Source organism: Thalassophryne amazonica, chromosome 9 (genome assembly GCF_902500255.1).
Source record: "Thalassophryne amazonica chromosome 9, fThaAma1.1, whole genome shotgun sequence".
NCBI classification, from domain to species: domain Eukaryota; kingdom Metazoa; phylum Chordata; class Actinopteri; order Batrachoidiformes; family Batrachoididae; genus Thalassophryne; species Thalassophryne amazonica.
The window spans coordinates 106,597,453-106,663,282 of record NC_047111.1 but is presented as its reverse complement, the minus strand read 5'-3'; the positions used below and the strand labels follow the sequence as shown (position 1 = coordinate 106,663,282).

Below are 65,830 nucleotides of genomic sequence, written 5' to 3'. Positions count from 1 at the left end.
CCGTACGCTTCACCAATTGTATTGGTGAGAAAGAAGGATGGTGGCCTACGCCTTTGTGTGGATTACCGTTTGCTTAATAGTAAAACGCGGAAGGACGCTTTCCCCTTGCCTCGGATCGAGGAGACACTGGATTCGTTGTCAGGTGCTGTCTGGTTCTCTACACTCGATCTAGCCAGTGGTTACAACCAGGTCCCTGTGACTGAGGCAGATCGTCCTAAAACGGCCTTTTGTACCCCTTTTGGCCTTTTTGAGTTTAACCGCATGCCTTTTGGCTTGTGTAATGCCCCAAGCACCTTCCAGCGGCAGATGCAGAGGATGTTTGGTGACCAGCAAGGTCAATCTCTTTTACTGTACCTTGATGATATTGTGGTCTACTCCTCCTCTGTTGAACAACATCTTCAGCGTCTGGAGATGGTGCTTGGGCGGCTTAACACAGAAGGCCTGAAGGCGCGGCTTGAAAAGTGCTCATTTTTCCAGCGTAAGGTGGGGTACTTGGGCCATGTCATCTCAGACCAAGGGGTGTCGACGGACCCTGAAAAGATTAAAGCTGTCTCAGTGGGAGTGTCCTACCAATACCACAGAGCTGTGGTCGTTCCTGGGCTTTGCCAGTTACTACCGCCCGTTTGTGGAGGGATTTGCCAGGTTGGCAGGCCCTCTACACCGGCTGGTGGCTGAACTGGCAGGTACAAAGTCCAAAAAGGGTTCGGGCAAAGCTTTAGAGGCGGTATGGACTCCGCAGTGTGAGCAGGCGTTCCAGGCACTAAAGTCCAAGCTAGTATCTGCGCCCGTTCTAGCTTTTGCAGATTTTTCTAAGCCGTTTATTTTGGAAGTGGACGCTAGTTATAGTGGGTTGGGGGCTGTTCTCGCCCAAGAGACGGACAGTGGAGTAAGACCGGTGGCCTATGCCAGCAGGGGGTTGCGGCCCAATGAGCGCAACATGGCAACTTAGAGCTCCATGAAGTTAGAATTCTTAACGCTCAAGTGGGCCATGACGGAGAAGTTTCGTGAATATTTGGGTCACAAGTGCATAGTGTACACTGACAATAATCCCCTGAGTCATTTCCAGACTGCAAAATTGGGGGCTACGGAGCACCGATGGGCTGCTCAGCTGGCTGCCTTCGATTTCGAAATCGGGTACCGTTCGGGTCGAAGTAACAGAAATGCTGATGCCTTATCTCGGCAATATTCAGGCTCTGAAGCCCTGGTCCAACAACTGCCTGGTACTGTAGCCCCTTTAGCTTTGCAGCATGGTCCACTGTTACATCCAGTTGAGGCTGCCACTCAGTCTCTGGTTTTAGCCCTTCCAGGCTATTCCGCTTCCGAGCTTAGGTCTTTACAGGAGAATGATCCTCTGTTAAAAGAGGTTCTAGTGTTTTTGCGGCAGAGAATTCAACCTTCTGCTGTAGAGAGGCGGCGTCTCTCGAAATGTGCTTTGTTCTTGCTTCGCCAGCGTAAAAGGTTTCTGGAGCAAGATGGGGGTCTTTTTCCGGCAGGCTTATCGTCCTGATGGTGGGGAGGAATTTCTTCAGCTCCTCTTACCAGCTTCTCTAAGGCATGAGACCTTAAGTCTTCTTAATCAGCAACATGGTCATCAGGGCATGGAACGGACTGCAGAGTTGGTCCGTCAACAGTGCTATTGGCCAGGCATGTTTAAGGATATAAGAGATTGGGTCCAGGAATGTGAGCGGTGCCAAGTGGCAAAGGATGCTGGTTCAGCATCACACAGCTACATGGGTCACCTGCTTTCCTCGCGGCCCAATGAGATCCTTGCCATAGACTTTACGATGCTGGAGCGCTCGCAGAATGGGTATGAAAATGTTTTGATCATGACTGTGTTCAGTAAATTTACTGTGGCAGTTCCAACACGTGATCAAAGGGCTTCTACTGTGGCCCACATGTTGGTCTCAAAGTGGTTCTACAAGTTTGGCGTTCCAGGTCATCTGCACTCTGATCAGGGATGTAGTTTTGAGAGTGCTTTGATTCAGCAACTTTGCTCGCTGTACGGTGTGGAAAAAATCTCGTACTACGCCCTATCATCCAGCCGGCAATGGGCAATGTGAGCGCTTTAATCGCACTCTTCATAATCTGCTGCGGACATTGCTGTTGCCACAGAAGCAGGATTGGGCTTCTTCTTTGCCTCAAGTCCTCTTTTGTTATAACACCACATCAGAGTACAGGAGAATCTCCGTATTTGATGTTTGGCCAAGATCCAAGGCTTCCTATTGACTTTCTCTTAGGGAGGATTGAGGAACCTAGATCAGGTGAGGTGCAAGGCTGGGTGGCTGAGCACCAAGAGAAACTTAGGGTTGCTTTTGGTTGCGCTCGGGAGCGGCTTCTTGCAGCTGCGAATCGTAGGAAAGAGCGCCATGATCAACGTGTGCGGTATGCACCACTGTAGGTAGGCCAGCGGGTGTATGTGAGGGATTATGCTGTGCACGGGCGTCATAAAATTCAGGATGTGTGGAATTCGGTGGTCCATCAGGTGGTGAGTATTCCATCTGGGGAGGGTGCAGTTTACACCGTGGCTCCTGTTGAGAACTTGCATAAGGTCCGGAATGTGCATCATGACATGTTGAAAGCTGTCTTGGCACCTTTGGAGGGTAATCAAGCTCCACCTTCCTCTGTACCAGAGGCAGCCTCACTTGAGGACTCTTGTTCCTCTGATAGTGAAGTGTTGCTCTTGGTTTCAGAATCCCATCGGCCTGTAGTTTCTCCTGCTTCCTTAGTAACCCCCGCCTTGTGTGTGACAGATCGCAGTCGGAGTGGCGCACCTGCTCTAATACAGTCATCTGAACCATCGTCTTCCGCTGATGTTGACCAGCCGACCACCAGTGCTCAGGCCTTGCACCGAACCACTCGTTCTACGGCTGGTCAACATTCAAATATACATCAGCTTCTGGGTAGTAATCAGGCCGCTGAGCAGGTTGCTAGAGTTCCGGAGCAAGCTTCAAATCTTCAGGTTGCTATCTTTAGGCCTTGGTCTTGACCTTTTATCGTCGGGACGACGATATAAAGGTGGGGGGGTAGATGTGGTAGTGTGGAGTGTGCATGCCCTCCCCTACCTGTTTGGAAGTTCTTGGTAGTGCGCACCTGGGTTCTGATTGTGTTTGATGTGAGCCAGGGATATAAATTCAGCATTGTTTTGCTTCCTGGTCTCTCCCGTGAGGCAGCATTTGAGTGGCTTTACATGCTGTGGTGACTGCGTGCGTTCATCATTTTCCTTCCTCTCTGGAGCTTTGGGTGGCTCTTTATTAGTGGCTTGGAGTGCTGCTTTACTCTGAGCATCAGTGCGGCTTACAGCTGCTGCTGTTCGCGGGCGTGTTTGGGCCACCAGCGTCTGATTTGGGGTAAGCGGCCGGCTTTGCCTTTTTGGCCCATTCAGTTGTCTTTTGTCGTTCTATGATGTCGGGTTTTTTTTTATAGCGAGGCACTTTGTGCGCTCTTACGCGCGCTGTCTGGAGGCTGGGAGTGCGGCTCCACTGGGGTCTTGAGCAGACCGGTGCGCCTTCTTATTGGTGAGTTGCTGGTTTCTGTCTTTTATAAACAATTATAAATTATTTTGGTCTGCTAATGTGGTGTTTACATCACAGCGGGACCAGGCTGCACCTCCCGCGGTGGCTGCTGGGGACAGCTGCGTCGGCTTGATCATTTAGAGGCTGGCCATGCCTTGCGTAACTCCTGCTGCTGCTGATTTCCTGGATCCTGGGTATTTGACCAAGCTGCATCTTGTTAAGTCTGGTAACAAATTGGACTTTGTATGGACATTGTAGGGGTTACAAAGCCAGAGGTGGGTGAAAAAAAAAAGAGAAATAACATATCGTGTGCTGGCTTTGTGATCCACATTTATCCCACACCTGTATTTTGAGTTTTTTTTTTTTTTTAGTATTATCGCCCTACGTGTTTAATGTGGTTTTTAACTGTCATATATTGGTGTGGTTTATTTGCATGTTTTCTTTTTTTTGTGTGGATGAGTTTTGTAATTTTATTGAGTTTGGGTTTGTTTTTTTTTTACTTAGTGTGTTTTTTTTTCTATATTGGTAAATGGGGTTATTTTAATTAATCAAGGTTGGGAATAAATAAAGGCATATTCTTTTTAGTTTTTTTTTTTTTTGGTCTCGGTTCCCCTTAATTCAAAAAGGTAAAAACGAACCTGTCTGCCTTGTGCAGGGTCCTAGGCCTACCCTAGGTGGCGCTGTCAGCAACTTTGTCAATCTGTTGATATTGGGTCTCCAACCCGAGCGCTATATCGCTCTCGCTCTCTCTTCCAGCCTCCTGCCACAGTTATTTAATTATCGTATAAAACAATGCATCCACAGTGGTATGAAGTAGAATTCTGTGTAATTCCTACAAAGGACTAACAACACTCAAACTCAGAATATTTAATGAATGTATGAACTATGACAAAATGGATGTACTACATAAATGTAGTGAAGACACCTTTAAAACAACAAATTAAGAACAATTGCACTTAAAATGTAAACTCTGCAGTTTGACCTGATAATATGGTGCAGAAATTAGTCAGAATTTAATGTACAATGGCAAAAAGCAAGAATTGTTCCAGTCAAAAAAAAAAAAAACAGAAAAAAACAAGTCACATCTTTTAGGTCTGCATTGTTTTTGTAGTGTATGAATACTGATTAATGGCGCAAAAGTATTTTAAAGCTGAGATTGTTTACATTTGATATATTACTCACAGTTGACAGCTAAACACAAGGTTAAAAAAAATCACAAACAGCTGCTGTTTAATCATTTAAAAAATATTTTAGAGTTAATTTTTCTTTGCCACCAATACGTCCAAATGACAGTGTCTGAAATAACTGTCCTTGGAAAATTGTTGTTTTTTTTTTTTATCATTTTTCACTTGTAAAGTTGAACATATTGAAGTTTCAATGAAAACACTATAAGCTCATTTTTCTCAAATGGGAAAAATGCAACTGCGAATGTGAAGTCACAAAAAACGCATGAGAAAATGCAGATTTATATAAATTACAAATGTGTTCAAATTTGTGAAAATTTTGCAGACTGACAGCAACCTAATCAGCCAAGTCCATGTTGGCCTCACCTAAAGGGTTATGGTTTTGGAGTTATAGAGTTTTGCATCTAAACCCTTCAATCACAGCTATTTAATAATTTAATTTGTTTAAAGTAAAATCTGTTTGAAGGATGAAGCCTTAAACACAATCTGCAGCTCTCTCTCACACACAACAAAAATTATGCGATAGTTGTTTATATAAGGCCTAAATCGATCCTTGTCATTTGATTGGTGTATTTGTATTTGTAATTTTAGTTCTATACATTTTGTGCTATTGCACACCGTGACCACAGCGCACACACACTAGGAGCAGTGGCACTTAGCTTAAAAACAAACATGGCAGGAGTTGTTCTTCATCAGGTACGGACTACATCGTCAGGATTGTTTTTCAGCTATTTGTTTTTGCAAGTTGAAGTGGGTCCTGGTTAGCACTTGGATGGAAGACCTCTTTGGAAGACCAGGGGCTGTGTCCGTTTCTCCAGGTAAAACTGGAGTTAGGTTGGGAAGGGCATCTGGTGTAAAGCTTGTGCCAGACCCCAATGCCTTTCTGTGCTGGATTCGCTCTGCCGACCCTGAATAAAACAGAAGCAGCCAAAAGGCAAACAACATCAGTGGTCTAAGTAGTTGGGCTACCAATGTAGACCTGGGTTTGATGCTAAGGAATACTGTCTGTGTGTACTACCTACAGTAGTGTTCAGAATAATAGTAGTGCTATGTGACTAAAAAGATTAATCCAGGTTTTGAGTATATTTCTTATTGTTACATGGGAAACTAGAAGCACTCAGAGAGTGCAAACCTCCGCCAAGGCCATGGGGTCACTGACGCCATAACATCTACACGCCGTGGAATCACTGAACCTAAAAAAGTCTAACGATGTTTGCTAGTAAAAAAGTTTCATCTGCTGTGACTGGATAGCATGTATCCTTAGCGCTTGGCATCACAGTTTATTGCAACTTGCCCCTTTCCCAGAAGCTACTGTCATCTGAACACTGATACTGATATTGCATGTGCTTATAGACAAAAACAAATGAGACAAAATTCAATTTATTATTCAACTAAACTGCAAATATATGAATTTTTTTTAACATTTATGAAGCACTTCTCTAAACAAGGCCATAGGGTCACTGACCCTAAAGAGATTCCCTCCTTGGCACAGTGATCTATTCAACAATTCAGTGTTACAACCAAAACTATGATGCATACACTTTTCTTTCCTTTATATTTGACATCCTTGACCATGAAAACATACCACTAGAACTTGGAATCACTTTTATGTCTTTATTAGTTCAAAAGTTATTGTATAAAATGGCGGTTTTCTTCTGGATCTAGCTCCATAACATTTGAAGCTACATCAAATCTGATGACACCTTACTGAATCAGTACAGATTCAGCTACAATTTGGTGTTAGTTGTGCATCTCTAGCTTCATTTGTCACCTCACACTGACACATTTTCTATTTTCCCTATATTTTTGCATATTCTGGATCACCAGATCCGGAATCCGGATCCGATCATCACCAAACTTTGTTGTTTGATAGAACATTTGACTATGTTAAACCCTAATTTTTTTCAAGCCTTTCTGCCTTGTTTTTGTGGAGTTAGAAACGAGAATGTCAGAATTCCCCCATCCAGCAATGGTGAAGAATCCTTTAAAAAAATTCCTGGATCCGGATGGTGATCATTTCCAACCACTCCACAAAATTTCATCAAAATCCGTTCAAAACGTTTTGAGTTATCCTGCTGACAAACACAGACAAACAAACAAACTCAACCGAAAACATAACCTCCTTGGCGGAGGTAACAAGGTACCAGTAGATTCAGTAGATTCTCACAAATCCAACAAGACCAAGCATTCATGATATGCACACTCTTAAGACTATGAAATTGGGCTATTAGTAAAAAAGTAGAAAAGGGGGTGTTCACAATAATAGTAGTGTGGTATTCAGTCAGTGAGTTTGTCAAGTTTGTGGAACAAACAGGTGTGAATCAGGTGTCCCCTATTTAAGGATGAAGTCAGCACCTGTTGAACATGCTTTTCTCTTTGAAAGCCTGAGGAAAATGGGACGTTCAAGACATTGTTCAGAAGAACAGTGTAGTTTGATTAAAAAGTTGATTGGAGAGGGGAAACTTATATGCAGGTGCAAAAAATTATAGGCTGTTCATCTACAATGATCTCCAATGCTTTAAAATGGACAAAAAAAAAAAAAAAAAAACAGATGTGTGGAAGAAAACGGAAAACCACCATCAAAATAACCACAATGGCAAAGGCTCACCCATTGATCAGCTCCAGGATGATCAAAGACAGTCTGAAGTTACCTGTAAGTGCTGTGACAGTTAGAAGACGCCTGTGTGAAGCTAATTTATTTGCGAGAATCCCCCACAAAGTCCCTCTGTTAAATAAAAGACGTGCAGAAGAGGTTACAATTTGCCAAAGAACACATCAACTGGCCTAAAGAGAAATGGAGGAATATTTTGTGGACTGATGAGAGTAAAATTGTTCTTTTTGGGTCCAAGGGCCGCAAACAGTTTGTGAGACGACCCCCAAACTCTGAATTCAAGCCACAGTTCACAGTGAAGACAGTGAAGCATGATGGTGCAAGCATCATGATATGGGCATGTTTCTCCTACTATGGTGTTGGGCCTATATATCGCATACCAGGTATCATGGATCAGTTTGGATATGTCAAAATACTTGAAGAGGTCATGCAGCCTTAAGCCGAAGAGGACATGCCCTTGAAATGGGTGTTTCAACAAGACAGTGACCCCAAGCACACTAGAAAACGAGCAAAATCTTGGTTCAAAACCAACAAAATTAATGCCTCGCAGATGTGAAGAAATCATGAAAAACTGTGGTTACACAACTAAATACTAGTTTAGTGATTCACAGGATTGCTAAAAAAGCAGTTTGAACATAATAGTTTTGAGTTTGTAGCGTCAACAGCAGATGCTACTATTATTGTGAACACCCCCTTTTCTACTTTTTTTACTAATAGCCCAATTTCATAGCCTTAAGAGTGTGCATATCATGAATGCTTGGTCTTGTTGGATTTGTGAGAATCTACTGAATCTACTGGTACCTTGTTTCCCATGTAACAATAAGAAATATACTCAAAACCTGGATTAATCTTTTTAGTCACATAGCACTACTATTCTGAACACTACTGTATAAATGGCCATCAGCCATAGCTGGGGAATAACCAGCATTCGACTGGCGTCACATCCTGGGGGACTCTAGACTCTCATTTGCTTTACGGTACAGAATCTGAGGATAAGCAACAGCACCAACAGACCTCGGGACCTATATAGAACTTACTTCTTTTACTGATGGTCTAGTGGTTAAGCAGTGGGCTTGAGACTAGAGGATCGGTTCAAATCCCCGCCAGACTGGAAAATCACTAACAGCCCATGGGCAAAGTCCCGTAGTTGCTCCCAGTGTGCAGTAAGCGCCTTGCATGGCAGCACCCTGACATCAGTGTGTGAATGGGTGAATGTGAGGCATCACTGTAAAGTGCTTGAGCTCTGATTCAGATGGAAAAGCTCTATATAAATGCAGTCCAGTTACTACCAAGAGCTCACAACAATCATGCAGAATATTTGGTACCATTTTGGGGATTAATCAACTTTGTGATTATTTTCAACCATATACCGAAAATAACCGCAGGCTTTTTGTCACGTGTGTGATAGAACCATTAGACATCATGTCATCAGTAGAAACAGAGCTCGTGCCGTTTTAGTCAAAAGGATTCAGTTGACTGTCGTAGAAACACACCTGCGTTAAACGTTTGGTCAGTCAGTAGTGTGGCAAAGGCTACAACCAAACCACAAAAACAAGACTCCGCCGAAGATAACAGTGTGATTAAAAGCAGACGTCAGAAGAGCATCAAAGAGAATGAAACATCTGTAGGTCGGTCGAGAAGAGATAAGTTTTAAAATCTGCAGCTGAGCGAGCATCTGTCTGTCTACAAGAATCCTGACACTTTGGAAAATATTTGCTTTCAAGAAAGACAAGGAGCACAAATATGAAAAGAATTCAAACATGTTTTTCAGTTGCCCAGATCCAGCTGAGAATTTGTGCTCATGATTCCTCTAAAACCTGACAGGGCACGAGCAGTTTGTTCAGGCAGAAAGGTGGAAAATTTGACAGGAACTCATTCACAAAGAATGTACAAACAGCGAGATTCCACATGGCAGTGTACTGGGGGGGATTCAGCCATTGTGTCATAGATTTTTAATTACATTAAAACACTTGACAGAAATCTGTTTTGCTTTGACACAAAAGAGGTTTTTTAAACCAATTTGTTAAAAAACGTCCAGTGGGTTTAGTGTTTTTATCGGCACTGTGAGTGATGAACAGGGGCCTGTACTACGAAGCGGGGTTAACTTACTCAGATGTAACCCAGGGTTAACCTCTTAAACCGGGGTTGACAAAACCTGGTGTTCTCAAGTGGTGTTAATCGGTACTACAACGCTGAATAAGATGATTTGTTGAACCTGTGTTAACCTAATTGGAGTTTGTGTGCGTTCACATAAAAGGGGCAGGTTGCAGCACATGTCACCATTTTTCAATGATGGCGCGGTCACCTTACTTTACCGAAGAAGAATGCACGATTATTATGCGGAGCTACGAGGAATTTAAATTAATGTTAAGGGGGAAATCGAACACATCGTCTGCCAATAAAGCAAGACAGGCTTGTTGGCAACGTATTGCTGATCGGGTAAATGCATACGTACAATTCAATTGTTCCCCAAATCTGTTACAGATGATTAACCTGTGGAATGTCTAATATGTGTAAAAAAAAATGACCTCCTTTCATTAATTACGCCCAGATGCAACACGATTCAGAAGTGGGCATAGGCCTACTAATAAATGTTAGGTTAATTTAATGTTTCCTAAATAGGCTACCTTGACTGTATGATTGCTATTCCTAATCCTGTCAATATTTCAGATGCAATAGCAGTGCCAAACGCACCTGGGAGCAGGTGAAGATGAAATATAAAAACATCCTTCAGAACGGTAGGTTTATATTCATAACTTGATAAGCCCCACTTCGCCTAATTAATGGACATGCATTAGACCTATTTTGATATTAGTAATTACCCGCGATTGCATAAAACCCTTCTCTGATTTGCATTGCGGATAAATGGCCAGGGAAAACGACAAATGCATCCAAGAGTTTAGATAGAGCAAGTACTTACTACCTTGCGAATCATACGACATACAGTATTCTTGCTCAGATGTTCAGCATCACCGATGGAATACATAAATTGTCCACTGGCAAAATAGGCACAAGGCACATTATCTGCTCGATCATCGGGGCATTGCTACACTGTAAAAAATGACTTTTTTGTACAGGAAAACGCTGGCAGCTGTGGTTACCAGGGAATTCCTGTAAAACATACAGCAGCACAGTAGATAACATTACAGACATAATATGTATATGGATTTACAGTGAATGAACCACGGCTGACTCACATTAAAAGAACTGTTAAATCTACAAACAAGAGCTCTCTGTTTTTGTACATTTAACTGCTGTATTTTTTTACAGGAATTCCCTGGTAACCACAGCTGCCAGTGTTTTCCTGTAAAAACAACAGTCTTTTTTTTTACAGTGTACGATGGGTAATGTTACAGACTTCTGGCCCGATCAGCTGACAAAGATAACGAATTCCCTCGGCTGAGAATCTATATCTTTCATAGAGAATATCGTCCGGGTATGTCAGCGGATTCTGGCGGTCTTTAAAAATCCTCGCCCTGCGAAGAGAGCCCCTCACAATTTGTGCCCCAATATCAAATGGATCATCCAGGTAGGCCGGCATTGTCTTCGGAGTGATTGACGGTGGATGGACGGTACTTATAAAGGGGGTTAAGCGAAAACCTCAAGCTAACCTAGAACATAACCTGATCGGAGCAGGTTTGGCACACAGCATAAATTGCCATGGCAGCATACCTCGATCAAAATCTATCCACCTTTCGTAGTACGGGTTAACCGGGAAGTTACTCCACACGTCATCAACTTACTCCCGAAGTTACCCTGATAAGCCAGTAACCCCGCTTCGTAGTACAGGCCCCTGGAGTCACGTTTGATGTTTTTGATGATGAGAGCGTTGTTCAGTGTCAGAGCGTCTGGTCGTTTTCTTCGGCGGGGTGCTGCTGATGGTGGCGGCGATGCGGGTTGCTGAAGTGGTAGGGCTCGTGGCGATAGTGGCTGTGGCAGATGACTGGATGTTCGATGCCTTCACTCTGCAGCTCATCCTGCTTGTGAACTCCCTCCAGGTTTGACACCAGCTCTGTGATGAAGGTCTGAGGAGCACAGTGCCCACAGCAGGTTGTCAAGAAACATTTTTTAAACATAGCTTTTTTGCTCATCAAAGAGGAGATTTCGCTCAATCCAGTAACAACGCTACACATGAGCCTGGCAGTAAACAGAGAGGAACTGCTCCACCTCATGCAAACCCACCTTCATCTGTTCGTCTCTCACAGGCCAAGTGGGCGCGTCTGTCGTACAGCATGCAAAGAACACTGAGGCATGTCCCATGCAAAGGAGCTCGGATTTAGATTGAATTTACATTCACTTATATTTCATTACAGACCGTATGAACCCAAGATATTACATGTTTTGTGTGATTAACTTCATGTCATTTAACATAGATTCCATTCCTGCATTTAAGGCCTTCACTATGATAGTGTTTTAGGGCCACATTGAGGTTTTTTTTTTTTTTGTTACTTTGAGAATAAAGTTGTAATATTACAAGAATAAAGTCATAATATTATGAGAATAAAATCGTAATATTATGAGGTAAAAAATTGGTAATCTTATGAGAATAAAGTCATAATATCCCGAGAACAAAATTGTAATTTTATGAGGAAAAAACTAGTAATATTATGATGAAAAACTAGTAATATTATGAGAATAAAATCGGAATATTATGAGAAAGAAATCGTAATGTTATGATATTAAAGTCATAATATTACGAGAATAAATTCATAATTTTATGAGAAAAAACTTGTAGTATTAATAGAATAAAGTCATAATATTATGAGAATAAAATTGTAATATTATGAGAAAAAAAATGGTAATCCTATGAGAATAGAGTCATAATTTACTTGAATAAAGTTGTATTTTTATGAGGAAAAACTAGTAATATTACGAGAATAAAGTCATAATATTACGAGAATAAACTTGTAATTTTATGAGAACAAAGAAGTAATTTTATGAGAGAAAAACTCTACATCTCAAAATGAGATCTGTGGAGCACTTTTTAAAGTTGTACTTCAGTACAGGTTTTACAAATAAGGAAATACTTTTTTACATATTTTGGCCCATCTGCACAACATTATCATTAGTATCAGAACTTTGTAAAGAATATGAAAGAAAATGTGGAGGAGGAACCACACGACTTCACCTGTAGTTCCAGCGATGAGTAGTTCCCAAAATCCCCTCTTTCGTGGAGGAGGAGATGGCTGGAACTGGCAGTCTGCAGGGTTATCGCTTCTAGTATAAATACAACTTTATTCTCGGAATATTATGACTTTATTCTCATAAGATTAACAGGTTTTTTTCTCATAATTTTACGACTTTATTCTCAAAGTAAAAAAAATTTCAGTGGCCCGAAAATGCCATTGTACTTCACCACGTTACTCCACTCCCCCCCCCCCCCCCCCCCCAAAAAAAAATGTATTGTAAACACACATATTAAATCATCAGTTTTACAGATACTTTTCCTAATAAGAGAAGTCAGGGGATGGACACATGAATATAAGCTCACCTGCCAGCCTGAAGAGTTCAGTTAGAACCCCAATTCAAATGAAGTTGGGACATTATGAAAAATTAAATAAAAACAGAACACAATGATTTGCAAATCCTCTCAAACTATATTCAATTGAACACACCACAAAGTCAAGATATTTAATGTTCAAACTGATAAACTTTATTGTTTTTGTGCAAATATTTGCTCATTTTGAAATGGATGCCTGCAACATGTTTCAAAAAAGCTGGGACAGTGGTATGTTTACCACTGTGTTACATCACCTTTTCCTTCTAACAACACTCAATAACCATTTGGGAACTGAGGACAGTAATTGTTCAAGCTTTGTAGGTGGAATTCTTTCCCATTCTTGCTTGATGTATGACTTCAGTTGTTGAACAGTCCGGGGTCTCCGTTGTCGTATTTTGCGCTTCATAATGCGCCACACATTTTCAATGGGCGACAGGTCTGGACTGCAGGCAGGCCAGTCTAGTACCTGCACTCTTTTACTATGAAGCCACATTGTTGTAACACGTGCAGAATGTGGCTTGGCATTGTCTTGCTGAAATAAGCAGGGACGTCCCTGAAAAAGACGTTGCTTGGATGGCACCATGTGTTGCTCCAAAACCTGGATGTACCTTTCAGCATTGATGGTGCCATCACAGACGTGTAAGTTGACCGTGCCATGGGCACTAACACACCCCCATACCATCACAGATGCTGACTTTTGAATTTTGCACTGGTAACAATCTAGATGGTCTTTTTCCTCTTTTGTCCGGAGGACACAACGTCCATGATTTCCAAAAACAATTTGAAATGTGGACTCATCAGACCACAGCACACTTTTCCACTTTGCATCTGTACATTTCAAATGAGCTCAGGCCCAGAGAAGGCGGCGGCATTTCTGGATGTTGTTGATGTATGGCTTTCGCTTTGCATGGTAGAGTTTTAACTTGAATTTGTAGATGTAGCGACAAACTGTGTTAACTGACAGTGGTTTTCTGAAGTGTTCCTGAACCCACGAGGTAAGATCCTTTACACAATGATGTTGGTTTTTAATGCAGTGCCGCCTGAGGGATCAAAGGTCACGGGCATTCAACATTAGTTTTCAGCCTTGCCGCTTACATGTCAAAAGTTCTCCAGATTCTACAACCCCTGGAAAAAATTATGGAATCACCGGCCTCAGAGGATGTTCATTCAGTTGTTTAATTTTGTAGAAAAAAAGCAGATCACAGACATGACACAAAACTAAAGTCATTTCAAATGGCAACTTTCTGGCTTTAAGAAACACTATAAGAAATCAGGAAAAAAAATTGTGGCAGTCAGTAACGGTTACTTTTTTAGACCAAGCAGAGGGAAAAAAAATATGGAATCACTCAATTCTGAGGAAAAAATTCTGGAATCATGAAAAACAAAAGAACGCTCCAACACATCACTAGTATTTTGTTGCACCACCTCTGGCTTTTATAACAGCTTGCAGTCTCTGAGGCATGGACTTAATGAGTGACAAACAGTACTCTTCATCAATCTGGCTCCAACTTTCTCTGATTGCTGTTGCCAGATCAGCTTTGCAGGTTGGAGCCTTGTCATGGACCATTTTGTTCAACTTCCACAAAAAGATTTTCAATTGGATTAAGATCCGGACTATATGCAGGCCATGATATTGACCCTATGTGTCTTTTTGCAAGGAATGTTTTCACAGTTTTTGCTCTATGGCAAGATGCATTATCATCTTGAAAAATGATTTCATCATCCCCAAACATCCTTTCAATTGATAGGATAAGAAAAGTGTCCAAAATATCAACGTAAACTTGTGCATTTATTGATGATGTAATGACAGCCATCTCCCCAGTGCCTTTACCTGACATGCAGCCCCATATCATCAATGACTGGAAATTTACATGTTCTCTTCAGGCAGTCATCTTTATAAATCTCATTGGAACGGCACCAAACAAAAGCAGATTTGAGATTCATCACTGAATATGACTTTCATCCAGTCATCCACAGTCCACGATTGCTTTTCCTTAGCCCATTGTAACCTTGTTTTTTTCTGTTTAGGTGTTAATGATGGCTTTCGTTTAGCTTTTCTGTATGTAAATCCCATTTCCTTTAGGCAGTTTCTTACAGTTCGGTCACAGACGTTGACTCCAGTTTCCTCCCATTCATTCCTCATTTGTTTTGTTGTGCATTTTCGATTTTTGAGACATATTGCTTTAAGTTTTATGTCTTGACTCTTTGATGTCTTCCTTGGTCTACCAGTATGTTTGCCTTTAACAACCTTCCCATGTTGTTTGTATTTGGTCCAGAGTTTAGACACAGCTGACTGTGAACAACCAACATCTTTTGCAACATTGCGTGATGATTTACCCTCTTTTAAGAGTTTGATAATCCTCTCCTTTGTTTCAATTGACATCTCTCGTGTTGGAGCCATGATTCATGTCAGTCCACTTGGTGCAACAGCTCTCCAAGGTGTGATCACTCCTTTTTAGATGCAGACTAATGAGCAGATCTGATTTGATGCAGGTGTTAGTTTTGGGGATGAAAATTTACAGGGTGATTCCATAATTTTTTCCTCAGAATTGAGTGATTCCATATTTTTTTCCCTCTGCTTGGTCTAAAAAAGTAACCGTTACTGACTGCCACAATTTTTTTTCTTGATTTCTTATAGTGTTTCTTAAAGCCAGAAAGTTGCCATTTGAAATGACATTAGTTTTGTGTCATGTCTGTGATCTGCTTTTTTTCTACAAAATTAAACAACTGAATGAACATCCTCCGAGGCCGGTGATTCCATAATTTTTGCCAGGGGTTGTACACTCAACAAAAATATAAACGCAACACTTTTGATTTTGCTCCCATTTTGTATGAGATGAACTCAAAGATCTAAACCTTTTTCCACATACACAATATCACCATTTCCCTCAAATACTGTTCACAAACCAGTCTAAATCTGTGATAGTGAGCACTTCTCCTTTGCTGAGATAATCCATCCCACCTCACAGGTGTGCCATACCAAGATGCTGATTAGACACATTAGTGCACAGGTGTGCCTTAGACTGCCCACAATAAAAGGCCACTCTGAAAGGTGCAGTTTTGTTTTATTGGGGAGGGGGGGATACCAGTCAGTATCTGGTGTGACCACCATTTGCCTCATGCAGTGCAACACATCTCCTTCGCATAGAGTTGATCAGGTTGTCAATTGTGGCCTGTGGAGTGTCCTCTTCAATGGCTGTGCGAAGTTGCTGGATATTGGCAGGAACTGGTACACGCTGTCGTATACGTCAGTCCAGAGCATCCCAAACATGCTCAATGGGTGACATGTCCGGTGAGTATGCCGGCCATGCAAGAACTGGGACATTTTCAGCTTCCAAGAATTGTGTACAGATCCTTGCAACATGGGGCCGTGCATTATCCTGCTGCAACATGAGGTGATGTTCTTGGATGTATGGCACAACAATGGGCCTCAGGATCTCGTCACGGTATCTCTGTGCATTCAAAATGCCATCAATAAAATGCACCTGTGTTCTTCGTCCATAACAGACGCCTGCCCATACCATAACCCCACCGCCACCATGGGCCACTCGATCCACAACATTGACATCAGAAAACCGCTCACCCACACGACGCCACACATGCTGTCTGCCATCTGCCCTGAACAGTGTGAACCGGGATTCATCCGTGAAGAGAACACCTCTCCAACGTGCCAAATGCCAGCGAATGTGAGCATTTGCCCACTCAAGTTGGTTACGACGACGAACTGGAGTCAGGTCGAGACCCCGATGAGGACGACGAGCATGCAGATGAGCTTCCCTGAGATGGTTTCTGACAGTTTGTGCAGAAATTCTTTGGTTATGCAAACTGATTGTTCCAGCAGCTGTCCGAGTGGCTGGTCTCAGACGATCTTGGAGGTGAACATGCTGGATGTGGAGGTCCTGGGCTGGTGTGGTTACACGTGGTCTGCGGTTGTGAGCCTGTTTGGATGTACTGCCAAATTCTCTGAAACGCCTTTGGAGACGGCTTATGGTAGAGAAATGAACATTCAATACACGAGCAACAGCTCTGGTTGACATTCCTGCTGTCAGCATGCCAACTGCACGCTCACTCAAACCTTGCGACAACTGTGGCATTGTGCTGTGTGATAAAACTGCACCTTTCAGAGTGGCCTTTTATTGTGGGCAGTCTAAGGCACACCTGTGCACTAATCATGGTGTCTAATCAGCATCTTGATATGGCACACCTGTGAGGTGGGATGGATTATCTCAGCAAAGGAGAAGTGCTCACTATCACAGATTTAGACTGGTTTGTGAACAATATTTGAGGGAAATGGTGATATTGTGTATGTGGAAAAAGTTTTAGATCTTTGAGTTCATCTCATACAAAATGGGAGCAAAACCAAAAGTGTTGCGTTTATATTTTTGTTGAGTGTATGAATCTTCTGATTATATTATGGAATGTAGATGATGGAATCCCTAAATTCCTTGCAATTGAATGTTGAGAAACATTGTTCTTAAACTGTTGGACTATTTTTTCATGCAGTCAGGAGTGATGGGATCCTCACCCCATCTTTGATTGTGAACAGCTGAGCCTTTTGGGGATGCTCCTTTTATGTCCAATCATGACACTCAGCTGTTTCTAATTAGGTGTTCTTTGAACATTCATCAACTTTCCCAGTCTTTTGTTGCCCCGTCCCAGCTTTTTTGAAATGTATTGCATTCTTTTCAAAATGAGCAAATATTTGCACAAAAACAACAGAGTTGATCAGTTTGAACATTAGATATCTTGTCTTTGTGGTGTATTCAATTGAATATAGGTTGAAAAGGATTTGCAAATCATTGTATTCTGTTTTTATTTACGTTTTACACAATGTTCCTACTTCATTGGAATTGGGGTTGTAAATCAGCTGGTTCAGTGACGTGATGGAACAAATATGCAGTTGGACTTTTACTCAGTGAAATTGTGGCTTTCTACCTCTGAGAGCAGTGAGAAAAGCCACAAAGACATCCATAAAACTCTGGAGGTTTCTCTGGCTGTGACTGGAGAAACTGCACATTGCATAACTTTTATTGCATCAACAGTCACAGCTTCATGGTGGTGTGGCACAGAGACGGAAGATGTGCAATTTCAGCTTCAGTTTGCCACAAAGCACATGGAAGACTCGAGCCTGCATTCGATTTTAATTTCTTGTTCTGAAGTCCTTCTCTGCTCCAGTCAGTGAAGAAGCTGTGACTGGTGATGCAACAGACAAAACTTGCACTAGATCCAGTTTCTAGAGTCACAACCACAGAAGCCGATAAAGGTGCAGTAAAACGAACATGACTCTGATTCACGCACTAGCACGCCCATCGCTGTGACGATCCCACCCGCTGTGTTCACAGCTGGACACTGTTCTTTGTTCTACCAGCTGCCACATGCTCTGTGCTGGACGCTGTGTATATAAAATAATTATTTTGTGGCGGATTAACCATTTTCTCTGCAAATTGGCCGGTGAAAATGGCTCTAATCGCTTCCTGAATCACAGAGGAGGCTTCTTTTGAAACTGCTGGTTAAGGCTAAGCGTAAATTTGGTAAGATTGTAATTCACGTCGGCAGTAATGACACCCGGTTACGCCAATCGGAGGTCACTAAAATTAACATTAAATCGGTGTGTAACTTTGCAAAAACAATGTCGGACTCTGTAGTTTTCTCTGGGCCCCTCCCCAATCAGACCGGGAGTGACATGTTTAGCCGCATGTTCTCCTTGAATTGCTGGCTGTCTGAGTGGTGTCCAAAAAATGAGGTGGGCTTCATAGATAATTGGCAAAGCTTCTGGGGAAAACCTGGTCTTGTTAGGAGAGACGGCATCCATCCCACTTTGGATGGAGCAGCTCTCATTTCTAGAAATCTGGCTAATTTTCTTAAATCCTCCAAACCGTGACTATCCAGGGTTGGGACCAGGAAGCAGAGTTGTAGTCTTACACACCTCTCTGCAGCTTCTCTCCCCCTGCCATCCCCTCATTACCCCATCCCCGTAGAGACGGTGCCTGCTCCCAGACTACCAATAACCAGCAAAAATCTATTTAAGCATAAAAATTCAAAAAGAAAAAATAATATAGCACCTTCTACTGCACCACAGACTAAAACAGTTAAATGTGGTCTATTAAACATTAGGTCTCTCTCTTCTAAGTCCCTGTTGGTAAATGATATAATAATTGATCAACATATTGATTTATTCTGCCTAACAGAAACCTGGTTACAGCAGGATGAATATGTTAGTTTAAATGAGTCAACACCCCCGAGTCACACTAACTGTCAGAATGCTCGTAGCACGGGCCGGGGCGGAGGATTAGCAGCAATCTTCCATTCCAGCTTATTAATTAATCAAAAACCCAGACAGAGCTTTAATTCATTTGAAAGCTTGTCTCTTAGTCTTGTCCATCCAAATTGGAAGTCCCAAAAACCAGTTTTATTTGTTATTATCTATCGTCCACCTGGTCGTTACTGTGAGTTTCTCTGTGAATTTTCAGACCTTTTGTCTGACTTAGTGCTTAGCTCAGATAAGATAATTATAGTGGGCGATTTTAACATCCACACAGATGCTGAGAATGACAGCCTCAACACTGCATTTAATCTATTATTAGACTCTATTGGCTTTGCTCAAAAAGTAAATGAGTCCACCCACCACTTTAATCATATCTTAGATCTTGTTCTGACTTATGGTATGGAAATAGAAGACTTAACAGTATTCCCTGAAAACTCCCTTCTGTCTGATCATTTTTTAATAACATTTACATTTACTCTGATGGACTACCCAGCAGTAGGGAATAAGTTTCATTACACTAGAAGTCTTTCAGAAAGCGCTGTAACTAGGTTTAAGGATATGATTCCTTCTTTATGTTCTCTAATGCCATATAACAACACAGTGCAGAGTAGCTACCTAAACTCTGTAAGGGAGATAGAGTATCTCGTCAATAGTTTTACATCCTCATTGAAGACAACTTTGGATGCTGTAGCTCCTCTGAAAAAGAGAGCTTTAAATCAGAAGTGTCTGACTCCATGGTATAACTCTCAAACTCGTAGCTTAAAGCAGATAACCCGTAAGTTGGAGAGGAAATGGCGTCTCACTAATTTAGAAGATCTTCACTTAGCCTGGAAAAAGAGTCTGTTGCTCTATAAAAAAGCCCTCCGTAAAGCTAGGACATCTTTCTACTCATCACTAATTGAAGAAAATAAGAACAACCCCAGGTTTCTTTTCAGCACTGTAGCCAGGCTGACAAAGAGTCAGAGCTCTATTGAGCTGAGTATTCCATTATCTTTAACTAGTAATGAGTTCATGACTTTCTTTGCTAACAAAATTTTAACTATTAGAGAAAAAATTACTCATAACCATCCCAAAGACGTATCGTTATCTTTGGCTGCTTTCAGTGATGCCGGTATTTGGTTAGACTCTTTCTCTCCGATTGTTCTGTCTGAGTTATTTTCATTAGTTACTTCATCCAAACCATCAACATGTTTATTAGACCCCATTCCTACCAGGCTGCTCAAGGAAGCCCTACCATTATTTAATGCTTCGATCTTAAATATGATCAATCTATCTTTGTTAGTTGGCTATGTACCACAGGCTTTTAAGGTGGCAGTAATTAAACCATTACTTAAAAAGCCATCACTTGACCCAGCTATCTTAGCTAATTATAGGCCAATCTCCAACCTTCCTTTTCTCTCAAAAATTCTTGAAAGGGTAGTTGTAAAACAGCTAACTGATCATCTGCAGAGGAATGGTCTATTTGAAGAGTTTCAGTCAGGTTTTAGAATTCATCATAGTACAGAAACAGCATTAGTGAAGGTTACAAATGATCTTCTTATGGCCTCGGACAGTGGACTCATCTCTGTGCTTGTTCTGTTAGACCTCAGTGCTGCTTTTGATACTGTTGACCATATAATTTTATTACAGAGATTAGAGCATGCCATAGGTATTAAAGGCACTGCGCTGCGGTGGTTTGAATCATATTTGTCTAATAGATTACAATTTGTTCATGTAAATGGGGAATCTTCTTCACAGACTAAAGTTAATTATGGAGTTCCACAAGGTTCTGTGCTAGGACCAATTTTATTCACTTTATATATGCTTCCCTTAGGCAGTATTATTAGACGGTATTGCTTAAATTTTCATTGTTACGCAGATGATACCCAGCTTTATCTATCCATGAAGCCAGAGGACACACACCAATTAGCTAAACTGCAGGATTGTCTTACAGACATAAAGACATGGATGACCTCTAATTTCCTGCTTTTAAACTCAGATAAAACTGAAGTTATTGTTCTTGGCCCCACAAATCTTAGAAACATGGTGTCTAACCAGATCCTTACTCTGGATGGCATTACCCTGACCTCTAGTAATACTGTGAGAAATCTTGGAGTCATTTTTGATCAGGATATGTCATTCAAAGCGCATATTAAACAAATATGTAGGACTGCTTTTTTGCATTTACGCAATATCTCTAAAATCAGAAAGGTCTTGTCTCAGAGTGATGCTGAAAAAGTAATTCATGCATTTATTTCCTCTAGGCTGGACTATTGTAATTCATTATTATCAGGTTGTCCTAAAAGTTCCCTAAAAAGCCTTCAGTTAATTCAAAATGCTGCAGCTAGAGTGCTGACGGGGACTAGAAGGAGAGAGCATATCTCACCCATATTGGCCTCTCTTCATTGGCTTCCTGTTAATTCTAGAATAGAATTTAAAATTCTTCTTCTTACTTATAAGGTTTTGAATAATCAGGTCCCATCTTATCTTAGGGACCTCATAGTACCATATCACCCCAATAGAGCGCTTCGCTCTCAGACTGCAGGCTTACTTGTAGTTCCTAGGGTTTGTAAGAGTAGAATGGGAGGCAGAGCCTTCAGCTTTCAGGCTCCTCTCCTGTGGAACCAGCTCCCAATTCAGATCAGGGAGACAGACACCCTCTCTACTTTTAAGATTAGGCTTAAAACTTTCCTTTTTGCTAAAGCTTATAGTTAGGGCTGGATCAGGTGACCCTGAACCATCCCTTAGTTATGCTGCTATAGACGTAGACTGCTGGGGGGTTCCCATGATGCACTGTTTCTTTCTCTTTTTGCTCTGTATGCACCACTCTGCATTTAATCATTAGTGATCGATCTCTGCTCCCCTCCACAGCATGTCTTTTTCCTGGTTCTCTCCCTCAGCCCCAACCAGTCCCAGCAGAAGACTGCCCCTCCCTGAGCCTGGTTCTGCTGGAGGTTTCTTCCTGTTAAAAGGGAGTTTTTCCTTCCCACTGTAGCCAAGTGCTTGCTCACAGGGGGTCGTTTTGACCGTTGGGGTTTTACATCATTATTGTATGGCCTTGCCTTACAATATAAAGCGCCTTGGGGCAACTGTTTGTTGTGATTTGGCGCTATATAAAAAAAAAAATTGATTGATTGATTGATTCAGCTGGTGCAGTTTGCGCGTGCGCACGGCTAACAAGCTGGATAAAGCATTTTGAGGCATCTAAAAAGGTAATTATTTGACTTGTTTACATTGTCATGGCTTGGTAAAACAGTTGTGTGTTCTCTCCTTCTTGTGTGCAGCTGTAAAATTATGTTTATAACAGATTTAACTTCTTGTTATAATCCTTCAGAGGCGCTGCGCTCTGATGTGATCCACTGACGTCACCACTCGCTCTGTTCACTTCTTTTTTACTCGACTTGATGAGCTGCACGTTGTGTTGGCGAGTAGATCGTGCCACTTAACACGACATTTGTGCGTGAAAGATTTTTTGAACATTTCAAAATTATCTGTGCGCAATAGCACGCACCAGCCAGTGCGTGAATCAAAGTCATGCTCGTGTCACTGCACCTTAAAGGCCCCTTGACACGAGCATCACTTTGATTCACGCACTAGCATGACTTGTGTCATGCTGGAGAGTAAACTCGTCTTTAATGGGTGCAGAAAAGATGTGAGAGGGGCACCAGTGTGTGCTATTGTGCACAGATGCAGCTCCTCTGAAAGATTATAACAAGAAGTTAAATCTGTTCTAAACATACTTTAACAGCTACACACAAGAAGGAAAAACACACAACTGTTTTACCAAGCCATGAAAATATAAACATGACAAATAATTACCTTTTTAGACGGCTCTAAATGCTTTCTGCAGCTTGTTATATATTGTGCAGCTTGTTTTATATATATATTTATTTATTTATTTTATGGCTTTATATATTTATTTATTTTATGGCTTGGTAAAACAGTTGCATTTTCAAGCTGCAGAAAAACACACTGCTAGATGTTCTAATGTCAACTGGCAATAGAGACAAACTATGGCCAGGAAATAGATGTTTAGCCAAGATCAACGCAAAGATCACGAACAAAGGTCAAACATGTCTTGTCCCAGGGAGTAATAAGTCTGGTTGCTGCTGCTGAAACATGGATGGTTCCTCCACACATCAAGCACTGTACCACTTCCTGTGTTAGAGTAGCTCCTACATTCTTTCAGGTAGAACAAGGTATACGCCCAAGTAATTTCACTGTAAGATTGTACTCAAAATGGTCAGAGAAATTGTCAGGCTTTTTAAAATTATTATTTTACACACTGCTAAATGGCATAAACTGGACTTTGTCATGGGGATGTAGTACTACTACTACTACTACTACTACTACTACTACTACTACTACTACTAATAGTAAATTATGAGACATTGTGAGGTAAACTGGCTGAAGTTGAGTTACAGGCAAATAAAATAATTCTTTATCTAGTGCAAACATAAATTTCTGTTATTTTGGGGTGGATGTTTTAGGGGAGAAATCTCAAATATTAAAGTTGTAATGCATGTAAAATTAACACATGCTTCAATAGAAGAATGACTCATACTTGAAACAAAACTGTTACAAGTTCAGTTATTATTTATATCCATCATTTGGGTTAATGTTGGGGCCAGTAATTAGCCAATGGAATTTTCATATCTGGAGGTAGTTCCAAAGATGAACATTTCCCATTTGCTACAATTCCATCTTGTGACAAGGCAGAGTTTAACTAGTCAGAATTAACAGTGTTTCGAGCATAGTATTTGAGGCAGCAACCAAGGAGCTAATCTTTCGTCCCTGAAAGAAAGATTAATAAAGTGTCTAATAACAGAGATTAGCATGTAAGGGCATGTTTATTCAAATTTGCAAATTCATAGATATTTTGTGTAAGAGTTACACTGTAGCCTGCGGTCTTTTGATGTCAACTTCAATTGCAATTTCAGGGGCACTTCTAAAATCTTAAAAAAATAATAATAAAATAATAAAAATGGCTGTTTGTGAAAAATTTGGTGTTTTCTTTGGGCTCAGCGGGGGTCTCCCCCGGGGAGTATTACGGTGTAGAACCGCCACTGCTGTAAGTACTACACTGTGTATTATAGCAACAGGACAAGTACAGATGAAAATCTGCCCTCGTCTTTAATAAACACCCTCTTCACCATCTGTTAGACTCACTTCACTGTTTTCCTTTTATAGGCAGCAATCTTCAACAAAAGCCTCATCTTAAAGCTGGCTGTGACCCTTTATTTTGCACCTCCTTTCCAAATACCCGACTGGACTTCGATATTAAATTATTAACATAAATATAAAACATCTCATTTAGCTGTAGTTTGCTGGGATTTTGGTTTGTTCAAAGTTCTCTGGGCAGCTGCTGTGTTTCTGACAAGTCCACTTCAAGCACTTGTCGGGCCTGAGTTCCCCTGCCGAGCCCATCATTTGTCTGTGTTTGCATTTCCAAACCAACCACAAACATGTGTGTGTTTAAGGCCAGAAAGACTGCCATTGTTGACGGATGTTGTGTGAGCAATGGTGTCGCAGACCGAACAGTCCCCCTAAAAATCGGTCCCCCCAATGACGCGGTTCACGGATTATCACCTCGTTTCTGCTTCAAACTGCACTCCAGTCATCATCTGTCTCAGCAACAGATATCTGAAGATTTTGTACAACAGTCATTTCCATATAAATTCAGTATTATTAAATCATAAAAGGCGGACTGATTTTTAGGGGCAGACTGTTCGGTCTGCGACACCGGAGCAGCAGCCTGCATTTGTGTTATAACACGGTTAATGAATTAAACCATAAATGTAAACTCACCTCTGTGTTTCTATTGCAGTTTTTCAAAAGCTCCTGTCAAAAACAAAACAAATAATATTTTACATCAAAATAGCCAAATGTGTGCACGTTTGTCTCCAATATTCCACTTCAGCACAAACTCACAAGAATGTGTTGCCATTATCACTCATATTAAGTCTTTTCACACTGATAAAAATATGTTTTCTGAATGAGCCCTAGAACAAAATCTCTACTTGTGGAACGTTTTGTGTAAACTACTAACGTTTGTATGAGTATTTTTGTGTCACAGATGCAAACACATGTGTCTGGAACCCAGAAATGGATTAATGATAAAATCTGGATGATTTCCTGCAGTTTGGAATGCATGAGCGAGGGAGTTGGTCTACCTTTTTTAAACTCAAGTTTTGGAATATTGTCAGAGACAGAAGCCAAAATATTAAAAACGGCTGTCACTGTGAAAGAATCCTTAAAAAACAAACAAACAAAAAACAAGAATCTGGGTCACCATGATGTTGCAAGAGCTTTGAACCATGGTAATGTCATTCTGAATCACTGGAGATATATCAGTGGAAAAGAAACATAATTACTGTGGCAGATAGAGAAAGCAGCACTTCCAAATTAAGACAACACGAGTAAATGTAGATCACACCTGCATCAATTCAACAACAGGTAGTTAGTACATAAAAATGCTCTTGCAAAATGAGAAACTGCTTGCAAACACAGAGAAGATCAACAAGCTGCAACACACACAACAGTTGTATTTGATAACATGTCTGCTAAAGACTCACGCAAACACACAAACACTCTGCAAAGCTCCACAACACAACAGAGGTACTAACAACACAAAAAGAGGTTTCTGCCTGAACAACTGTTGTATTCCACAGAGAAAGATGGTCTTCAACAACAAATGCTTTATTAACAAATCCTTAGCTATTTACAAGAAAGGTTCAAATTACAAGTGCTGGGAAAACATTGCCAGAGGTCTGCAGTCTGCCTTATATACTGCTGAGGTTGTTTACTTAGAATACCATGGAATATTCTATAACTTTGTGGAAAAGCACAGTCCTAAGTGCAACATTATAGAACATGCAGGAAAGCTCCAGAAGGCCACAGAACAGTCTAGACTAATCACAAAATAAGCATGTTTTAGCTTATCTGTAAACAGATGAATCATTCTAGGCTGTTCCACAACAACAACAACCTTTAGGGCCCCTTCACACATAGCACGAAGTTGGGAGAAAGAAGCAGAAACTGGCCGAAAAAGAGTGGAAAAACAAATTAGCAAACAGTGAAAAATTCCACCTGCTGGACACCGGTCGGACAGGTGTGAACAATCCCGCGGCGGCAGTTTTGTGCACACTCGTGCATACAAGTGACCATGCCGCATGTTCTCCTTGAATTGCTGGCTGTCTGAGTGGTGTCCAAAAAATGAGGTTGGCTTCATAGATAATTGGCAAAGCTTCTGGGGAAAACCTGGTCTTGTTAGGAGAGACGGCATCCATCCCACTTTGGATGGAGCAGCTCTCATTTCTAGAAATCTGGCCAATTTTCTTAAATCCACCAAACCGTGACTATCCAGGGTTGGGACCAGGAAGCAGAGTTGTAGTCTTACACACCTCTCTGCAGCTTCTCTCCCCCTGCCATCCCCTCATTACCCCATCCCCGTAGAGAAGGTGCCTGCTCCCAGACCACCAATAACCAGTAAAAATCTATTTAAGCATAAAAATTCAAAAAGAAAAAATAATATAGCACCTTCAACTGCACCACAGACTAAAACAGTTAAATGTGGTCTATTAAACATTAGATCTCTCTCTTCTAAGTCCCTGTTAGTAAATGATATAATAATTGATCAACATATTGATTTATTCTGCCTTACAGAAACCTGGTTACAGCAGGATGAATATGTTAGTTTAAATGAGTCAACACCCCCAAGTCACACTAACTGCCAGAATGCTCGTAGCACGGGCTGAGACGGAGGATTAGCAGCAATCTTCCATTCCAGCTTATTAATTAATCAAAAACCCAGACAGAGCTTTAATTCATTTGAAAGCTTGACTCTTAGTCTTGTCCATCCAAATTGGAAGTCCCAAAAACCAGTTTTATTTGTTATTATCTATCGTCCACCTGGTCGTTACTGTGAGTTTCTCTGTGAATTTTCAGACCTTTTGTCTGACTTAGTGCTTAGCTCAGATAAGATAATTATAATGGGCGATTTTAACATCCACACAGATGCTGAGAATGACAGCCTCAACACTGCATTTAATCTATTATTAGACTAAATTGGCTTTGCTCAAAATGTAAATGAGTCCACCCACCACTTTAATCATATCTTAGATCTTGTTCTGACTTATGGTATGGAAATTGAAGACTTAACAGTATTCCCTGAAAACTCCCTTCTGTCTGATCATTTCTTAATAACATTTACATTTACTCTGATGGACTACCCAGCAGTGGGGAATAAGTTTCATTACACTAGAAGTCTTTCAGAAAGCGCTGTAACTAGGTTTAAGGATATGATTCCTTCTTTATGTTCTCTAATGCCATAAACCAACACAGTGCAGAGTAGCTACCTAAACTCTGTGAGATAGAGTATCTCGTCAATAGTTTTACATCCTCATTGAAGACAACTTTGGATGCTGTAGCTCCTCTGAAAAAGAGAGCTTTAAATCAGAAGTGCCTGACTCCGTGGTATAACTCCCAAACTTGCAGCTTAAAGCAGATAACCCGTAAGTTGGAGAGGAAATGACGTCTCACTAATTTAGAAGATCTTCACTTAGTCTGGAAAAAGAGTCTGTTGCTCTATAAAAAAGCCCTCCGTAAAGCTAGGACATCTTACTACTCATCACTAATTGAAGAAAATAAGAACAACCCCAGGTTTCTTTTCAGTACTGTAGCCAGGCTGACAAAGAGTCAGAGCTCTATTGAGCCGAGTATTCCTTTAACTTTAACTAGTAATGACTTCATGACTTTCTTTGCTAATAAAATTTTAACTATTAGAGAAAAAATTACTCATAACCATCCCAAAGACGTATCGTTATCTTTGGCTGCTTTCAGTGATGCCGGTATTTGGTTAGACTCTTTCTCTCAGATTGTTCTGTCTGAGTTATTTTCATTAGTTACTTCCTCCAAACCATCAACATGTCTATTAGGCCCCATTCCTACCAGGCTGCTCAAGGAAGCCCTACCATTAATTAATGCTTTGATCTTAAATATGATCAATCTATCTTTATTAGTTGGCTATGTACCACAGGCTTTTAAGGTGGCAGTAATTAAACCATTACTTAAAAAGCCATCACTTGACCCAGCTATCTTAGCTAATTATAGGCCAATCTCCAACCTTCCTTTTCTCTCAAAAATTCTTGAAAGGGTAGTTGTAAAACAGGGAACTGATCATCTGCAGAGGAATGGTCTATTTGAAGAGTTTCAGTCAGGTTTTAGAATTCATCATAGTACAGAAACAGCATTAGTGAAGGTTACAAATGATCTTCTTATGGCCTCAGACAGTGGACTCATCTCTGTGCTTGTTCTGTTAGACCTCAGTGCTGCTTTTGATACTGTTGACCATAAAATTTTATTACACAGATTAGAGCATGCCATAGGTATTAAAGGCACTGCGCTGCGGTGGTTTGAATCATATTTATCTAATAGATTACAATTTGTTCATGTAAATGGGGAATCTTCTTCACAGACTAAGGTTAATTATGGAGTTCCACAAGGTTCTGTGCTAGGAACAATTTTATTCACTTTATACATGTTTCCCTTAGGCAGTATTATTAGACGGCATTGCTTAAATTTTCATTGTTACGCAGATGATACCCAGCTTTATCTATCCATGAAGCCAGAGGACACACACCAATTAGCTAAACTGCAGGATTGTCTTACAGACATAAAGACATGGATGACCTCTAATTTCCTGCTTTTAAACTCAGATAAAACTGAAGTTATTGTGCTTGGCCCCACAAATCTTAGAAACATGGTGTCTAACCAGATCCTTATTCTGGATGGCATTACCCTGACCTCTAGTAATACTGTGAGAAATCTTGGAGTCATTTTTGATCAGGATATGTCATTCAATGCGCATATTAATCAATCAATCAATCAATTTTATTTATATAGCGCCAAATCACAACAAACAGTTGCCCCAAGGCACTTTATATTGTAAGGCAAGGCCATACAATAATTACGTAAAAACCCCAACGGTCAAAACGACCCCCTGTGAGCAAGCACTTGGCTACAGTGGGAAGGAAAAACTCCCTTTTAACAGGAAGAAACCTCCAGCAGAACCAGGCTCAGGGAGGGGCAGTCTTCTGCTGGGACTGGTTGGGGCTGAGGGAGAGAGCCAGGAAAAAGACATGCTGTGGAGGGGAGCAGAGATCAATCACTAATGATTAAATGCACAGTTGTGCCTACAGAGCAAAAAGAGAAAGAAACAGTCAGTGCATCATGGGAACCCCCCAGCAGTCTAAGTCTATAGCAGCATAACTAAGGGATGGTTCAGGGTCACCTGATCCAGCCCTAACTATAAGCTTTAGCAAAAAGGAAGGTTTTAAGCCTAATCTTAAAAGTAGAGAGGGTGTCTGTCTCCCTGATCTGAATTGGGAGCTGGTTCCACAGGAGAGGAGCCTGAAAGCTGAAGGCTCTGCCTCCCATTCTACTCTTACAAACCCTAGGAACTACAAGTAAGCCTGCAGTCTGACAGCGAAACACTCTATTGGGGTGATATGGTACTATGAGGTCCCTAAGATAAGATGGGACCTGATTATTCAAAACCTTATAAGTAAGAAGAAGAATTTTAAATTCTATTCTAGAATTAACAGGAAGCCAATGAAGAGAGGCCAATATGGGTGAGACATGCTCTCTCCTTCTAGTCCCCGTTAGTACTCTAGCTGCAGCATTTTGAATTAACTGAAGGCTTTTCAGGGAACTTTTAGGACAACCTGATAATAATGAATTACAATAGTCCAGCCTAGAGGAAATAAATGCATGAATTAGTTTTTCAGCATCACTCTGAGACAAGACCTTTCTAATTTTAGAGATATTGCGTAAATGCAAAAAAGCAGTCCTACATATTTGTTTAATATGCGCATTGAATGACATATCCTGATCAAAAATGACTCCAAGATTTCTCACAGTATTACTAGAGGTCAGGGTAATGCCATCCAGAGTAAGGATCTGGTTAGACACCATGTTTCTAAGATTTGTGGGGCCAAGTACAATAACTTCAGTTTTATCTGAGTTTAAAATCAGGAAATTAGAGGTCATCCATGTCTTTATGTCTGTAAGACAATCCTGCAGTTTAGCTAATTGGTGTGTGTCCTCTGGCTTCATGGATAGATAAAGCTGGGTATCATCTGCGTAACAATGAAAATTTAAGCAATGCCGTCTAATAATACTGCCTAAGGGAAGCATGTATAAAGTGAATAAAATTGGTCCTAGCACAGAACCTTGTGGAACTCCATAATTAACCTTAGTCTGTGAAGAAGATTCCTCATTTACATGAACAAATTGTAATCTATTAGATAAATATGATTCAAACCACCGCAGCGCAGTGCCTTTAATACCTATGGCATGCTCTAATCTCTGTAATAAAATGTTATGGTCAACAGTATCAAAAGCAGCACTGAGGTCTAACAGAACAAGCACAGAGATGAGTCCACTGTCTGAGGCCATAAGAAGATCATTTGTAACCGTCACTAATGCTGTTTCTGTACTATGATGAATTCTAAAACCTGACTGAAACTCTTCAAATAGACCATTCCTCTGCAGATGATCAGTTAGCTGTTTTACAACTACCCTTTCAAGAATTTTTGAGAGAAAAGGAAGGCTGGAGATTGGCCTATAATTAGCTAAGATAGCTGGGTCAAGTGATGGCTTTTTAAGTAATGGTTTATTTACTGCCACCTTAAAAGCCTGTGGTACATAGCCAACTAATAAAGATAGATTGATCATATTTAAGATCGAAGCATTAAATAATGGTAGGGCTTCCTTGAGCAGCCTGGTAGGAATGGGGTCTAATAGACATGTTGATGGTTTGGATGAAGTAACTAATGAAAATAACTCAGACAGAACAATCAGAGAGAAAGAGTCTAACCAAATACCGGCATCACTGAAAGCAGCCAAAGATAACGATATGTCTTTGGGATGGTTATGAGTAATTTTTTCTCTAATAGTTAAAATTTTATTAGCAAAGAAAGTCAAGAAGTCATTACTAGTTAATGTTAAAGGAATACTCAGCTCAATAGAGCTCTGACTCTTTGTCAGCCTGGCTACAGTGCTGAAAAGAAACCTGGGGTTGTTCTTATTTTCTTCAATTAGTGATGAGTAGTAAGATGTCCTAGCTTTACGGAGGGCTTTTTTATATAGCAACAGACTCTTTTTCCAGGCTAAGTGAAGATCTTCTAAATTAATGAGATGCCATTTCCTCTCCAACTTACGGGTTATCTGCTTTAAGCTGCGAGTTTGTGAGTTATACCACGGAGTCAGGCACTTCTGATTTAAAGCTCTCTTTTTCAGAGGAGCTACAGCATCCAAAGTTGTCTTCAATGAGGATGTAAAACTATTGACGAGATACTCTATCTCACTTACAGAGTTTAGGTAGCTACTCTGCACTGTGTTGGTATATGGCATTAGAGAACATAAAGAAGGAATCATATCCTTAAACCTAGTTACAGCGCTTTCTGAAAGACTTCTAGTGTAATGAAACTTATTCCCCACTGCTGGGTAGTCCATCAGAGTAAATGTAAATGTTAAGAAATGATCAGACAGAAGGGAGTTTTCAGGGAATACTGTTAAGTCTTCAAAAAGCCAATTGAGTCTAATAATAGATTAAATGCAGTGTTGAGGCTGTCATTCTCAGCATCTGTGTGGATGTTAAAATCGCCCACTATAATTATCTTATCTGAGCTAAGCACTAAGTCAGACAAAAGGTCTGAAAATTCACAGAGAAACTCACAGTAACGACCAGGTGGATGATAGATAATAACAAATAAAACTGTTTTTTGGGACTTCCAATTTGGATGGACAAGACTAAGAGTCAAGCTTTCAAATGAATTAAAGCTCTGTCTGGGTTTTTGATTAATTAATAAGCTGGAATGGAAGATTGCTGCTAATCCTCCGCCTCGGCCCGTGCTACGAGCATTCTGGCAGTTAGTGTGACTCGGGGGTGTTGACTCATTTAAACTAACATATTCATCCTGCTGTAACCAGGTTTCTGTAAGGCAGAATAAATCAATATGTTGATCAATTATATCATTTACTAACAGGGACTTAGAAGAGAGAGACCTAATGTTTAATAGACCACATTTAACTATTTTAGTCTGTGGTGCAGTTGAAGGTGCTATATTATTTTTTCTTTTTGAATTTTAATGCTTAAATAGATTTTTGCTGGTTATTTGTGGTCTGGAAGCAGGCACCGTCTCTACGGGGATGGGGTAATGAGGGGATGGCAGGGGGAGAGAAGCTGCAGAGAGGTGTGCATATTAAACAAATATGTAGGACTGCTTTTTTGCATTTGCGCAATATCTCTAAAATTAGAAAGGTCTTGTCTCAGAGTGATGCTGAAAAACTAATTCATGCATTTATTTCCTCTAGGCTGGACTATTGTAATTCATTATTATCAGGTAGTCCTAAAAGTTCCCTGAAAAGCCTTCAGTTAATTCAAAATGCTGCAGCTAGAGTACTAACGGGGACTAGAAGGAGAGAGCATATCTCACCCATATTGGCCTCTCTTCATTGGCTTCCTGTTAATTCTAGAATAGAATTTAAAATTCTTCTTCTTACTTATAAGGTTTTGAATAATCAGGTCCCATCTTATCTTAGGGACCTCATAGTACCATATCACCCCAATAGAGCGCTTTGCTCTCAGACTGCAGGCTTACTTGTAGTTCCTAGGGTTTGTAAGAGTAGAATGGGAGGCAGAGCCTTCAGCTTTCAGGCTCCTCTCCTGTGGAACCAGCTCCCAATTCAGATCAGGGAGACAGACACCCTCTCTACTTTTAAGATTAGGCTTAAAACTTTCCTTTTTGCTAAAGCTTATAGTTAGGGCTGGATCAGGTGACCCTGAACCATCCCTTAGTTATGCTGCTATAGACTTAGACTGCTGGGGGGCACTCAGATGCACTGAGTGTTTCTTTCTCTTTTTGCTCTGTATGCACCACTCTGCATTTAATCATTAGTGATTGATCTCTGCTCCCCTCCACAGCATGTCTTTTTCCTGGTTCTCTCCCTCAGCCCCAACCAGTCCCAGCAGAAGACTGCCCCTCCCTGAGTCTGGTTCTGCTGGAGGTTTCTTCCTGTTAAAAGGGAGTTTTTCCTTCCCACTGTTGCCAAGTGCTTGCTCACAGGGGGTCGTTTTGACCGTTGGGGTTTTTCCGTAATTATTGTATGGCCTTGCCTTACAATATAAGGCACCTTGGGGCAACTGTTTGTTGTGATTTGGCGCTATATAAATAAAATTGATTTGATTTGATTTGATACGTGTACAAACACAGTGTGAGGACGTACATCGCACTCAGAAAGCAGCAGCAGCAAGTGCGATTACATGCTGGACATATTATTTATGCTGTGCTGAAATCAACGGAAATGTGTAAAGCACAAAATAATGTGAGTGTACAGAACATCATATGAACAATGAATGTACTGTTTAAATGTAAGACAATCCTGTTACTGGCCATGATTGTGTTCTCACTTAAAAAAAAACACAACTGCACATTTTAATATTTAATTCCTGTTATAAAGAGCGGACAATACAAGAATTATCCTCCTCCTGGGCGTAGGAAGTAAACAACTGACATGGGTGACTTTTTCTTCCTTTTATTTTTTACATGAATGACCTGATGCGCTCATATCATGATCACATGAGCCAGTTCTGCGTGTCCCTCTGTCCAGCACACACTGAAGTGCTGCTTACTGCGTTGCAAAAGTGATGTGTGGTTTTATTTATTACAATGTCAGGAGAGCCCACCGATGCACACACCTTGCGGTGACATCTTGTTAGGTGATATTCTACATGGCACAATATGTGTTTCCCAGATGTGTGTTGCGATGACTCCGTGGTCAGGTGCAGCTTTGACTGCATGGTCTTCGCTGTGCACGCTGAGACGTGGTTGGGGCAATCTAGTGTGTTCTTAGTTTTCCCCATGTCATCATCGTTTGCAGACACACGTGCAGCACTGTGCCTTGCACATGGGTGAGTGGAGCACATGTGACAATATGTGTTCCCCAACTTTGCATTGTGCTGACGCGGCAGTCAGCTATGATGTGGAGCAACACATGCTGCAGGACTGCAGCATTGGCCATAGGCGGTCGTCAGCTCCCTCCTTGCTTGATGTCAAATGTCATTCAACCCATGACGTGATTACATGTCAACCACGGTCCCCTGACAAAAGCATAACTGTAGTGTGTGTGTGTGCATGTGTGACCATATTAATCAATACATGATCGACACACGACATGCCCACCTTCCCATTGCAGTGTGAGATGGGCTCACGGCTCTAGCCTGTGGGGCAATTGAGCTGGCCACGCTAATTTTTCTGTGAGATTGTCAGTCAGGCTGTGACATGTCGAACAGATGTGTCGACATTGCGACTGCGTGGCACGTGACATGCCTGTCTCGTCGGCTGGCGCTGTGGCACGCTGGCAGGCTGGGTTCTTATTTGCATTTCTGTTGTGGTGATGTGGGTTTGCGATATGCCATGGTGTTCCACAGCTGTCAGCTATGCCATTATGGACATAGCAGCCATACAGCTGTGCACGCTTTGCTGACCACAATCACACTGCCCTGCAGCCACCATCTGGAACCTCAGCAAACCTCGACTATAGGCTCGTGGTGTGGAGGGACAACACACGATACACTCACACGCCATCTGTGTTGCGGGGGGGGGAGGCACACTACACACTCACATGCCATTTGTGTTGGGAGGGACACACAATGCACACTCGCATGCCATTTATGTTGCGGGAGACAGCACACGCACACACCATTTGTGTTGCTCCGTAATACACTCGTGGGGCACTTAGAAAAAGCAGGGCCGTTTGTGCTCCCAACACAAAAGTGGTCACCTGCTTTCTACTTTCGTGCTGGGAGTGCGAATGGCCCCACCTTTTCTAAGTGCCTCGCGAGTGGTTTTGGATGTTCGTGGGTGGCACCTGGACTCCAGCCGACTCTGCCCGAGAGTGGGTCGAATGGGCACTTGCACGGCATTCACCGACTTTCAGCCATTGGTGTGAAGGCTAGCTTGATCGCACCATTCGAACACAGTTCGACATGGCCGATGATTTTGTGCAGCTCCTTGGCTCTGGATCGATATAGCCGACCTGTATACGACATGCCGTGCAAATGGTGCGAACAGGATCAAATGGCAGTGTGACCTCATCTTGCCTGCCATTCGAATGGGTTTCCAGCGAATAAAGAGTGCAAGTGCCATGCCTGACTGGATGTGGTGACTGCTGTACAAGGCGTTCAAGTGCAACTACAATTTTCCATGAGTGCCATTCGACTCCTCCTTCGTGCGCCATTCTTCCTCAGTCATGTTATGTGTGAAGGGACCATTACTGACTTCTACTGTTCAATGCATCATAAATAAAGTAAGTCCCTTCGGCTGCTCCCTTGTTTTGCACTCGGAGTCGTCACAGCAAATCCAAGGTGGATCTGCATGTTGATGCTGAATTAGCACAAATTTTACGCCGGATGCCCTTCCTGACGCAAGTCCACATTACATGGAGAAATGTGGTAGGGGTGGGATTCGAACCGGGAACCTTCCACACTGAAACCAAGTGCATTAACCACTTGGTGTGAAGGGACCATTACTGACTTCTACTGTTCAATGCATCATAAATAAAATAATTAAATGGAAAAATAAGAATACAAGTATAAAATTGTCAAAGTAAATAAAGTTACTCAGCTCCGCTGACCAAGTCGAGTTAAAGATAACAGAATGCAGTGATGCACCAGTGTGTCAGTTAAAGTCCCTTGAGCATAAACCTACTTCTGTTGTGTTGTGGATATCTGCAGCATGTCTGTGACATGTTTGTTGACATGTTATCAATTAAACTACTGCATATGCTGTAGGTTATATTTGTTTGTCTTTCTGTGTTTTGGAAGCATTTTTTCAATTTGCAAGATTTCTTTATGCAACTGACTGTTGCTGAATTTGTGCAAGACTGTATTATATTTCTAAGTGTTGTCTTAATTTGGAAGTGTAGTGACCTCTCTCAGCCACCGTACATTATGCTGAAAAATGCCTTGTCTTGTGTTTTGTTTTTTATCTTCACTAGATTTAAGATTCCTCTGCAGCATCTTGTGTAATTTAATTATTTACAGTCCATAACAGGTCACCTTTAACTTGCTGACTCGTTCTTCATTGTTTGGCAGGTCAAGCAGGTTGTCAATGTTCACCTCCTCCGGCATGTCGTCCTTCTGACGTGCGCACACACACACACAGACATGGAATAAATAAATAAATATACAAGAACACAATGTACACTCTAAGAAATGAAACACTCTAAGAAATGAAACACAGAGGTTTTAAATGTAATTAATACTATTATTTTCAATATACTTGCAATTTTTAATTTTAGGGATTGAAGTAATAATGTTTCATTTGATTTAATTAATTTCAACTACAATATTGTTTTGCACTTAATTGAGAATGTTATGTGGAAAAAAATGCCTTAACTTTATTAATTAAATTCAACATTTTAGAATCAACATTTTGATTGTTCCCACCAACGTTTTCACAGTCCCACTGTACAGCTGTGCATGTGAAATACTGAATATTTTATCTGTTTGTTAGATGACACTGAAGCCAGTCTGAGCCTGCAGAATTTCCATAAGTAACTTCATAAAAACTACTGCATATTAAACTGTGACATTTTGTGTTTTGATAGATACAGGTGACGACAGGCAAAACTCAGATTTTGGGTTATGGGGTCATCTTTAAAAAGCACAATAACCATATCATTAAACAAGAGCAATCCGACATTTCAGACATTCGCCAATCCGTCACCTGGATCACCTCCAAAATTCAGTGGAGTCTTCCATGGCCTAATAATCTGAAAATTTCATCAAAATCCATGCAGTAGTTTTGACAAAAAAAGGCATTTGCAAAACTGAAAATTCTGTTTATGAAGTGTGATTCAGCATTTGTGGATCACCGATCACACGCATTCATTGCTTATGCAATACTGAGACATTCTGAGAGCAAAACTGCAGTTGAGATTTACAAATATGTTGGTCACAATTCACACTCCCATCCTGTAGATGACAGTGTTCTTATATGCATTTTGACGGGGGGAGTGATCAGAGGAGACTCCGATAATTTAATTGAACCTTTATTTAAGCAGGCTAGTCCCACTGAGATTGAGACCTCTTTTGCAAGGGAGACTTGGACAATTATAAAGTTTCCAATTCACCTAACCTGCATGCCTTTAAATGTAGGAGGAAACCCACACAAAATATCATTTCCCGTAATGCCTTTTGGCGCATGTGTCGGTTAACGCGCAAACCTTTAGAATTAGTGCGTGATATTTTCACTTTGTAAAAATTAGAGTTTCCTTTAATGTCCATAAACTGTCCAGAATTAGTTTTGTTTATAAATGAAACCATGAGTGAAACTCCAGAAAAAAAAACAGTTTCACTCGTAGTATTTGAAGAGAATCTTCAAACTACTGATTGTGTGCACATTCATCATGCCTACATTCAAGGGTGAAAAAAATGCAACACTGACACTGTAAAACTCTAACAGTGGTCTCCTCTGTTCAGACAAACAGCTATTGTACCAGAAGCTGTCCCACTGACCAAAGCATCCACATCGTCCTGTCTGTACCAACAGACCACTTCATCTACAAGCCACCATTTATTGCTCTCATCTGCTCTGTGTCAGCATTACAACCCATTAGTTTTACTGATCTGTGAGCAAATTCACAAAATGATCCGGTCAGAGAAGCCAGAGGATCCTTGTTTCAGTTCCCTAATTTGCTCCAGTGGGCAGCTGCTTGCCTTTCAGGGCAGCACACGCACATCTGTGTGTTTGTGTGAAGTGGTGAACGTGAGGCACCCGATGGAACAGCGTGACAGAAATGCAGCCCATTTAATAAGATCAGAGCAACTTTATTTATCCTGAAGGAAACCACAACAAATTTATGTGAAACGACTAGAAAGACATTTGGACAAGATATTTGGCAATATTGCACGTAGCGCTGAATAACTCTGTTTTTTATGCATTCATCCTGCAGAAAAGGGAGGAATTATAAAGTCTGATTGCCACAGGTAGTAAAGACCTCATGTAGAGTTCTTTGGTGCACCACGGCGGTCTCAGTCTATGGCTGAAGGTGCTCTGACATGACGTCAATGTGGCATGCAGGGCGTGGGAGGTGTTGTTCAGGATGCTGAGCAGCTTCCTCAGCATCCTCCTCTCTTACACCTCCATCACGAACTCCAGCTCAACTCCCAGGACAGAGCCAGCTCTCCTGATGGACTTGTTGAGTCTGTTTGTGTCAATGGTCAATAGTAATGGTCTATCAATTATAGGTGATAGATTTTGTGATGAAATACTGAAAAGACACAATAGCAAAAGTCTACAGGTCTGTTTATACATGGAATTGATGAATACAATGTAGAAAAAAGAGAAAGAAATCCAGGCTGTCCCATTTTGAAGGCTCCTTGGAGTGCAGCCGATGTATGCAGCCTTCTTTCCAGCAAAACTGAAGGATGCAACAGGTGAAGAAGAAGAACCCACAGAAATGACTCACTTCCAAACTAATTAATACTTGGTGCTATTAAAATAAAAATAAAAAAATCCAGCCTGACAGGGGTTCTCTTTGGCCCGGTCTCTTTGGCCCACCAGGCCTTTAATGCTATAGGAGAAACACTGACTGCGAGATACAAATGTCGCATCAGTTGTGTCACAGGCACCAGATGTACAATGTTTACCTCCTCCTGGGATTTCCAAGGTTTCCCTGCTCCGGAACCTTCCCTCTCACAATTTCTCATAATTCATCCTTCTCTCCGGACACACTGTCCATGTAAGGCAGCAAGACCCAGGACACATGCAGATCTGTGAGAAGGGGACAGGAGAAGACCTCCCACACATGGAGCTCTGGGCCTTGTAAGGAGAAGCCCGCTGGCTACAGACATGCTTTTAGGGTTGCTGGTGCACAGATGTGGATCCTGCTAATCAAACTTTAATATTTAATGATCTATGTGCTGACCGCGTATTAAAGACGATCCAAAAATGGATGGATTGGGGCACTGGGGGCGTTTTGTCACACGGGTCACTTTTCATACTTATCTCTTATACCACAGATGGCGCTATCAGCAAGGGTATTTCACATTAATTGTGCAAAATCTGTTTTTACTTGTGTTTTGTGGTTGAAGATTCAAATCTCTGAAGGGGTTTGCTGTTTTCAAAAACTAATACAGGTTATTCTCTGATATTTCATGTACACATTTGTGCACAGGTAAATCTGTGAATCTCTCTGAAAGAAAAAAAAAATCACAGACAATCTGCAAACCTGAAGACGTTTTAAAACCAAGTCTCAGTGCAGCGCAACAGCGCTGAATGGACTGCAGGTTAAAGTGAGCAGTTAACTGTATAATCAGTCATCTTGAAACATTTATTTACATTTTGTGAGGTAAATATGCGTAGGAACCCTCTGCATGCTACCAGAAACTTGTAATGACATTTTCACCTGTTCAGTGGCGCCAAGAAGTGTGTGGCACCAATGTGTTTAGTTTGCTGTAGTAACATTATGTAGCTGGGTAACCCGAGACTGTGTTTGCATTCTAAATCAATATTGCACCGATTATTTTTGCTTTTGTGTCAAGTTAAAAGATTAACACCCAAAACATCTACAAATAGAGCCTAGGTTGAAAAATGTCACCATTCCCCTTTAATACGATTGTAGCGGGATGAAGGTCCAGGGGTCCTGATTGAAAAGATGTTCCCGTTAGCATGGTTAACCGGGAATTCCCCTTTGGCTGACATGGTAGAGGAATGGTCTTTAGTACGAGCCGTCTGGGTTCGATCCCACCGCCGTCCCGGCCACAAAGGTCCTACAGTCACAATCTGGCGTCACGAACAGGATGTGTTTAGTCACAGAACATGCTTAAATGCACCTGTGACTTCGGGACGAAGTCAAAAATGGTGGGGAGATATGTAGCGGGATGAAGGTCCCGGGTCCTGATTGAAAAGACGTTCCTGCTAGCTTGGCTAACGGGGATTTCCCCTTTGGCTGACCTGGTAGAGGTCCTACGGTCACACGATGAAACAAAAAAAAAAAAAACAATGTTTGCTTTTTTGAGTCTATTGATTCACTGCGTTTTAGGGATGTCTGGACTTTTTAGATCTACTCAAAAGAATATTTACTGAACAAACTGTTTATATATTGTTAGATATATTTGTGAGTTCAATTGTGTTTTTCTTTATTTGTTTTCTTGTTATATATATTTGTGTGTTCAATTGTGTTTTTCTTTATTTGTTTTCTGTACCTAACCTGGTATTAAAGTAGTTTTTTTTTTTTTTTTTTTAGGATTCGTAGTAGTCGTAGTTTTCACTCTTATTCTTACTTTCCTTTGTTCTCTGTTGGTATGTGCAGGTAGAACCGGAGTTAACCAGTTTCTACCATTTAGGACAAAAATAGTTAGGTTACAATTATAAATCATATATCTCCCGTTATTGTGCAGGTCTCGGGCATCTTACCTCGAATGCTCACGGGGGCCAGTAAGAGAAGGATTTTGCGAAATAAGGTCTATGTCACGTATATGTAATTCTGTATAAACCTTTGGGTCCATTTTTCAGGATTCTGTAGAAGCGGATCTCATTTGTGAGAGAAGTTCCTGCAGAATCCATGCCTGAGATTTTTCATCGAGTTTGTACTTTGTGAGGGGCAGTGTTACAGAAATAACAATATATATATATATATATATATATATATATATATATATATATATATATATATATATATATATATATATATATATATACAGGGATATATATATATATCCCTGTCTCCCCTACAAAAACTTGCTTGTAACGGATTTCACAAGACAGAAGTGAGACAATATGAAAATAATGAGGGGAAACAAATGTTAATGTTTCTTGGCTGTTTGCATGTCTTTCGGACCCACCAGCCCTCACCTGACCCGAGTAGAGTCGGTCCAGATTGTCCTCGATCCATTTCTCCACGTCCAGGCGCCTCTGCAGCTCCTTCCTGTTGTACTTGACGGTAACTCTGGTTTGTCTCTTGTGGATATTACAACCGTAATCCTCCTCATCACGACCTAAATCTAAAGACTCAGCTTCATCGCTCTGCTCAGGTGTCGTCCCGAAACGTTCAGCCGACATGTTTGGACTGACGGGTTCCGAATCACAATCAGCGGAGGACGAGGAGAAAAAGACACACTCCAAACAGAGAGACAGAGAGAGAGAGAGAGAGAGAGAGAGGATAAAGTTCGTTCTTTCAGCCCTGGGTGAACCAAAACACTGCACTCAAAATGTCTGTACATTGCAAATAATTTAGGAAAACACATTTTGTTTTGCTTTTCTTTTAATCACACGTTTCACCTAAATTACTCAAGTCTGACTATATTGTGTGTTTGTCAAAGAATTGTAATTAAAAATAAATAAAATTTTACAGTTAAAATTCTATTTTATTTTTGAGTTATTTAATTTATTGTTGATATTTACAGATAAATCAAATGATTCCCTTCCATTTAAAACAAAACTTGGTTTCAACAGGAGGAAAAGAGTGCCAAGCTAAGGCCCCTGTGGGCTCTCAAATAAAGGCCAGTTAAGGCAAAATGGCTGCCATTTCCCAACGAACAAATCTATGAATATGATTTTTAGACGGGAATAATGTCAGTGACCATACTGTACCCAATTGAAAGAAAGGTTATTGGACAGTTTTTGAGAAAATTGGGTCCAAATACCCAAATTTGCTTTTGGTATAAAAAAAAGGCCACCATTTCCAAACAAACAAATCTTTTTTTTTTTTTTTACTTGAAATATGTCAACAACCCATATTATGCCCTTGACAAATTAGAAAAAAAGTTATCAGACAGTTTTTGAGAAAATTGCCTTATGCAGAAAACAGCTATTTTCTGCATAAAATGGCTGCCATCTCCCAACAAACAAATCTATGAATATGATTTTTAGACGGGAACAATGTCAATGACCCATATTGCGCCCTTCCCAAAAAATTAGCAGACAGCTTGAGATATCTCAATAAATGGACAGCTTATCAGTCGGTAACCCAATAAACGGGCAACTACAAAGGACCCCGCCCCATGACATAAGGTTATGGACCTGTCACCCAGCGGTAACCCAAACAATTTAAAAGAAGTCAAAATATCCAGAGCACAATATTGGCTCTCCTCGTGAAGAATGGTCTTGAAAAGATTCATGGTACTGCAAATGTACAATCTGCTATTAAGACTTTGAGGAAGGAGAGCCAAATAAAAACACCTAACCCCATTAACTGATTAACCTTTTCCCCTGTTATTAGGAGACTGAGGCATAATGAAGTGAGTGTCCACAAAATTTCTGTCAGTAACTCTGTAAGACTGCTGCATACTCTGCTTTGACATTCTGTATTCTGATAGTAACAGGTGAGTATCAGCGAACCTCCCATTTATATGACATCTTTAACGATAATAATTTGCAGGGATACTTTTCAGTCAACATTGGCACCATGGGACATGTCCAGGCTTTTTCAGGTACATGTAAGGTAGGCCCCCTTTTCTTTCTTTCTTTTTTTTTTTTTTTTTACGTGTTTTACTGTTGCTTGTGTCTTAAAGCTGTAGTGTGTAGGATTTAGTGACATCAAGTGGTGAAGCTGCAGATTACAATGTATTTATCAGTTCATATCATATTTATTGCATATCTGATTCCAATCTGATCTCACTGTGTGACTCCACTTTATATATAGCAAGTAACCAGATCTGATCTGTGTATCCATGTGGCAGTCCTTATGCATACATTGTGCTGTCCCCAGTCAGGATTTTGTTTCCATTCAGATTTTTACTTCTTTTGCGATGGGATTCGTGCTCCCTTGTCTTTTATTCTGATAAGCAATTTGTATGATCCTCCATTTCACAAAATGAGGGTTATCAAACTTGTTAGCCTGCAACCAGTAAACGGTATGTCGGGGAGCAACCAGAGATTCTTCTTGTTTTTTCTTCAGCATTCTAGGTGCACTACAAAATGCAAAAGATGGAGTAAGTTTGTCCATTTTCAGCTATACTGTCTCTATATGATATGAAGGGCTGATCCTATGAAAACCCATTGGTTGGTTGTTGCAGGTAATTATACACTAATGACCAAAGGGTAAGGTCCCCTTCACACATAGTGCGAAGTCTGGACGAAGTGTGCACTTAGTGCACAGGACGCAGGAATCGTGTGCAAACCGTGTAATGTTGTCCCTGCCTCCAACGCCTCATACACCTGTTGCTACAACTATTTGCGCATACATGTACCTGAGAGACAAAGTGTGCGCTGTTCAAACCCATCGCACCCTATCGCGGCAGGTGCCGGCCAAATTCCAGGTGACACGCACGAACATCTAACACTGCTTGCATGGCACTTAGAAAATGTGTGGCCAGTTGCACTCTTGGCATGACAGGAGACTGCAGGCAATCACTTTCATACTCGGAGAGAAATTTGTCTAAGTACCACATGAGTGTGACTTTGGTCTGTGCTCTGAGATGACAGGAGGTGTGTCCTTCCACTGACGCGGCTGTGGAAATCTGTGGATCTGGACATTCCAGCTGGACAACATGTACTGCGTTTGTACGGACATGGACTAACAGCTGCCCACTGTGATGCGCATGTGTCTGTTTGCTGTTGTCAAGTGGACATAAATAAAAACATATATCACTGTGGCAATGTGCTGCAGCGAGCGAGCACGCGCATGATGTGTACATGGACAGGCTGCTCCCAGGTTAAAACGGACCATCAGATCCGAACACACAGCAGGCAATCTCACTGTCACGTCACCCACGTGAGCTCTGTTCCACATGACACGGCGTCCTGCGGCACGTCGTCTACAAGACACATGCGCCAGCAGATGTGGACATGAATGAGACGAGCAAACTGCTTCTCATTCATGTCATTTCATGACTGTATGTCTGTGATCATGGGTCATTTACAGAGGAACAGATGGATCATACTTGTATTGCTCGCTTGATAAATGCGGTGCTTTTATATGGTGTGTGATTTAAATTTATTTTGTAATACTTCCATGTCCTTCCTGATATGAGGCAGATTCCCACAGCTTTCAAAGAGCGGCTCTGTAGCTCAGTGGTAAAGTCTCTGTCTGGTAATCAGAGCTTTTGGATGGTGCGAGTTCACATCCAGTAGGTCATATATTTATTTATTTATTTCCCACATAAGTGGTGCGATGTGCCGCAGCTGGCACTGTGCGTTCCTGCCCGAAAGACAACGGCGCATGCACGAACTCTCGCACCAGGTTCGTGCACGCCTGCCCGTTGGCGCGATGTTCTGTGGTGCGCTAATTTTGAACTGCGCTATTTCGCTGTTTTGTCCAAACGCCGTCCAAACTTCACACTATGTATGAAGTTTTAATGTAATATTCCATTGCTGCTAATAAGCACATATAGTCACTGAAACAACACTGAAACACCAACAGCTGTAAAGGTTCACAACCTTAGAGATGGCAAAACAAAACAAAAATAGAGAGAAATGATTAAAATAATAAGTGATTTGACCCAGACAGACATAATGTGTTTTTAACAATGTATCCTACATGTAGTCTGTCTACTGGATGAGTTGCTCAATATGTTACTCTGGGAAACTCATGATTAGTTTTGACCTTTAACCATAGTGCTGCCTAAAAAAGGAATAAGCTGTACACAATCTGTTGTTACCTCCCCAAGGAAGTTTTCACTCACGTATGTTTATTTGTTACAAAGATTATACAAAAAATAGAAAAATGATAAACCTGTTTTAATGAAACTTTGCAAAGAGGAAGGGCGAAGAATAACAAATATTACATTTTGAGTGAATCTGGGTAGATTTTTTTTCAGCTTTTGATAAATATTGTTAGATAGTGTGCTTTGAGACATTTTGAATAATTCTCAAAGTTAGTGCACCAGTATTCATGAGAAAAATTATGCATATGTTCAGATGAATTATGATGTATAAAATGCTCTGAGTATAAAGTGCACAAGAAGATTTATTTAATGACACCACTCATAGGATCACATGTCAAAGTGATTTTGAAACATATGACCTGTGACCTTTAGTGAACTTGAAATTTCAAACTCAACGTCATGACTTTTTAACACAAACAGTTTGAGGCCAATAGAAATTAAACATCATGGAAGGATTGTGCAGTTAGTCACAGATACTGTGGTTGAGTTTTGGACAGAATTGATCAAATATCAAGATCACACAAAACCATGTATTATGGTATCACGGAATTACAAAGAAATAATTAGTACAAATCTGTGTCAAGTATGTTGTGCACCATAAATGTCTCTTCTAGTTATGGATAATATGGCCTGAAATGACTACTTTCAAGATGTGGAGACTAAAGCCTAATAGATTATAATTTCAGACAGACCATCAAACTTCAAATTATAGACCTAGCTTTAAACCTTTTTTATTGTAATTATTTCTTGTTTTTTGTTGTTGTTGTTTTTGTTTGTTTTTGTTGTTTTTTGCAATTTTACCTATGGCTCAATGTTTTTAAACAGTATTTTGAATTAATCCTTCAAGAAAGAGTCAGAGTTCTATTATTCCATATAGTTCGATATTGTTACTCTAAGATGAGGCTCATATATTAAAATATTAATAGGTAGTTATTTTAATACTTAGACGTATATACAGGGTGGGCCAATAAAATGTTACCACTTTTTTTAATTTGTACAAATTCCAAAATAACAAAGATGTCTTATTCATTTTCAGGAATATCAATTCCTGAAAATGAAAAAGAAATTCTGAGAATCCCTCTTGAGATGTGTGGCAATGTCATCACAAACTTCAATGTGCATGTTGCAGCTGTAATCCAAAGAAGAGTAGCGTGGATTGAACATGTCATCAATTATTGAACTGTGCAGAAAACAAGAGACAAAGTGGGAAACCTTTGGTATCAAATGTTAATTCGATGCTTTCTGTTACAAGTCTGTAAATAAAATTTTCAAATAAGTTATCATTTCCAAAACTTGTGCACGATCAAAAAGTGGAAACATTTTATTAGCCCACCCTGTAAGTTTATATAGTTTAACACAATATAACGTGCCCTGCAACCCGGTCCCAGATAAGCGGTTGAAGATGAGTGAGTGATAATATAATATACAGTTCTATGTAAAAGTTTGGGCACCCCTGATGATATCCATGATATTCCTTTATAAATCATTGGTTGTTTGGATCAGCAATTTCAGTTAAATATATCATATAGCAGACAAACACAGTGATATTTGAGAAGTGAAATGAAGTTTATAGGATTTACAGAAAGTGTGCAATAATTCTTTAAACTAAATTAGGCAGGGGCATACATTTGGGCACCCCAACAGAAAAAAATACATCAATATTTGTAGATCCTCCTTTTGCAGAAATAACAACCTCTAAACGCTTCCTATAGTTTCCAATGAGAGTCATTCTTCTTTACAAAAACATCTCAGGTTTGTTGGTTTTCGAGCATGGACAGCCCACTTAAAATCACACCACAGATTTTCAATAATATTCAGGTCTGGGGACTGAGATGGCTATTCCAGAATGTTGTACTTGTTCCTCTGCATGAATGCCTTAGTAGATTTTGAGCAGTGTTTAGGGTTGTTGTCTTGTTGAAAGATCCAGCCCCGGTGCAACTTCAACTTTGTCACTGATTCTTGAACATTGTTCCCAAGAATCTGCTGATATTGACTGGAATCCATGTGACCCTCAACTTTCACAAGATTCCCAGTACCTGCACTGGCCACACAGCCACACAGTATGATGGAACCACCTCCAAATTTTACTGTAGGTAGCAAGTGTTTTTCTTGGAATGCTGTGTTATTTTCAGCCATGCATACCACCCCTTGTTATGTCCAAATAACTAAATTTTAGTTTCATCAGTCCACAAAATGAAGCTGGCTTGTCCAAATGTGCTTTAGCATACCTCAAGCGACTCTGTTTGTGGCATATATGCAGAAAAGGCTTCCTCTTCATTACAATATCATACAGCATCTCTTTGTGCAAAGTGCACTGTATAGTTGAACGATGCACAGAGACATTATCTGCAGCAAGATCATGTTGTAGGTCTTTGGAGCAGGTCTGTGGGTTGACTATGACTGTTCTCACCATCCTTTGCTTCAGCTTATCTGAGATTTTTCTTGGCCTGCAACTTCAGGCCTTAACTAGTACTGTGCCTGTGGTCTTCCATTTCCTCACTATGTTCCTCACAGTGGAAACTGACAGCTGAAATCCCTGAGATAGCTTTTTGTATCCTTCCCCTAAACCATGATGTTTCTTTGTTTTCAGGTCATTTGAGAGTTGTTTAGCGGCTCCCATGTTGCCACTTATTAGAAGAGATACAAAGAGGGGAAACATTTGCAAATGGCTAAATAAATGGCCTTTCTCATGATTGGATTCGCCTGTGTAAGGAGGTCAAGGGTCCACGAGCTTACCAAACCAATTTTGTGTTCCAATAATTAGTGCTAAATGTATTCAAATAAATAAAATGACAAGAGTGCCTAAATTTATACACCTGCCTCATTTTGTTTAAATAATTATTGCACAATTTCTGTAAATCCTATAAACTTAATTTCACTTCTCAAATATCAGTGTGTTTGTCTGCTATATGATATATTTAACTGAAATTTCTGATCCGGACAACCAATGATTTATAAAGGAAAATCAGGAAAATTATCAGGGGTGCCCAAACTTTTGCATACAACTGTAAAATTATAAGTACATTGATAAAATGTTTCAACCAACTTCCATATAACTTGGTGTAATCATCAACAGGATCACAAGTATGAAGATTATCTCTTCTTGTGTCAATCAGAATCCAGATGTGGATTTTGCATTTTCCTCTTTACCTTTGTTTACATGGCCATATGAAGCATTTTCTTACACTTTTATCAATTTCTAAAAATGCAAATCTAATATAATCTTGATGAAATTAGTCAGTCACAATTATACATGATAATAAACAAGTAAAGTTTTGTGCAGATATGGAGACAGATCTGGATTTGTTCAAGTAAAATTGTCATTCTGATAGATGCAATGTTGGTGAAGTTGCTGTTTTAGGGCAACAAACACGCAGTAATATCATCGGTCATTTTATTATTAGCTGTAACGCAAAATTACAGGATTGTTAAGTCTTGGTAGAAGTGTGTGTTGTAGTATATTTTATTTCGTACAGTCCTGTCCCATAACTAAAGGCACAGTGACCTGAGGGCAAAATATTTAAATCCACAGTCACCTCAGTGTAAATCCTTTATTCCACATCACAACATGACAAAACTCAAACGTGGATGAATAAATGTAACGGAACATAAACTTTGGCATGAACATAAAATGGCACAAAGCAAACAGTAGGAGGAGGACAACTGTGTACAAAGCTTCTTATATTCCTGCCATCCCTCAACATCTTTGGGATATATCGCACAGTCCGCCAAAAGCATCCAGACTCACCATCAAATGTCAAATTTCATTCATCATCGTATAAATATATCTGTAAATCTCTGACAAAGTGAAGTTTTCAAATAAATAAATAATATAAACAACAAAAATGATGGTACACACAATAAGGAAATAATGGTCAAAGGAAGATTGAAAAAGAAAATTAAACAAAAAAATGTTTCTTAAAAAAAAAAACACAAATGCAATAAACACATTTATTGTGACGTTCTGTATTTGGTTTGTGTTGTAGGTCCAATGAAAATTATTTCTGTCTTTGAGTCATTAAATATGAAAGAGCTTTGCCCTGGTCTCAGTAATCTTTGTAAATTATCAGAAAGTTCAGAGTTTTGTTTCCTGATGTCCTGCGTTTTATTGTTTTTGTGCCTCCAACATGAGCAGAGTTTTCTCCAGCTCGTGATTTCTGCTCCGCTCTGGGCATGAACACAGAGGAACAACAAGTGCTGATCGTCCCGCATAAATCAGAGAGGACGTTTTCGCTCAACATTCTGACATATTTCATCTCAGCCCCGACACAGGACCCAGACCGGCGTCATCCCTCCACAAAAAGTCTTGGCGCTCCCCTCTGGTCAGACTGCCCACCACAGGATTAGGTCTGAACCCAGATCTCCCATCCGGGTTCAGACCGAACCCGAGGCAAGCAGCGCTGTTGCTGATCTTGAACAGGCCGTTCGGCCCGAGGAATGCTTCTCTTTCACTTCCTCCAAGGTTGTTTACCGCCTCCAGATCATTATAAACTGCAATGTCGCTCAGCTGCTTCCTGCCCTGGAGTCTCCGCCTCCTCCTCAGCATGACGATACCAGCCACCAGAACCAACACCAAGATGGCGAGAAGGCAGGAGATGGTGAGAGTGGAGGAGGAGGGCTGCGAGGTTTGACGCAAAGCCGGCTTGAAGCTGGGCTGGAGCGTGAACTCGCAGCTCGGCCCCATGAACCCTTTGGGGCACTGGCATACAGGTCCGGTGAAGTGGGTGAAGCAGGTCCCACCATTCTGGCAAGGACGGGCACCACAGGCATCGGAGCGACGGCTGCAGTTCTTGCCGGTGTAGCCCAGTGTGCAGGAGCAGGTGTAGTCATTCACACCGTCCTGACAGGTGCCGGCGTTCTGACAGGGGCTTGAGGCACAGTCATCGATGTTGACCTGGCAGTTGGCCCCAGTGAAGCCAGGCTGACACCGACACAGGATGCTCTGGCCGAGGTCCAGACACTCTCCACCTGAAGCAGAAAACAGCAGTCGTCTTCAACATCCTACAGAGAGCCACTCAATGTGCAATATTGTGATTGCACACTGTTGCATCATTATTATCCCAAACCCCAACAAGGCAGCGACCAGAAATGAACATGACAGTATTCACTTTAACCACAAGGTGTCAGCAGTGACAAACCCTGTCTCCTGCCTGCTCACCATTCAGACAAGGCCTGTTGCTGCAGCGGTCCAACTTCTTCTCACAGTTGGAGCCGGTGTAGCTGGGAGGACAGCGGCAGGTGTAGCCTCCGGTCATCGTCTCCATGCAGGTGCCACCGTTAAAACAAGGACCGTCTGCACATGTCATGGCAATGATCTCGCAGTTCTTACCGTAGAATCCCTGAGGACAGGTGCAAGAGTAGTCGTTCTCCAAGTCCTGTGCAAAGAGAAAAAGAAGCAACTTTGATGAGGACGGAACATCTGGAGAACAAACGTGTTTTACATGCAAACCTTCATAAGTAAGGAAATGCAGGGCAAAGGAGATCTGATAAATGCTTTTCATTTCTGATGTATGTTGAAAGTGAACATCAAGTTGAGATTTTGTAGTTTCAACAAGTACAAAGAAATTAAGCCAGTTTTGTGTCAAACCAAATACTAACAGCAGAACACAGGAGAGCTGTCTTCAGGATTTCTAGTTTTTGGTGACCATTACGCCTTTGGTCAAACAAAGACTTGGTGATTGGGTTATGGTTGGAATTAAGTTATGGTTGGGGATAGGAGTTAGGGAGCTATGGAGTGCATTATGTCTGAGTGTCCTTACAAGTAAAGAGATACAAAAGTGCATGTGTGTGTGTGTGTGTGTGTAAATATAAATATATAAATATATATATTTAAACTCCTTTGTCCCTCAGGCCATCAGACTGTACCACTCCTCACTCGGTGGGAGGAGGAGTGACAGGAAGACAGAGGACAGGAAGGAGAGGAACAATAGTAGCCAGTAAACCAGTAGTGATGAGTATGTCTGGCATTTATATTTGAAAATGTGACTGTGACTGTGAAAAGACATTTTTTCTGCTCGATAGACACAGTGAACATGTCTGCCTAAAACAGATCACCACTCATATGTCGACACTGCAGGCACCAACTATTTCGCAAAGGTGAGCTCTAAAACTGGAACCGAAAAAGCATTTGATTTATTTTATGAAATAAACGTTAAGGCAGTAACTTATTTGTGTGGAAATCCAGTTTTCCTGCTTGTTATTTAGAGACCATAAAGTACGTTTGAGCTCAGATTTTCAGAATCTGCACTGGGCGAGATTCATTTTGTGGCAGGTGGGACCACATTGGGCTGTTTGGGCCCTCTGGGCCTAAACAGCTTCAGTTAGGCTGATTGTCTATTAGCTGCACAGTTGAGGGCCGCTGAGTGGGACACCCACAGTGCTGTCAGCGCACAGGTCAGCACCGTGCACGGAAGCTCCTGGCATCAGTGTATGCATGAAAGTATAAAACACTGCAGCTGTGTGAGGAAACCCAGAGGAAAACATGCAAACCACAGCCCACCACATCCAAACCCAGGGAATATGACCCGCCAGTGCCAGCCGCTGAAAGGAAAAATAAACAAACTTCCATACTCACATTACAGCTGCCTCCATTCTTGCAGGGGTTGCTGTCACACTCATTGGTTTCCAGCTCACAGTTTGTTCCTCCAAACCCGGCGCGGCAGGTGCAGGTGTAGCTGCCCTGGCCCGTGTTGGTACAGGTTGCACCGTTGGCACAGGGACGGTGGTTGGTGCAGTAGTTGAGGTCCTGGTCACAGAAGAGCCCCCCCCAGCCCTCCTGACAGTTACACTGCCACGGCTGGCTGCACGTCCCGTGAAGGCAGCCAGGGTATCGCACGCATTCATTACAGGAGGGGCCCTGCCAGCCCATACGGCACGTACAGCCCCCTGGGGCCTCACAGTAGCCGTGCCGTTCGCTGCAGTCCGCAGAGCAGATGGCTGGAGAGGAGAGGGAGGGAACGTATGTGGTTACAATGGGCACAACGTCCACACACACAAATGTGCAGCGCCCCCTGCCTGACCCCAACCCTGCTCCAGACTTCATTTTGGTTAAGTATTAAGCCAAGCAGCTGGCAGGCACGCTGCTGGAGAGAAATCCTTTCTTTTTTATCTCCCCGTTGCACGCACAGAGATCACCTTGAAAAACGTGCGACTGTAAAAGAGGCTGCAGCTTTTTGTTTCATTGTCAGAGAGAATAAAAGACAGATGGGAGAGAACAGACCTGGCAACACATTAAGAGGCGGCACTGCAGGACTTCATCCAAATACAAAGAAATACTTTACATATGATCTCTGTCCAAAGACTGAAAAACTGTTTTATCAATGGCTTAAAGACTGAGTTGAACATTTCAGTTCTTGTGAAGAAAAAAGGTTTGATATGCATCATTTTGCTATAATAAACTCTTTTGAAGCAACTTATTATTATTTTCTTTTTTACTTCCATTTCTGTTTCCAAGCAGAGGTGGTGGCCAAGTGGTTAGTGCGCATGGTTTCACTGCGGAAGGTTCCTGGTTCAAATCCCGCCCCTGCCACATTTCTTCATGTAATGTAGAGTTGTGTCAGGAAGGGCATCCGGCGTAAAACCTGTGCCAATTCAACATGCAGATCCACCTTGGATTTGCTGTGGTGACTCCGAGTGCAAAGAAGGGAGCAGCCGAGGGGACTTACTTTACTTCCATTTCTGTTTCCAGTTTGAGGTTGTTGTTAATTCCACCAATAAGAAGTAGCTGGTATATTTTAGATGTTTTTCTTTTCACACACACACACACACACACACACACACACACACACACACACACACACACACACACACACACACACACACACACACACACACACACACACACAGTGCTTTCAGTTTATGTTACAGCCTTATTCCAAAATGGATTAAATTATTTTTTCTCAAGATTCTACACACAATACCCCATAATGACAATGTGAAAAATGTTTTTTGACATTTTGCAACTTTATTAAAAAAATTAAATCAAAGAAATCACATGTACATAAGTATTCATAGCCTTTGGCATGAAGCTCCAAATTGAGCTCAGGTGCATCCTGTTTCCACTGATCATCCTTGAGATGTTTCTACAGCTTAATTGGAGTCCATGTGGGGTAAATTCAGTCAATTGGAAATGATTTGGAATTTGGAAAGGCACATGCCTGTCTACATACAAGATCGACAGTTGACAGTGCCTGTCAGAGCACAAACCAAGCATGAAGTCAAAGGAATGTCTGTAGACCCCAAGACAGGATTGTCTCAAGGCACAAATCTGAGGAAGGGTACAGAAACATTTCTGCTCCTTTGAAGGTCCCAGTGAGCACAGTGGCCTCCATCATCTGTAGATGGAAGAAGTTTGGATCCACCAGGACTCTTCCTAGAGCTCACCGCCCGTCGAAACTGAGTGATCAGGGGAGAAAGGCCTTAGTCGGGGAGGTGACCAAGAACCCGATGGCCACTCTATCAGAGCTCCTGCATTCCTCTGTGGAGAGAGGAGAACCTTCCAGAAAGACAACCATCTCTGAAGTAATCCACCAATCAGCCTTGTATGGTAGAGTGGCCAGACGGAAGCTACTTCTTAGTAAACGGCACATGGCAGCCTGTTTGCCAAAAGACACCTGAAGACCATGAGAAACAAAATTCTCTGGTCTGGTGAGACAAAGATTGAACTCTTTGGTGCGAACACCAGGCGTCATGTTTGGAAGAAACCAGGCGCCATCCCTACAGTGAAGCATGGTGGTGGCAGCATCAGTGATAAGAACTGGGAGATTAGTCAGGGTTGAGGGAAAGATGAATGCAGCAATGTACAGAGACATCCTGTATGAAAACCTGCTCCAATGTACTCATTACCTCAGACTGGGGTGACGGTTCATCTTTCAGCAGAACAATGACCCTAAGCACACAGCCAAGATATGAAAGGAGTGGCTTCAGGACAACTCTGTGAATGTCCTTGAGTGGCCCAGGCAGAGCCCAGACCTGAATCTGATTGAACAGCTCTGGAGAGATCTGAAAATGGCTGTGCACCGATGCTCCCCATCCAACCTGATGGAGCTCGAGAGGTGCTGCAAAGAGGAATGAGCAAAACTGTCCAAAGATAGGTGCACCAAGCTTGTGGCATCATATTCAAGAAGACTTGACATGTGATTTCTTAGTTTTTATTTTTAAAAAATTTGCAAAAAAAAAAAAAAAAAACCTTTTTTCATGTTGTCATTATGGGGTGTTGTGAGTAGAATTTTGAGCAAAAAATGAATTTACTCCATCTGTCTTGAAATACACATTTTTTGATAACTGAGTACAGAATGCCTTCAAATCCCAGTTCACATTAATAAAATAAGATTCAGTAATTTTAACTGTAACCCAAAGATTTTCTCCAGAGGAGTTTAAAAGTTTAATTTGAAAGAGGTGTTCATTAAACCTGTATGTGGTTTCAAATGTTGGCAGAATTTGTTCATCTTTGAAAGCTACAGTGATTGTATTATGATATCGCTGGTCACAAATTCTTTCTGTTCACGTTTTCGCTTCTTTGGTGATGGAAATTCACACTTCCTTGCCTTCTTTTCTGATAACCAATACATATTATCTTCCTTTTCCCAAAATGAGGGTTCTCAAACTTGTTAGTCTGCAGTTGCAACCAGTAGACAGTGTATATGGGTGCAGCCACTGACTCTTCTTCATTTTTCATCAATCTGTGCAGTAAAATGCAAAAGACTATTTTTGTCTCTTTTTGACTATACTGTATCAACATGGCAGTGCAACATGGTGGCCTGCATGAGGGGTCCACTCCCACATAGATAAGAAGGACTCATTCTAAGTTAATGAAACATCAATTTGTGTTGCAGGTAATTACTAATGATGAACAGATGGTTATGAATGCTATATTTCAGTAATGCTAATAAACACCCTTAAATCCTACACACTGTAGCTTTAAGCTTTGTGACTGGTAAGAGGTGTCAGGGGTGTCAAAATAACGATTTAGCTTCATCTGACACAGTTTTAATATGGAGAAATTGCGCATCTGGCCTTTTCCAATTGCTGCACCTGACCAACATGATTCCGCTGCTGTGGCTTAAATCAACGCCATTTCAGCATTCATCCAACTTACGTTCAGAACAGTAGTTTCCCTTCCAGCCTTCCATACAGATGCGGTTGCCCTCCTCATCGCAGGTGTAGTGGCCCAGCGTGTCGTCTCTCGGCCTGCAGTAGTCAGCGCAGCTGTCTCCAAAATAGAACTCGTCGCAGAAGACATGGTAAGAGTAGCGCAGTTCGCTCTGTTCGCCGAAGTGGACGTCCTGAGACCAGTCCTCGCCAATAGCAAGTCTTCTCCTGGTCGCCAGACGGCTTACAAGGTTGTTTTGGTTGTCTGCAAAGGAACACCAAGTCGGTACGATAAGCAATCTGTGCGTAAAAGCTGTCTGTATAAAGTATATTCTCTAAGAATGCTGTGCGTAAAATATGTTCGTCTGAACTCCAAAAGAATCTGAAAATAAAAGTCTCCTTCCGACGGAAAAAACGTGAAACTGGACTGTATATTCCACACGGGGAGCAAAAACTGTAATGCTGAAACATAATCGGCAGTAATTGTGTGCGTAAAGCTTACCGTTTGATGTCTGTTATATAAGCAATACCTGCCTAATGTCCTTCTTAAGTCTAAGATGTAATGGCTGTGTGCGTAAAAGCTCACCCTTTGAGCCCTGTAAGAGAAACTGTGCGTAAATGAATTCAATATCGTTAATTAACGTCATCTTGAAGGAATCGGGGTTTTAAAAATGTCCTAGTGAAGCTGTTCCAGTAAAGTATCAGTGCGTAAAATGTCCGCGTGAAGTAGATTCTGTCGGTTCTGAATTCCTTCTGTGCGTAAAAGCTGTGACAGACCATACGTTCTGTACAAGAACTTGTGCGTAAAAAAGAAGCAAAACAAAAGCTCCCGAGGTGTATTCTACACTGTTTGAATGACATGCGTATTATGTCCGGATTTTAAATAAATTATTTTTATTGACTGAATTTATCTAATACATGGCGGTGGGTGATTCGTGAAAAAATGATTTACCTGTGTATTCTGTCTGAGATTCGGCGTTCCAAGCCTCAATGATTAATGAAAATGTTCCCTTGAAGAGAAAAACAGCAATGAAACAAATTACATTGTATTACTGGGAATTTGCATCAAACAGATTTCACACTGGGGGGTTAATGCCCTAATGGTTCGCCTTTATAAATTGTTTTCCACGTACAGGCCATTTGAAGTGGAATGGCACCCTGATGGGAGCGCTCCTGGAGATGGATGTGTGATCAGCCCTGATGACGTTGGTTTGACCAGTGCCAAAGGTGCAGGGTGGCTCTGCTGAGATCACGTCCTCCGGGTGTTTTAGGCAGATTCTGAAAAATATGTGGCAATCTCTGTGTCTTCTGCAGATGCGCTGCGCCGTGTGGAACGAGTGAATCTTCAACTCAAACACGCCAGAGGACAACACCTGAAAAAAGACCAAAGCGCGTCAGACGCGCTGTGCGCAAAGACGTAACAACGTGACATCAACACAAATAAAAGTGAACTTACTGCTTCCACTAAGGCCAAAGCCAGGAGGTATTTCAGGTGTAGATGTGCCATTTCATCCGAGTGTTTGATTTCCAGTTCTCATCGGCTTCCCGCATCCACTGTGCGAAGTGATATTACTCCCCAAACGAATCACAAAGAAAACACGTACCAATCAGATTTCTCAAAAAGCTTTCATCACTATCGATCGTGATCCTCGAGGTCTCTCCTAAATCCTTTTTTTTTTTCTTCTGGATCCTGAACTCGGCACTTGTTTAGTTCCTGAATGCGTAAAAACGCATGTTGCTTTTATATCTTCATTGGCAAAGAGGTGGAGCCAAAGAAGACCTCAAGGGAGCAGCCAAACCCAGAGAGACCCAAACAGCCCACACTACATCTGCACCAGCTTCCAAATAAGAATATGCATAAGAAGGTGGCAGACGTGTTCATGAATCCTAATCACCAGTTCTGTATAATGAGACTGAAGCCTCTCTGAAATGTAATTAACAGAACTGTGTGCAGGTTTACCAATGAGCTTTGAAAATTATAGTGATACATTTTGTAATGAGATTTCATCTAAATATGAGTGCAGGAAAAAAAATATGAAGTAACGAGCAATCAGAGATTTGTGACGTCCTGATCCACATTTCCACGGATCCGGATCACCTCCCAAATTCAGTGCAGTCTTCCTTGGCCTAATATCTATAAGTGGGGAAAATTTCATCAAAATCTGTGCAGTAGGTTTGACGTAATCCTTAAAAGCCTATAAAGTGAAATCCTGAGCCAAAATCCGGATCCGGATCACCTCCAAAATTGAGTGGAGTCTTCCATGGTCTAATATCTGTGGTGAAAATTTTGTCAAAATGTGTGCAGCAGTTTTGACGTAATCCTGCTAACAGAAGGACAGACAGACCGACAAATAAATGGCAATGATTTTATTACATCCTTGGTGGACATAATTAATTTAGCAGAGCTCAGTATTTAGCTATTGGATAAGAATTGGGCTATGTAGACCTGGGTTTGATTCCCTGTCATGCCCCATGTCCTTGGACAAGACACGTTATCTGCATTGTCTAGCTGTAAATGGGTACGCGCCTTGTCTGGGAAAGTAACCTACACTGGAATGGCATCCTGTCTGGAGGGAGTCATAAGAGTCCAGAGATAAGCACCTGCACCAGTGAGCCTCAGGCCCTGTACAGGACTCATGTGTATCATACAATATTTTGTATTTCATAAAACATAAATCTTAATTTTGGGTTGCATTGCACATATGTAGGGCTTGATGCATACGCACAATATGCTTTACAATAATGCCTTATACACACCTATCAACACAAACACACACACACACACACCAGTATCATGTTGTTGTTGTTGTGCATGACCAGCCCAGTCTCATTTTTTTGTGATACCATTGTTGTGTCACGAAAATGTAACGCATTTCGTGATGCAACACGGGTTTGTTGTTGCAATCACAACAAACAGTTGCCCCAAGGCGCTTTATATTGTAAGGCAAAAGCCATACAATAATTACAGAAAAACCCCAACGGTCAAAACGACCCCCTGTGAGCAAGCACTTGGCGACAGTGGGAAGGAAAAACTCCCTTTTAACAGGAAGAAACCTCCAGCAGAACCAGGCTCAGGGAGGGGCAGTCTTCTGCTGGGACTGGTTGGGGCTGAGGGAGAGAATCATGAAAAAGACATGCTGTGGAGGGGAGCAGAGATCAATCACTAATGATTAAATGCAGAGTGGTGCATACAGAGCAAAAAGAGAAAGAAACACTCAGTGCACCATGGGAACCCCCCAGCAGTCTAAGTCTATAGCAGCATAACTAAGGGATGGTTCAGGGTCACCTGATCCAGCCCTAACTATAAGCTTTAACAAAAAGGAAAGTTTTAAGCCTAATCTTAAAAGTAGAGAGGGTGTCTGTCTCCCTGATCCGAATTGGGAGCTGGTTCCACAGGAGAGGAGCCTGAAAGCTGAAGGCTCTGCCTCCCATTCTACTCTTAATGCATGTAAGTATGCGCACCCTTGCTCAATACTTTGTTGATGCACCTTTGGCAGGAAATACAGCCTCAAATCTTCTTGAATATGATGCCACAAGCTTGGTGTGCCTGTCTTTGGGCAGTTTCACATATTCCTCTTTGCAGTACCTCTCAAGCTCTATCAGATTTGATGGGAAGCGTTGGTGCACCAATTCAACTGGAGTCAGGTCTGGGCTCTGGCTGGTCCACTCAAGAACATTCACAGAGTTGTCCTGAAGCCACTCCTTTGATATCTTGGCTGTGTGCTTAGGGTCATTGTCCTGCTGAAAGATGAACTGTCACCCCAGTCTGAGGCCAAGAGCTTTCTGGAGCTGGTTTTCATCCAGGATGTCTCTGTACATTGCTGCATTCATTTTCCCTCAATCCTGACTAGTCTCCCAGTTCCTACCACTGAAAAACATCCCCACAGCATGATCCTGTCACCAACATGCTTCACTGTAGGGATGGTGCCAGGTTCCCTTCAAACGCGACTCCTGGAATTTATGCCAAAGAGTTCAATGTTTGTCTCATCACAGCAGAGAATTTTGTTTCTCATGGTCTGAGAGTCCTTCAGGTGCCTTTTGGCAAACTCCAGGTGGGCTGCAATGTACCTTTTTTCTTACTAGCGGATTCCATCTGGCCACCCTACCATAAAAGCCTGATTGGTGGATTGCTGCAGAGATGGTTGTCCTTCTGGAAGGTTCTCCTGTCTCCATAGAGGAATGCTGGAGCCCTGACAGAGTGACCATTGGGTTCTTGATCACCTCTCTGACTATGGTACTTCTCCCCGATCACTCAGTTTAGACGGTGGCCAGCTCTCGGAAGAGTCCTGGTGGATCCAAACTTCTTCCATTTACGGATGATGGAGGCCACTCATTTGGACTTTCAAAGCAGCAGAAATGTTTCTGTACTCTTCTCCAGATTTGTGCCTGAAGACAATCCTGTCTCGGAGGTCTACATACAATTCCTTTGACTTCATGCTTGGTTTGTGCTCTGACATGCACTGTCAACTGTAGGACATTATATGTTGACAAGTGTGTGTCTTTCCAGATTATATCCAGTCAAATGAATGCAACCGAGCTCAATTTTGAGCTTCATGGCAAAGGCTGTGAATACTTATGTACATGTGATTTCTTAGGGTTTTTTTATTTTTAATAAATTTGCAAAAATAATAATAAAAAAGTTTTCACATTGTCATTATGGGGTATTGTGTGTAGAATTTTGAGGGAAAATGAAATTAATCCGTTTTGAAATAAAGCTGTAATATAACAAAATGTGGAAAAAGTGAAGTGCTGTGAATACTTTCCGGATACGCCATACTCAATTTTGTGACATTATCACAAGCTACTATAATAATAAATCACTTTTTGTGACGCTATTGTGTTTTTTGGCATATTGTGTTGGCATGACAGCAAATTGGGGATTAAGGATTTTACTCGAGGGTAATTTACTGGGTCCCCAGAAGATTAGACAAAAAGACTGTGTTTTTTATTCATATTCATGGTAAAGATGAGCTGTATTCCCAGTCATCACCTACAAAAACAAGGAGGGTTTGTGTTCCAATCACAGTTAAAATGGGGGTCTTCTTATGATGACAAGATCCTGAAGTAATTTCCCTGTCAAACAGGAAAATCTCTTGAGGTCTCTTGGGAAAAGTTCTTTATCTCCAGCTTTGCTGCAGCGTGCAGTAGAGCGCCTTGCGTGGCAGCACAATGGCACTGGTGTATGAATGGGTGAACGTGAGGCATCATGTACAGACCTCTGAGCAACTGCCTCGGACAGAAACGCAATCCATTTTCATGACATTTTCATTACATGACAAAATATGAAGAAAATTGTCTTTTAGCACAAGATGCCTGGAGAATTTCAAATGAAAAGTTTCTGCTTCACTTTATATTAGAAATATGACCGTGCTCATCCCTTAACAAAGCGATGGTCAGTGTTCAGCACAAACCTGTTAAAAGTGAGCACAGAGCAATAATAAGGATGATTTTCCAAACCTGTCCACACTGTCAGCTTAGGCTGTAGCAGTGTTTCCAAATCCTTGTCCTCAGGACCAAAAGTACTGCATATTTTTCCATTCCTCCTTGTTCTAAATAATCATAATGAGTCAAATCAAGTGTATTCTATTTTTCAGCCACCTGCTGAATAGCTGAACACATCCAACAAATCTGATCTGGTCTGAGTAGATCAGGGACAAATGGAAAATACACAGTCCTTAGTGTCCTGAGGACTAGGATTTGGGGCTATGGTTAGGGTTAGGGTTAAAATTAGTGAGCAGCGGGTGGCTGCATCACAAAAATGCACTAGATTTCATGGTATCACGAAAAAACCCCATAAGACTGGGATGTATGCTTCAATATGTACGAAGCACAAATGACTTACTTGCTTTGCACATACGAGGTCTGTTAGAAAAGTATCCAACCTTTTTATTTTTTTCAAATCTATATGGATTTGAATCACGTGTGATTGCATCAGCCAAGCTTGAACCTTCGTGCGCATGCGTGAGTTTTTTCACGCCTGTCGGTTGTGTCATTCGCCTGTGAGCAGGCTTTGTGTGAGCAGTGGTCCACCCCTCTCGTCGTTTTTTTTATTGCGAATAAATGTCTGAATGATTTGGAGCTTTGCTGCATCAATTTTTTTCCAGAAACTGTGAGAGACCTCCAGCTGGACACCGTTCGGAAAATTAATATGGCTTTCAGGGACAATTTTGTGGGGATTACACAGATTAAGGAGTGTTACTGCCGCTTTAAGGACGGCGCACAGTGTCTGAGAGCACGCCGCGCTCTGAGCGCCGATCGACAGGCTCACACCATCCGCTGAAACAACCAGATCATTTCCAACATGAAGGCTTTGTTGATCCGGGACGTCGTCTGACTTTCACAAAAAGGCAGGAGACGTGGTCATCAGCACTTTTTCTGCATATTCCACTGTTACAGGAGTTTTTTTCATGGAAAGAAAAGCAGAGGATTGCACCACCGTGCCGTTCATGGCGCGGGACAAAACCACCTCCGTATTGGTCTCACAGGACGGCTTTCAGACGGCTTCTGGTTGCTTTTCAGTCGTGTGATTATCTGAGAAATTGAGCATGAGCTGGACATGCCCCAACATGTCCTGTGAGGCTTCATCACGGCGTTACTTTGCGCCATGCGGCTCCACCACGACGTGCGGAACTCCTCCGCTTTTCTTTCCATGAAAAAAACTGTAACAGTAGAATGTGCCGTTCATTTCTAAACTGGACGCTGTCTTGATCCGGTATGTCATCTGACTAGCACAGGAATTGTGGAAGACGTGGACTTCAGCACTTTTTCGGCACATTGAGACAGACGTGCGGAGGAGTTCCGCGCGTCGCGGTGGAGCTGCATGGTGTAAAGCAACGCCGTGATGAAGCCTCACAGGACATGTTCTGGCATGTCCAGGCTCATCCACAATTTCTCGGTTAGTCACACGACTGAAAACCCACCGACAGCCGTCTGAAAGACACCTGAAAGCTGTCCTGTGAGACCAATACGGAGGTGCTGCATCTTTGCAGCAAAGCTCCAAATCATTCTGACATTTATTCACAATAAAAAAACGACGAGAGGGGTGGACCAGTGCTCACACAAAGCCTGCTCACAGGCAAATGACACAACCGACATGCGTGAAAAAACTCACGCATGCGCACGAAGGTTCAAGCTTGGCTGATGCAATCACACGTGATTCAAATCCATATGGTTTGTGAAAAAAAAAATAAAAAGGTTGGATACTTTTCTAACAGACCTCGTATATATTATTATTGACCATAAAATTTTATTACAGAGATTAGAGCATGCCATAGGTATTAAAGGCACTGCGCTGCGGTGGTTTGAATCATATTTATCTAATAGATTACAATTTGTTCATGTAAATGGGGAATCTTCTTCACAGACTAAGGTTAATTATGGAGTTCCACAAGGTTCTGTGCTAGGACCAATTTTATTCACTTTATACGTTTCCCTTAGGCAGTATTATTAGACGGCATTGCTTAAATTTTCATTGTTACACAGATGATACCCAGCTTTATCTATCCATGAAGCCAGAGGACACACACCAATTAGCTAAACTGCAGGATTGTCTTACAGACATAAAGACATGGATGACCTCTAATTTCCTGCTTTTAAACTCAGATAAAACTGAAGTTATTGTACTTAGCCCCACAAATCTTAGAAACATGGAGTCATTTTTGATCAGGATATGTCATGCAATGCGCATATTAAACAAATATGTAGGACTGCTTTTTTGCATTTGCGCAATATCTCTAAAATTACAAAGGTCTTGTCTCAGAGTGATGCTGAAAAACTAATTCATGCATTTATTTCCTCTAGGCTGGACTATTGTAATTCATTATTATCAGGTTGTCCTAAAAGTTCCCTGAAAAGCCTTCAGTTAATTCAAAATGCTGCAGCTAGAGTGCTAAAAGGGACTAGAAGGAGAGAGCATATCTCACCCATATTGGCCTCTCTTCATTGGCTTCCTGTTAATTCTAGAATAGAATTTAAAATTCTTCTTCTTACTTGTAAGGTTTGGAATAATCAGGTCCCATCTTATCTTAGGGACCTCATAGTACCATATCACCCCAATAGAGCGCTTCGCTCTCAGACTGCAGGCTTACTTGTAGTTCCTAGGGTTTGTAAGAGTAGAATGGGAGGCAGAGCCTTCAGCTTTCAGGCTCCTCTCCTGTGGAACCAGCTCCCAATTCAGATCAGGGAGACAGACACCCTCTCTACTTTTAAGATTAGGCTTAAAACTTTCCTTTTTGCTAAAGCTTATAGTTAGGGCTGGATCAGGTGACCCTGAACCATCCCTTAGTTATGCTGCTATAGACTTAGACTGCTGGGGGGTTCCCATGATGCACTGAGTGTTTCTTTCTCTTTTTGCTCTGTATGCACCACTCTGCATTTAATCATTAGTGATTGATCTCTGCTTCCCTCCACAGCATGTCTTTTTCCTGGTTCTCTCCCTCAGCCCCAACCAGTCCCAGCAGAAGACTGCCCCTCCCTGAGCCTGGTTCTGCTGGAGGTTTCTTCCTGTTAAAAGGGAGTTTTTCCTTCCCACTGTTGCCAAGTGCTTGCTCACAGGGGGTCGTTTTGACCGTTGGGGTTTTTCCGTAATTATTGTATGGCCTTGCCTTACAATATAAGGCGCCTTGGGTCAAGTGTTTGTTGTGATTTGGCGCTATATAAATAAAATTGATTTGATTTGATTTGATATTGGCAGGTCAGGTCAAGTCTGGTAGCGCGAGCTGGTGCGACACGCTGCTGTATCCTGACACCATGGAACCACTTTGGGCCATGTATGGCAACCACCCAGGCAGACAACTGGTCCATCACCACCTCTCAAAAGTAACCATCTACGTGACATATCCAGGTGTAACAGGGATATCCCCTTGCCCTTCTTTAGTCATTGCAGTCCTCAGCACTCAGCCACCTGTGTGCTGGATCATACACAGAGAAACATGCCACATGGCCAAAATGTTGTCTCTAATGTTTTTTCACAGTGCAACTGTCACTCATCTGATTCTCCTGAAGTAACCGTTTGACGCAAAGACAGTACCAAAGGATCCTCCAAAAAGACCTAGTTCTAAAAAAATCTCATCATTGCCTTAAGTCACCGGTTAGCATTCAAGTCTCAAAACCACACAGTCAGCCAGGAAGCACCAGAACATTAAAGACTGGCATCTTCATTCTCTTGAAAAGATATTGGCATCTCCAAACATTTCTGTTTAGCAACCTCATGACTCCATGGGCTCTTCTCAGGCATGTCTTGATCTCAAAGGTTGAGAACCCAGAGACATGAGCATCACTACCAAAATAAGTGAATGTCTCTACAGATTCAATACACTTCTGATGGCTGAGGCCAGGGCATCATTGAAAGCTTGGTCTTGTTCCAGCTCCATCACAAACCCATTGATCCCTCGCACAGCTTCTCAAGTCAATGGTGACACCTAAATCTGAAATATAAAATGTTTCTGTTTCTTATCCAATTGAGTCTTCAGTGTTGATGCAACTTCAAGGTAACGAGGTAAGGAACATTTTATAGGAAGCATTTTTTCATTATTATAAATCCAAATGTTGGAAGGACAACTGCAGCACTTACAGAACTTGATGGAGCAAAGACTGAGGGTGTTTGTGGCATTAAGACTTCTTAGGTTAAGTTTAGGACTCAGGGTAGTAATGATAAAGATTTTCAAAAAATCAATGTAACACTACCAGAGGCAAAAACGTGTGTGTTTGATAGGGGTTTGGCACACGTTGGACAGAATCACGTTTCCTTTGTCTGGGCCTCGTGTGAACAGCTGTATGATAATGAACAGCACATGGTCGACCGTGTAGGCCTGTAAGCTGGCTATTGTCTCCCTGAAGCGTCCGCCCCAAGCACACACACCAAACCCCTTTAGTGGGCTGCTACTGATTTAGGAAGGACTGTGCAGCCGGCGGTTGAAGCACCTGTCGTCAGCAGGGAGGTAGGGGAGAGTAAACACACCGAAACTGTCACTTACACACAGAAGTGCATCAAACCTTCACAAAACATTTATGGTCCAGCAAGCACATTTAATGTTCCTATGAGCACAAAAGAATGATTTAGTGCTCATCTAAATGATCGTATCTTAGTTTTTAACGTGTGGTGTCACATGTCAGTATTCATCTGTGCGATTCCTGTCAAAGTTGCACATTGTTCAGTTCTTGTGTCTTTCATGTCAAAATGAAAGATTTTGCACCTTATTGTAGTTTACCTCAATATTTATATTTAAAACTGACTTTAGAATTATTTAAGAGGTTTTACTTCGTCATTTGATGGTTAATAATCACATTATTCCCTTTGATCACTTTGGGTGCAGAGAGTCAGACTCAGAGACTCAGGCTCAGACATCCCGCTGTGGTCCGAAATGACGCATGCACAGTGAAGGCAGGGCGGACCAATATTTAGGGGGACCGTTTGGTTGGCGACACCGAAATTTTCACTCTGAAACTCATGAGGAAATGGAGCAACTCGAGGATTCCAAGTTGACGTTACAGCAATGGCAACCACGTTTGCGACTAATTAGACAATATTCAAAATGCTTTAAAGTGAAATTTTAGCAAGACATTACTGGTGTGTGTAATGTATTCACATCCTGTGTATGCAGTTTAAGCTAGCAGTACTGCATATCAGCAAAAACATCTTTGATGCTTTAATTTAGCCCAAAAGATAATGTTAGCCTAGCTCTACTGTGATAAACAGTTGTCTCTGAAGTAACATCACAAACGCATTTTTATTTTTTTTATGTCGGGGCTTTCCGAGCTTCCAAGGGTTCTGACTGCAGCATTCTCAAGGTCGGCGCCCATGTGACATGGTGAAGTGACCAATCCGAAGGCGAGAATTCGTGGTTCCGTGACTGGGCACTCGGTGACAACACGCTCGGGCTCAGCCGTTTTTCGTTTTTTTTTTTGTCTCTAACTTGCTTCTAACAGCCAGCTGACAGCTCTCATTGCCTCAAACAGTGAGATTTATACACTAAGATGACCTGAAATGAACCATTGTACATTTAATTGACTTTATT

General features: G+C 41.5%; 2 protein-coding genes across 2 annotated transcripts; both read right to left on the bottom strand.

The window, feature by feature from the left end:
* Positions 1 to 9,242: 9,242 nt before the first annotated feature.
* ppp1r14aa (protein phosphatase 1, regulatory (inhibitor) subunit 14Aa) lies at positions 9,243 to 41,247 on the bottom strand. Its single transcript, XM_034178922.1, has 5 exons — positions 40,975 to 41,247; positions 36,174 to 36,254; positions 24,860 to 24,892; positions 11,101 to 11,332; positions 9,243 to 9,382 (listed from the first exon to the last, which is right to left on the bottom strand). The coding sequence occupies exons 1-4, from the start codon at positions 41,179 to 41,181 to the stop codon at positions 11,147 to 11,149; spliced, it is 507 nt and encodes a 168-aa protein (XP_034034813.1). The 5' UTR covers positions 41,182 to 41,247; the 3' UTR covers positions 9,243 to 9,382; positions 11,101 to 11,146.
* Positions 41,248 to 48,263: 7,016 nt separating this feature from the next.
* Positions 48,264 to 56,467, bottom strand: dlb (deltaB). Its single transcript, XM_034178921.1, has 7 exons — positions 56,272 to 56,467; positions 55,949 to 56,188; positions 55,768 to 55,825; positions 54,823 to 55,080; positions 51,301 to 51,662; positions 49,885 to 50,101; positions 48,264 to 49,694 (listed from the first exon to the last, which is right to left on the bottom strand). The coding sequence occupies exons 1-7, from the start codon at positions 56,320 to 56,322 to the stop codon at positions 48,979 to 48,981; spliced, it is 1,902 nt and encodes a 633-aa protein (XP_034034812.1). The 5' UTR covers positions 56,323 to 56,467; the 3' UTR covers positions 48,264 to 48,978.
* Between the last annotated feature and the right edge of the window lie 9,363 nt (positions 56,468 to 65,830).

Excerpts from the sequence above, each read along its gene's own strand:
- ppp1r14aa (XM_034178922.1), bottom strand. The coding sequence starts at position 41,181 with ATGTCGGCTGAACGTTTCGGGACGACACCTGAGCAGAGCGATGAAGCT. Across the intron at positions 36,255-40,974 it reads ACCGACTCTACTCGGGTCAG|AAGGACGACATGCCGGAGGA; the intron begins GTGAGGGCTGGT and ends TGCGCACGTCAG. Across the intron at positions 24,893-36,173 it reads AACGAGTCAGCAAGTTAAAG|GAGCTTTTGAAAAACTGCAA; the intron begins GTGACCTGTTAT and ends TGTTTTTGACAG.
- dlb (XM_034178921.1), bottom strand. The coding sequence starts at position 56,322 with ATGGCACATCTACACCTGAAATACCTCCTGGCTTTGGCCTTAGTGGAA. Across the intron at positions 55,826-55,948 it reads CATTCCACTTCAAATGGCCT|GGAACATTTTCATTAATCAT; the intron begins GTACGTGGAAAA and ends TTTCTCTTCAAG. Across the intron at positions 55,081-55,767 it reads ATCTCAGACAGAATACACAG|ACAACCAAAACAACCTTGTA; the intron begins GTAAATCATTTT and ends GTTCCTTTGCAG.